We start from the raw sequence: 69,985 nt of genomic DNA on the forward strand, positions 1-69,985 counted from the left end.
ACTCTACGGAGTACTTACGCAGAGGCGGTTGGCCCAGTGAAATCCTATGCTAACAAAACCTCGGCTCTGCACTCGTGCTGAATTCTGCTGGCCAGGCCCGATCCGGACGAGGGCAAATCCAATCGGGACAACGGCCGCAAAGCACCTAGCCTGTCTCCAGGTGGAGCCAGTTTTCGCCCGTTTAGTTGCCTGGAATTGGATTGTGGCCTGGCCAGAGCTTGCCATGAACGACCAAATCGTCACCGCCCCGCCCCTCGCCGCGTGCTCCGCCTCGTCCACCTCCCGGTCCGGAGTAGACCCCACCCCACCCCGGCTCCTCCCGGCCACCACCGGCTCCTCCCCGCGCGGAGATCCCCTCTCCTCCTCTTCCCGGTGGTGGTAGGTGCACCTCCTCCTCCTGGTGGCAGGTACAGATCTGGTGCCGCCTTCGCCGCTCGAGCGGGTCAAGTGCAGGCGGCCGCTCGGTCGGCCGGCCGGCCGATGGTTTCGGACGCGGCGCAGGCGGGCGTGGTCGCGGCGTGCATCGTGCTCTTCGTCCCCATGGGGCTGCCCGGCTGGCACCTCAGCCACAAGAAGGTGCTCTTCTTCTCCAGCGCACTCTTCATCTCGCTTGCTGTCGGGGTCTCATGCCGCCGACGCCGGTGACGACGGCTCGAGAGGCGGAAAAGCGCGGGCATGGTCGTGGCCGCCCTCGCTGGCGTCCGCCTGCGGGTTCGCACGGCTGTCGCGCGACAACGCGTCGCTGCTGCTCAACGGCTCGTGGGTGATGGTGGCCGGGGAATCGCAGGCGCGCCTGCTCGACCCGGCCGCGGCGGCGGCCCGCCGTGCCGGAGCTCTTCCGCCGCCACGGTCCTTCTTCCTTCCCCTGTACACCGGTCGCCATCGAGATGAACAAAGTGAAAGGGGCAAGGTCAGCATTGTAGAGAAGAGGTAGCAGCACCAACTAATCCAAGCAACCAAATAAAAAATGTAGCACTTTTTAGGAAAACTTTTCGCGAACTAAACAAGGGCTAACTTAGCCAAGCGTAGCTAACACATGACAATCAAACACTAGTACGATGGCTTGACTTGGCCAGGCTAACTCAAGCCTGGCTACCTAAAACCACATAACCAAACACACCTATAGCCCCCGTTCGGCTTACCACTATATTTGGCTTGTTTGGCTTGTTTTTTAAGTTAAAACAGTATTTTTCTCTCACAACAATTTAGTCAGAATAATATTTTTTAGCCAATTTCAATTAAGATTCAGACCCGTGAACGAGACCATAATACTCATACAGTATGACCCTTTGTCAACGTCAAACTCACCGTGCCACACCACCTGGTGATTGGTGTCTTCTCTTTTGTCCCTTGCTGCAGCACCAGCAGGCACACAAGTACTAGTAGCCAACCACAACGAGAGCGGGATCAGAGTTCCAGACACAGCCTTGAACCTGAATGCTGGTAGACACTCAGCTCCTACGAGAAGATGAAACGAATTTGTAACACCGGGGTAGACAACCAGTCTTGACTTGAGAGCACTTTGATGTGCAGCTGATCTCCAGCAAGATATCGGAAACCCTCCCCAAGGTCCCAAAAGATTAAGACGGAGCTTTCAACGATATGCTACCTAACATATGAAAAGAGAAACATGTAGGATTTTTTTTAGAATGGTTTTCAAAACCGCTCAACAAGTGGCTTCGAGAGCTAAAGAGGAGATTGGCATGAGAAAGAAGCTTTTGCCATTACGGAGTAGCCCTTTGATGTTTTTCCGTTAGTACCTACGTGTGCCCCAGCTGGGAAGAGTGTCCTGGCAGCTCTTTTCCCTATCTTAATTGAAAGGAAAGCTCCAACCATCCCTTTTTTTTCTTCTTAAAAAAAACTTGTCAAGTCTGGCTGAGGGCTGATACAGGAGCAGAAATGGAATCCGGTCACGACTGCCTGCTGTACCTGATTCGCCTTTACATAGTCCAGCACAGCAGGAATCGGACAAAGCAACCAAATTCCTCGAATCCTCGTCAGTCTCGTCGCAGTGTGCGCTCCTAAGCTGATTCCATGCATTCCCTCCAGCAGGCCGGCGTCAACCACAACCAGCCCTGGCTCTGGTCCTGTTCGCTTCGCTGAAAAAAAATCGAAATACTATTCCAGCTAATTTGCTGTGAGAGAGAAAACACTGTTCCAGCTTAAAAAAATTAAACTGAAAAGTACGGATTAGAAGACAAACAAGCAGGAGACGGCATCAACCACAACCAACCCTGAATACTATACTACTGTGGTACAGAAAAATGGATGCCAGCATTCAGTATTAACATATAGAGTAACTCTAATATATTCAGTATTAACATATAGAAAAATGGATGCCAGCATTCAGACAAACGAACTCGATCGATCTCTGCATCAACTGCAAGTCTGCAACTACACCTTAAATGCAGTTTCCTGCGTGCATGATGTAGTACAGTTGCGGTTGTTTTGTTGGTTTGGCTCTCCCTCGATCTTGTCACATGGTCCATGATCGAGAAGCCCGTAGCTTGTATGGAGTACCAGACTGTAGGTTGCCCTCGATCTTGTCAGATTGGCCGAAGTGCAATCACGATCCAGCGCACTTGTAAATGGAACCAGCAATAATACAGTGATGGCTCAAATAGTGGCACTAGTGTGCCAGAGCAGCCAGATATAAGCACAACGATAGTGTGAGAGCAGAAGGGTTTATTTCCACGATACATACCTTCAACATCTCCACACTGTGCATGTTCAGCGCCTAACGCAGAAGAAACAAACAAAGAAAGCTCCCAACAATACGTCTTACAAAGAACCATTCCCCAGCTACTCCCACAGGACACAGATACTGCTTCATCCTACTATTCACACACGCGGATTTTTCAGCCTAAACCGTACCTTGAACTTGGTGGCGTCAGGACAGCGTCGAAAGGCACCTCCACTCTTTCCTTCACGACGCAGTGCGCCCTGCCGTTCTCGAGCACCATCACTTTGCCAGGAGGGCACCGCAGAGGAGCGCTCCGCTCCTCTCCGCCGTTCGCCTGCTTACCACCACCACCAAACAGACCCGCGATGTCCAGATTGATAATGTTCCGCCCCATCACGGGCTCGTATCCAGCAGCCTTCATGATGGACACGGCGCCCACGACCATGACCGCCGTCTTAGCCACCCATCCGATGAAGGCCCCGATCCCTCCTCCCAAGCTGCGTTTCGAGGTCCCAGTATTCCTGCTCGCCAGCCCGTTTGTTCTCATGCCGTCTTGAGCCGTTCCGTCAGAGTCCAGTCCGTTGTGCAAGCGCTTGGACTTGGACATGTAGCTCAGAGGGTACAGGTCGTCGAGCACAAACGAGTTGGTGACGTGGTTCGAGTATGGAGGCAGGATGAGACCGTCGTCATGCTCTATTTTCTCACCGGCAAAAGCAGCAGCCTCGTGGATTACCTCGCAGTCCTGCCCCTTGTATTCTTTGAGCTTGGTTAGCAGGGATCTCCGGCTTCGGTCGATCTGGCTCAATATGGTTTCCCGTTCGTATCTTTGTTGGTGCTGGAGGTCCTGGCAGTGGAATTTTGTTAAGATGTTAACAATGCAGTAGATAGTAACTTAGAAATAGTCTCAACACAAATATTTAAGTTATATATAATCCACACAACCAGTAACAGGAAACAACAATTTGGTTGCAGACTGTTTAACTAGGATGGTTAATGTGGCACAGCAGAATGATTTAGTAGAGGGTTTGATCAGCCATATTATTCCAAAAGGTGTGGCAATTCTGCAGTACGCAGATGATACAATAGTTTGTTTGAAACATAGCCTAGAAGGTGCTACACATATGAAATTTCTGTTGTATTTGTATGAGATGATGGCAGGTTTAAAAATCAATTTTAACAAGAGTGAAGTTGTGATGATTAATGATGAGGAGTGTTGGGGACAAACATATGCTGAGATTTTTAACTGTCAGATTGGGTCATTTCCTATAAAATATTTAGGTGTCCCTGTAAATCCAAGCAGGTTACATGTCTGTGATTGGGTACCTTTGATTGAAAAAAGCAATAAGAGATTAGATGTTTGGAAGGGAGGTAATATGTCAATTGCAGGAAGAACCACATTGATTGGGGCTAGTCTAAACAACTCTCCTATTTATCACATGTCAGTATATTTGCTACCTAAAACCACAATTGACAGTTTGGATAAAATCAGGAAAAGTTTTTTTTTGGCAAGGTGGTGGGACAAAAAAAAAGTATCATTTAGTCAAATGGGAGAAAATTTGCAAAAGTAAAAAGAAAGGTGGACTAGGTATTAAACATTTAAAAAAATGAATATCAGTTTGCTTTGTAAATGGTGGTGGAGATTAGAAACAGAAGAAGGTTTATGGCAAGAAATCATTAAACATAAATATTTGAAGGATAAATCAATTCATGATGTAGGCCATAAGATTAATGATTCTCATATGTGGTATGACTTGTTGAAAATTAAAGATTTCTATTTTCAGGGTAGATCTGTCAGTATTAAGAATGGAGAAAACACCAGATTTTGGTTGGATCCTTGGTTGTATAACAAATCTCTTTGTGAAATAGCTCCCATCTTATTTCAACTGTGTGAGCATAAGGATGCTTTTGTGGCACAGGTTAAGAATGGAACAGTAAACATTCAATTCAGAAGATGGTTGTACGGAGAATTAGCTGAATCATGGGACAAAATATGGGAAGATGTGGACAACTTTTCTCTAGTAAATGAATCAGATACTATTTATTGGAAACTTGAGAAAAGTGGGAAATTTTCTGTTAAATCAATGTATAATAGTTTAACTAGTAATGACTCTGGACTGTATCACAAAAGGATCTGGAAGGGTAAGATTCCCCCAAAAATCAAAATATTCTTGTGGTTGATGACCGATGATGCAATACTGACTAAGGATAATTTGATTAAAAGGAAATGGCAGTGTGACACTAAGTGTATGTTCTGTGAAATGGATGAAAGCATTGATCATTTATTCTTCCAATGTCCTATTGCTAGAGTTGTCTGGTCTATAGTGGCAAAATGCTTTGGAGCTACTAACATTCCAAATAATCTGCAGCAAAGTTGGAAATGGTGTGAAACATGGATTCCGTATGGACAGAAATATCACCCTTGGGGGATTGCGGCAATTTGTTGGGCCATATGGAAGAATCGCAACAAAGCTTGTTTTGAGAATAAGTTTATTCAAAATCCATTAGAAATAGTTTGTCATGCTTGTGCCCTTATGAATTTCTGGACAGGTCTCTTCCCTAACATCGACAAGGAACAGCTGGAAGAAGGTGTGGCCACTATGCTAAGGGTCGCAAAACAGCTCTTATCTGTGCAGCAAAAGAGCAGCCTGGAAAGCCAGATGCTGACGGATGATGATCAACAGGAAGAAGATGGCGACTCTCCTCAAAATCTGATGTGAAGTGTGTCATGCAGTTGATGATGATGGTTGTTTCGTAGTTGCAAGTCTTTCTCCAAACTTCTGCATACTTCTAGCTTTTGCTTGGTCTGTAATAATGCCCCTTTTGGATGAAGTCTGGTTATATGCTGGTTGAATGCTTTGGTGTTAGGGATGGTAAGGTTGGTTTGCTGTGGTCAGGTATCATCTGCTTGGTAGTCTGATGATTAGCTCCTCTGTTTCTCTGTCTTTTATCTTGTAATCTGGAAACAATCTGTATTTCCGTTACATGTAATGGAAATGGGGAGGTTCCTCGGTTGGAAAAAAAGGTAACAGGAAACAACATACCCTCAATTATCACAGCCAGTACCTCACCAGTGTGACCTCGCACTTGGTGCAATAAACAGAACATAGCAAAGTAAATTGCGATGTGTTTTAAATCTCACATAAACAATTGACTAACAAGCAACACTAGTAATCAAAGCACGCGTAACAATTTTTATGCCCCTTTCTGCATCTTGCCCAAATTTCTGGCAATAATGTTATCATCATAAAAACAATCCTACTAGTATTTGTGAAAGACAAGAGCTAAAAGGATCCAATTACTACTAGCAAGACTGGGCAGAACCGTGGAACCCAGTTGAATGCCTGAATCTTACAGTTTAATACAACTAGTAAAATGATAGATTTAGTTGCTGCATGACAACTCTTATCCCCGACCAGTAACTTCAGGCAATTTCCCTGCCAGAAAAAAAAATGCAAGCTCATGCGCAATGCAAATTGGAGCAAATTTCACAGTTCGGTACAACAAGGAATGGAAATGTTTAATTGACTGCATGACGAGTCCTATCTGCTACTAGTAACGGGAGGCAATTTCCTTGCCCCCACCCAAAAAAACACAAGCTCATGAACTGCACCAAACTGAAACATCCTTTGAGCCAGCCGTTACTAGTAGCTCATACACCAAACCGAAACACGGTTAGTCCACTAATGCCCTGCACCTACATTTGGTATGTTCTTATCCTTGTTCGAGATAGCATGCTGACGCATGAAAAAAAAATGGGGGTAGTATGCCACTTGCCACTATGCCCTGTTTCGGTAGCATTAATTCAGGATCAGAAGAGATTAGTTTCCAAATCCAATCAGAAAATGCACTACCAAATCAGCCACGAGTTACCATAAAAAAATCCGCCAACCGCAGCAGAAAGCAAGGAATGAGTGATTAATCAATCCACAGACCTGCAGGGCGGCGAGCTGCCGCTCGAGCGACTCGAGCGCGTCGCTGATGCCGACCAGGCTCTCCACCTCCTCCTCCTCGGCTCCCTCCTCATCGCCCCCCGCCGCGCCCAGCCGCTTCACCGCCTCCTCGGCGTCCCGCCGCGGACACGGCGCCCCCGCCCCCGCGGCGGCGGCGCAGGCGGATATCCTGGAGCGGAGGTCCGAAGCGCGGGCGAGGACGAGGCCAATCTCCTCCCCCTCCATCTCCGCCGCCGCCACCTCCGCGCTCCACCGCTGGGGTTGGTGAAACAAAACCCTAGCAAAACCCCCCAGGCTCGTGTGCTGTGGTAGTGGACTGGTGGAGTGGTGGTGGTGGGTGGTCTGCGCCGCCTTCGTCGCGGGGTGCGCGCGGCTCTCGCCTCGGCCGGCTGATGGCGTGTTCGTGGCTGTGGAGACGCCGCGGCCGACGCGTATCCGCTGCCGGCGGGGCCCGCCGCCAGCGTGTGTTGTGTGACTTGCGTTTTATGGGCTTGGGCCTGCTAATCTTGTTAGGGAAATTGGGCTGGCCTACTTACGGAAAGTTGAGGTGGGCTGGACCTTTTTTGCAAGGAGGCTCAATGCTACCTTTCTTTTTCTTTATTTCGTTTTGTAGGAAACCGTGGAATGCAATTAATTGTGTTTTTAAGGAAAGAATGTTGTTAGGGTTTGTTTATTTGTTAGAGTTTCACCCCTTGATCCCTACCTCCGGCTACATGATTATCTCATGAAGTTACTTCTGTGGTGGAGCAAGGTGAGTAGGTAGGCAGGAAAGTAATCCTGGTAGGAGCAGATTTAGGCTCCCTTTGGAATGTAGGAATTACACACGATTCAGTTCGCTTTTCACAGGAAAAGTGCAGGAACGGGAAAAAATCCAACGTTTCATAGGGGGCCCTAATAGTGATTCTTGTCTAATACTTATTAGAATTAGAATTGTGACTTTTTACTATTTTTGTGGGATGAGGGATATTTGCTGCTCTAAGAGACGCTGCCAAAGAATCCCTTAGGGGCCATTTGGATCCTTTCATTTGAAGGAATTGAAATCTACTCCATTCGTTCCAAATTTTAAGTCGCTTTGACTTTTTTTATTCATCCATTTTATTATGTATCTAGACATATTATTTTATCTACATACATAGTCAAAATGGATTTACCAAAAAAGTCAAAGCGACTTATAATTTGGAACGGAGGGAGTACTTAATAAATTAGGCTATTTGGCATAGAATTTGATATTCCGCCACACTTTCCAAAGTTTCCATATAAGCCTATCTCATTCATAGGGTAGGAGATGGAAATTGTCTCTATAGATCACCATTCTATGTTTCTACTTTGTAACTTATTAACACACTCTTCAACTCTCTCCCTACGCTAGAAATGCAACACATAAGTATCTCTCTCGTATATCCAACAATAATATACAAATATAATCAATATACAATCATATTAGCTTAATTAATATGTGTCTAAATTATGATTATTAAAAATAAATTTAATTCCAATGATCCAAACAGGGCCTTAATGCTCTTTTTTCACGATTGTATTTCATTAAGTAGAAGAAGAGTTTGATTAGTTACAATACTCCTAAGTAATCCATAGATTACCGTGGTAGAAGGGACAGGAACCCCAAAGCGACCCAGAGAACTAGGATGCAACTTAATTTACATGAATGTTTTGCGATAAATTAGGCATCACTAAATGCAACACAGGGGCCGACTGGAACTAGCAAGCCTCCTCGAATACACACTTGACCCCTCCTAGGTCGACCTTCAAAAGCGCCCGAAGTGTGGACCTTTTTGCGGAGTCGAGCGGCTCCTGGAACGCCTGCTGGAAGGCTGCCATTGCCTTGGTAGCCGACGGCTGTGGGTGCGGAGCGGCGGGTTCACACTTGTACGAGAGCACTTTCTCCCTTAATGTTGTTGTCAAAGAGACGTTCTCTGGGCTTGGTCATGTTAATCTTTTTATGGAAATTGGGCTGGCCCACTCCTATGGAAGGTCAAGGTGGGTTGGGCCTTCTTTGCATGGAGGCCCATAAGGCTTTTTTAATTTCCTTTTGTAGACTTTTTTTTCCTAGTGCAATGCAACTAGTGATGCTTTTTAAGAAAAGAATGTAGCTAGTTGTTGGCCCTATGATCCAAGCGTCTTAGAGTTTTATCCTTAATTCTTAGCTCTTATGGGGTGATTCTTGAGGGGAAACAAGTGGGAAATGATTTTGGAGTAATTTTAGTGGGGATTGAATAGAAAGTGTAGGTTTTTTAGCCATCAGCTTCTATTTATGTAAATAAAGTGATATTTGTTTAATCACAGTCAGAATAAAGTTGAGGAGGAGTGATTTTCATGAAGAGCTGCTCCTGCTCTAGGAGGCGCTGCCCATTAGCGTTGCCTCACTTGTACAATAAAGTAATACAAACTTTGTCATCTCTTTCATTTGTGTTGCTATATCTACAAACTCTGTCATCATCATCATCATCCGAGAACCAAATCTATCAACACATCCACCCAACACATGACCACAACTACTACCAATTAACTAATCACTGTGGAATCAGATTCACGACGAGCAGCTAGCTAGCTAGCTGAGGTGCGGGAAGGCGAGGTCCCTGGCGAGAAGGTACCGGAAGCTCTGCCGGTGGGGCACCCACTCGACGATCTTGCCGGCGGACCTGCCGTCGCCGCGGCACCGATGCACCGCCGTCCGCAGGGTCTCCGGGAGGCAGCGCTGGACGGCGTCGAGGAGGCGGTCGGGCGAGAGGCCGGCGTCCCGGGCGTAGGCGTCCAGCAGCTTGGGCAGCAGCACCCGGTGGTCCTTCCACACCCCCGCCGTGGCCCGGACGTACTCCTCCCGCGCCGCCTCCAGCTGCTGCGCCTGCCGCTTCGGGAAGTACACCCGCACCTGCACGCACGCACGCCATGGAACACAAGACAAGCATGAACATCCTTCTTTCCTGTCAGTGCGAGCTGGATCGATCGGCGACTGAACAACTGGACTCATCAGTCTGAACATGCAAATAAAAGAACAGACAAGTGTAATGATGCGTCGACCATCGAGTACTTCGATGAACAACAGCATGAACATTCTTGCATGGTGGAGTGGAATGTAGTAGGTACTACGGCATACATGTACCAAGGATACAAAAGTAGATATATATACTTTGTATAAAGCTCCTTTCATCATTGTGTTCATCCATCCAATCCATGGCACAACAGCACACAGGTGACAGGTTCTAGTTCACCATGCAGCTTTTGTCACTTTCAGAAACATCTCTACATGACTACTCGATTCATACACTACTAGCACTAGGTGATCGTTGTTACCATGCTCAGCTCAATCATGTTTGAGAGTTCCCAGGAACCACACTGTCCATTGTAAGTACTAATAATCCATGGTTTCAAGGCTTTATGTTCGATTCTGTCAGCCATCTCCATCTCTGGTCTCTTCTTCTCTATAAAATTCTAAATCGACACGCAGAGCTTTTGTGTGTTTGCACTTTTGCGCACCAAAAAAGAAGAAAAGAGGGGTGGGCGTGGTCGTTGGTTCTCACCGCGGGATCGGAGTGGCTCCCGGAGCAAAGCGCAAAGCGCAGAAGAGGCTCCGGCTGCCGGACGGCGAAGGCTCGCCACTCCTCGCTTCCGGCTTTGCTCGCTCGGCTCGTCTTCGTCCTCGGGTAGTGCAACAAAGTCCGCAGCCACTGCAATCAAAAGCGCCCAGAATACATGGGAGTTCAGTTAGCAGCAGGAAGCCAGGAACACATGGCATCGTGCTCCTCGCTGCAGGCAGGTTCCTTGACCCAATGATGGTGTGGATGTGATGGTGGAGGCACTTACATGTCCGGAGGAGCAGTGCGTGCTGCACCCGAGAACCAGCCCCTGGATGACCGCCGCGTTGATGGTGCGCCCGGCGATCTTGCACTCCGCCTGCACAAGCACCCATGGTATTGCATTGTGTCAGCCATTGCCGGTCATTTGCTAGTATCTGTTGAGGTGGAGGGATTCAGGGATTGTGTGACTAAGGTTGGGCTTTACCTTGACAAGCAGTGATGTCTTCTTCAGCTGGTTCTGCGGGACGCCATGCTTCAGGTACGCCTGGGCATGGACGATCGATCATCAGCATCAATCAGTCAGAGAAACGGTCGAGCAGACACAACACAACAGTCAGGCTGTGGATTCAGAGATCGAGAGTTCAGAACGTTACATGCATCACCAGGGCGTTGTGCACGTTGATCCAGAACGCGAGCTTCTCCTCGCCCGTCATCCGCCTCAGATCCACCGTCTCCAGCCGGTAGAGAATCAGCCTGAAATCGCATTGTACAAACACCGATCGATGTCACTACACGCCATGCCATCACTGCTCTGAAGTTCTGAACAGCATCTATGGTGACTCACTCACTTGTAAGTCTGGAGCAGGTCCTCGGCTTCCCTGAGCCTGGTGCGGTCGCGGGAGATCGCCGGCACCTCGACCATGGCGCTGTAGGGGCCGCTGAACTCCTTGAGCCCCTCGACGCGGAACGGGTTGATGAGCCTGGAGTCGAGCTGGGCGCCGTCTCTCCGGCAGCAGTAGCTGCTGGGGCTCCACATGTCAGCGTCGCCGCCGAGGTGCTGCGGCGGGGAGACCAAGCTCGGCGCCGAGGACAGCGACGACGACGGCGACGACGACGGACGGTGGTGCGCCAGCAGCGGCGGGTCCGCCAGCCTGCAGTACACCCCGGCCATGCACCGTACCATCTCCTCCGACAGGTTGTTGGGCGTCTCCGGGATGTGGTCCGCCACGCTCGTCCCGAGGTAGTCCGCCAGGCTCACCACTCCTGACGGCGCCGTCTCGCCTTCCTGAATGATCATCATTCGTCAGCACGGTCAGAAATCAGAACAGATGAATGAACTCACAACAGAATTGGTTCGAAATTTGTTAAAAATTTTGAATTTGAATATCAGATTCTGATGATGGATGAGGAAATGACAATGATCACCTCCAGGAAGGAGAAGGGCTGGGAGTGGCAGGACCGGAGCGCCCTAGCGAGGCTGTCCTCCGTGGGCGATATCCTGGACGACGACGACGACCACGCGCCTCGGAACGACAGCGCCGACTGGCTCCGGAGGCCGGCCGTGTCCACCAAGTCCGCGGTCGTCCTCCGGGGGCACGTCGACGGCGAGCAGTCGTCCGCCACCGTACCGCCATTATTCCTCCTCCCCTTGCCGCTAAGCGGAGGGCAGCTGTAGTGGAGCATCGTCGGGCCACCGCCGCCTCCCCTGATCATGGGACCCTTCGGCCTGGGCGTCTCGTCGGGCCGCGAGCTCACCGACAGCTTGCGCGCCGCCGCCTCCCGGTCCCGGCGAGCATCTGAAGACACCTGCTGCTGCTCGAATGCTTTCCGGTAGAGCGTCAGCAGGTACTGCTCCAAGTGCTTGATCTCCAGCTCCAACGTCGCAACCTCCCTTATCAGCTGAGTAGCCGGCTGAATTTAAAAAAAAAAAGTAAAAAACATCAGTTTAATCGATGAACGGACGAAGTGACAGGATTAAGAAAGAGTGATTTGGTGATTAAGTGAAGGAAGGAGGCACCTTTAGCGCTGGGCTCTCGTGTTGGAGAGTGGGTGGAGCAGCAGCAGCAGGGTCGTCGTCAGGCCCCAGCGCTTTCTCCAGTGCGCCGCGCACCACCTGCTGATCCTTGAGGTGCATCTCCAGCTGCAGAATCTGCATGTGCGTGCCCATCGTGTCAGTCCGAGCGAAAAACAGAGCAAGAAACGATCTTTCAAAAAAGAGAAAAAAAAACGGAGCAACAAACAACTTGGGGTTCAGTTCAGTTCATCATGTTATCTGCAACATTGCGATATTCAGGCACAGTTTTGCGTTGGATCGGAGCGTTTCTTTTTGGACAACACATCGAAAGGAAAGTAGAAAGTAGAAACAGGACAGCTTCAACTTTCAAGCAGTAGAACAAAGTAAAGGATCAGTGAAGAACAGCAAGCAGCAAATTTTCAGGTCCTTGCCTCTTTCTTCAGGGAGCTCAGTGTCTCGCTCCTGGGCTGCTGAATTTCCTTCTTGGTCTCGCATTTCTGCTGAGGGTTGGAGTTTCTGCCTTGCTGGGACGACAAAACAAACAGGGTAAAAAGAAAACACAAAGCAATTCTCAGTTTTTTTTTTCAGAACGCGATGTGAATTCAACATGTGCACAAGACGGAAAAAACAAGAACTCACTACAAGCTTAGTCTGACTGGATGCCTTCTGCGAAGAACGCGGTGCGCACTTGGCGTCTCTGTCGTCCAAATCACTGTCACCACGCAACGCAACCAACATCAGAATTTCCTCGTGAACTGAAACTGAACATTGCGAAAAGATAACGAGAAGGCAGGAATCCACAGAGGCGAGCTCGTGTTCGTGCACCCAACCAACTAACCTCTTGGAGCGCTTCTGCCTCGCTGAAGGACTGGAGGGCTTCGCTGCTCTGACGACGAAGGGCGCGTGGGCGTGGCCTCCTCTCTTCTCCAGTGCCGCCATTTCTCTTCTTCAGAGTTCACACACCTTGTGAAACCAGACAAGAACAAGAACTGGGAAAAACACACACACGGAAAAACAAAACAGATTAAGAACTGAGAACAAGAAACCAAGCTGGCAAGCTCGTCGTGCGGAGATAAACGAGGGAAACTGCAGAGCCTGGAAGAAAAGGACTCACACAGTTTGCTGGACCTGGCGTTCAATGCTCGAGCAGAGGAGGGGGAAGAGAGGGAGGGAGAACAAAGCAGCAGTGGGAAGTGGGAAGGAGAGAGGAAGAGAGGCAGAGCTCCCTCCCAATGATGCAAGCAGAGAGCAGAACGGTGCCTTCAGAAGGCAGAGGCCACACTAGGCGCCAACAAGCCCTCCTGCACTCTGTATGTAATGTGTACACCCAACAGCAGCCAATGCGGCATGGCATGGCATCTACCGCCACCAACTAGGCATGCTTGCCTACTTCCCAGGTCAAACTCCTAACTCCAGTGGACATTTTGCAAGAGAGATTCGCCTTACCTCATATTCGGCTGAGTTCATATTTGGCTTATTCGATTTCTTTTTTTCAATCGGAACAATGTTTTTCTCTCACAACAATTCAACTGAAACAGTATTTTTCAACCAGCTTGAACCAAGTTTCAAACCAACGAACGGGCTAGCTTCACCTCCAGCTGCAAAAACCCCCCAATGGATCTCACACACAACACCAGTCACGCTGCAAAAAGGCATTGACCATGACACCTCATATAAACAAGACAATTTGCCAAAAGACAGCTTTAGCTTTTGCCTTGTTGTGAGCAGTAGATGTTACTACAGTAGTATGCCACTGCATTTACTACTACAGCTGCAACTTTTGAACTGATGAAGTCAGAGGCTCTAGATCGTTTGATTGTTTCTGCTAGGGCTTATTAGTCAGTCAATAGTGTTTTTCTCTCACAATAAACCAGCACAAGTCGGTTTTATCAGCCAAAAACCGATCAGCGAAGGGCTGAATCTGATTCACGGCACGGCTGTGGAACGGAGAGCTAGGAAAAAAAATAAAAGTTTGTGGCTTTCTAAAGTACCAGGTAGATTGCAGCGATAGATTAGTGAAAAAAAATCATTGTCTGCTGCTAATGCAGCCAAGGTTTCCTGCCAAATGCCAACGCAAACGTCAGGGTTAGCCTGCCAAACTACCTGCAAGACTTTTTTTTTCTTCTTCCCTACAGCAAACTTTCTGCGAGATTTCAACCGTAGTAGAACAGAATAGTGAAGTTGTAGAAAAAAATAGAAAGTCGGCCAGAGATATTTAAGTTGAGGTGGAATATTAAAATCATGTCGGTGCTTATCCTGGTAACCCAGCTAAGCAGCAGTTGAGCTGCCTGGTTTCTGGATGTGACAGCATGAACTCATTCAAAAATCCCTGTACTACTCCTGGAGCGTTTTGCTTCCTCTCTCTGATCTCTGTGACAGTGATGGGCAGGTGAACAATATGAATGCAAGAGATACTAGTATGCTGGTAGGTACTGCATCATTTACCACAACTCAGAATCAGAATTCATGGTAGGATCTTTGACTGGGCAGTAGCATAGCATTGCCCTGAATTTCTCTCATCAGCTCAATTATATTTGTATGGAATTTTTTTAGGAAGATCTTCATGTGAGGTTTTAGTGCATGTTTAGTTTCCAAAATTTTGCAAAATTTTTCAAGATTCCTCGTCACATCGAATCTTTGGACGCATGCATGAAGCATTAAATATAAATAAAAAATAAAACTAATTACACAGTTTAGACGAAATTCACGAGACGAATCTTTTAAGCCTAATTAGACTATGATTGGACACTAATTGCCAAATAACAACGAAAGTGCTATAGTACCATTTCCCAAAAAAATTCGCCAACTAAACAAGGCCTTAATTTTGCAAATTACAATCATTACTGGGAACAATACTTTTTCCGTTAGAAAAGTTTCTGCACTACCTATTAGTTTTAGGGAATTCTAATATGCGATCCAGATTATAAAGCAACAGAGGATGTACTTAGTATATCCCCTGTTATCTTTGCCCCTTTTTAAAGCCTGTATGTATGTACCCCAAAGATCCTACTCCAATAGCAGCTTAGTTGTATAAAAGCCTCCCCTATAGAACTGTGAACCTACAAAAGAGAGATTCCACAACATGGTGCGAATTTGGTAGACCGGACCCTACATAGTACACATACTCACTAAGAGATGAACCAACCATTAGAGACAAAACCCCCTGTTTTGTCCTAAGAATGTTTAAACCTTCTTGCATTGAGGCATACACAAACCTAAAAGAATGGAAGGGGTTGGCCTCAAAAGTGGAGAAAGTGGGGATAAAGGGAAGGGCTGTGGCTGTACCCCAAGAAAAACAAACCTTGCTCTGTTTGGGTGCTTCCTCTTGTATTAGGCTGAAAACCACTAGCATGTCCCTCTAGTCCCTCTTGTTTTCCTTCTCAAAAGGAAGCCCTAATGCAATCAAGTATCACTTGTCCTCTGCACTAAGTTAGCTTCCTGCTTGTCACAGGAATAATCCTTGTTGTGGGATGTTTGCCTCTGCATGTCCCATTTATTTGGTCCATAAGCTGTGGGGCTCTTGGCATTTGAGGCATGCAAGCATGGGAAAAAGTGAGGAAGCAACACAGAAGAAGGCAACAGAAAGTGCTAGCTACGTCTAGATAAACTTTTGCTTGGCTTAAGCCTGTGGCCTGAATAGAATTTGGTTTAAGTTTAACCCACAAGTCAAAGATATATATGGGTCTTAACTAATCATCTCAATCAAGTTGTAGTCTGTTTATTCATGTTCATGAGCAACCACAATGTATATGGACCAAGTAGTCCATATACATGGGACCCATATATAGGTAGTCCATAGTTACTATTATTTACTCACAATGTCCAGCCAACAAGTAGTCCATAAGGTGAGCTCCAATAGAGATTAAAAATTATTCTATCTAACCGTCTTCTGTACCTCCACAAGAGAGAGAGAGCATAGAGAGAAAGAATAACATTTCTTTATTGCTTATGGGTAGTTCATTGGGCTATGTGTACCTTTTGTTATAGACCGCTATATGGACTACCTCACAATGGTTCAGCTACATGGTAGAGAGTATTTTATTCCTATGGTAAATTTTGCTGCCACATCAACAAGTAGTCCACAATTGTGGTTGCTCTCACAAACTAGCTACAGTCATCTCAACCCAATTGCAATCCATTATAATAGTCCATGCATCACAGATTAAAATTCACATGATCTGAAATGTCTCAGAGCCCTTGATGATTTTATTTATTCTCTCATCTCTTATTTTTTGAAGAAAATCTACATGGCTGGCACACTCCACTAGTATTTTCCAATTTGAAAATAATGCAAGAAATTAAATACTAAAATAAACCAGGTAGGACCGGATCGACAGGATGAGCCCAAAAAGTCCAGTTAGGATTCACGTTGCCGGTTATGTCTGTCTTCAGCAACGCAGTGTCCTCTAATTGCCCTAATGATCATAAGATGACGCGAAATTTAATATTTAATCTGGCCAACATCAACAGCCACAGCAAGATAACAAGATTGACAGACAGCAAGACAGCCGGACATGCTCGCAGTCTGATGAGGCTTGGAATCTGGGCGATTTATAAAAATCGCCAACACTGCAAATCTCACATGGATCTTCTCAGCTCTGAGCTATGTACATAGTATCTTTCATGTCTGAACAGGGAGAGATTTACTACGAGTCCGATACTTGTTAAAGCTCTTGGTCAGATGATCTGCAATGATCCTTATTTTTCTTTTCATCAGGAGATCGACTGATGTAAAATATTGACTTGATTTCAGTGACCAACATAAGAACACACTTGACCTGACATGCATCTAAGCCTAGAGTTTGAGGTAGTTTTGTTATTCTGAAGAAGAGTGGAAGACCAACTGTGACGCAGTAACATTTAATGTCCAAGAACCGATATGCTATACTAAACTCGTTCATAATCCTATCTAAAAATGTGCCAAGTCCAAGTGTGTAATTTTTAGTCTCTCCAAGGTCTCCTCCTAGGTTCTTACGCCCTTTTATTCTTTGTTTATTGCAAGGTCAAAACACCGGAGTATCCAATGTCTTCTACCGAAGCAAGTTGGTAGCAGTGGTAACCTCTAGCTAGCAATACTTCTTTTGAATCTCTTTTTTGAACAAAGTTATTTTTAAATCTTCGGTCCACAAGCCAAAAGGAGATACCTTTTGTCCACTTTGCAGCGGCAGTTGTTGCGGATCAGGGGCGGAGGCGAAATTGCAACCCCCCCCCCCCCCCCCCCCCCCCCCCACCACCCCCACCACCCTCCTCTGTGACAGCATTAGTTTTGGTAGTGTAAATCTTAGTTTTGATAGCCTATAAAATATAGTTGTAGTTTCTGCACTTAGCTATTCCTTGTGGTGGAACCTGCCCATCCAGATTCAAGTCCTTGACTTGGCACGGGTGCTCTCGTATTTTTCTGAATTTATTCTATGATTTAACGGCGCTATGCTTTCAGTAGTAGGCGACGTCCCCGTCGAAAGCGAGGCGCCTGTGGTGACTTCGTGAATTTCGAGATTTGTCGGCTAAATCCTTTGGAGGTGCTCATAGCAGTGTCGACCCTAGGGGGAGGGCACGGGGGTGTGATGCCCGAGGGTCCAGGCGAGGGAAGGGGCCAAGCCCAGGTATACAAATCCCCAGGCCCTATAGTCCATTAGGCATTATTAGCAAACTAATAAGAAGAGAGGCACAGAACTGGCCAGGCGGCCCAAGAAGACAACATCGGCCTTTCTTTTCTATTTCCCATCCCCACGGCCCTCGGGCAGAGAGGACAGAGGAGACGAGGAGCCACGCTGCACACATCACACTTTGATCGTGAGGTCGCAACGTGCCGACGCACACACGGAGTTGGCGAGCCGCGCCGCCACGAAGAGCTGGACTGCTGGAGACACAGACACAGTGCACGACGGCGGTGATCAGGTAGGGCTCCACGACGATGACATGCTGATTCTTGGCTTCTTGCGAATTGCGATCGCTGATCAGTTGTTTAAGTCCAAGGTATTTTTTCCTTTTTATTTTTTAATCCAAATTAATTATTTGTATAGTATTCCAAACTTATAGTACTTTGTACTTATATAGTCTTGTTTTTCTTCTAATTTATGTGTTAGAGTTTTATAATGTTAATTTTTTTTAATCTACATTGTTCCTTGATAATTATCAGACATGTATCAATATATTGTTTTTTAATCTACATTGTTCCTCGATAATTATCATACATGTTAAATAAAAAATATATTATTAGATTTGCTTTCGCTTTGTAAGTAAAATTGGTGCATATATATTATAAGATTTTATACATAGTCTAGAGGGTCCGTCGTGACGAGTTCGCCGAAAGGTCCTCAAAATCCTAGGACCGGCACTGGCTCATATGTGTAGGGTTTACGTATGTGAATTCATAGGGATGAGTGTGCATGCGTATTGTGGACGTCTACGTTGTACTGTGTAATTTAAAAAAAGTATACAACAATAGTTTTTACAATCAGCCCCTCCTTGCTTTTGATCCACCCTCCGCCGCTGTTGCCGATGGGTGCAATAACAGGAGGAAATAATGTATCCCACATTCCCACCAATGGGAAATTCTTTTACTTAAAAAAGATCGAACTTAAAATATTTCGGTCCAATTTAGATTGCTTCTTCTTCTTAATATAATCATATAATTGGTAGTTCTCGTACCTAATTCTTTCAAAAATTCCTAATAATTAACCCTTAGCTCTTGGCTCTACCACCTCGCGAAAGTGCGGATTGCAATGCCGTAATATTCTCTTAAAATTACTTTTATCTAGGTCGTTGACCTTGAATAATAAACCATACTCTCTGTCCTATAATATAACGATGTATAGAAGCATAAAAAAATTATCCCCAAATACAAGGATAACAGAAGGACGATATTGCATTAAATAAACGCACAAATTTTGTAGGTAATAATTTATTGTTACTTGCCATGTACTCCATCAAGCAAACCCCTTCAGTCACGCGGATGACAATATTATTATTAGGGTAAAGTACACTTTCCGACCCTCAATTCGCGTCGAAGTTCGATTTTCAACATTCAACTACGAAACCGGTTAAGAAACACCCTCCAACTATCAAAACCGGATAAATTTGGTCTTCGGCTGGTTTCAAAAGCGGTTTTCTATTTTCGGGAGGCGCCGAAATTTTATATTATTTTTTTGAGCATCTTAACGTCCTCAAATGAAAAAACTCAAAACTACAAAGTTGTAGATCTCATTGAGAGCTACAACTTTAGTATAAAAAGTATTTTCATTTAACTTCATACAAATAATATATTAGTGCTCTAATGCGGCAAGCGCTAGTAGACGATTATTATGGTGCTGAAATTTTATATTATTTTTTCGAGCATCTTACTGTCCTCAAGTGGAAAAAATTAAAACTATAAAGTTGTAGATCTCATCGAGGTCTACAATTTACATAGAAAAATTATCCTCATCCAACATCGTATTGAAGGGTTTTCTATTTTTTGAAAATTGAGTCTCGCCACGCGACAAAACAATACTGTGGCGTGACGAGACTCAAATTTTAAAAAATAGAAAATCCTTCAATACGATGTCGGATGAAGATAATTTTATATGTAAATTGCAGACCTCGATGAGATCTACAACTTTATAGTTTTATTTTTTTCATTTGAGGACAGTAAGATGCTTAAAAAATAATATAAAATTTCAGCACCATAATAATCGCCTACTAGCGCTTGCCGCATTAGAGCACTAATATATTATTTGTATGGAGTTAAATGAAAATACTTTTTATACCAAAGTTATAGCTCTCAATGAGATCTACAACTTTGTAGTTTTGAGTTTTTTCATTTGAGGATGTTAAGATGCTCAAAAAAATAATATAAAATTTCGGCACCTCCCGAAAATAGAAAACCACTTTTAAAACCAGCCGAGGACCAAATTTGTCCGGTTTTGATAGTTGGAGGGTGTTTCTTAACTGGTTTCGTAGTTGAAGGTTGAAAATCGAACTTCGACACGAGTTGGGGGTTGAAAAGTGTACTTTACCCTTATTATTATATATACATGCAAGAATTATATATTGATGGATTAGGCCAGTTTCAATGATAATTTTAGTTGAGTTTCATTTGCATTGAATATGTTGTTGTCACATAGACGAAACTCTCTTGACACGATCAACAACTCTCTATGAGTTCTGAAATAATGCCTATGAAACTATAGAATGAAACTTTGTATTGAAAGTGGTTGTTTCATCCAAATTCATTTCATTCTATATGACATGACAGACTTAAAAACTACGCCATGAAACTATCCACTGAGACAGACCTCAGTAAATCAAGAGTGTACGTGTATCTTTTGTGTTCTCCATTAATCTATTTAAAAATATTTAGAATACATTTCATTATAGGACACATGGAGTACAAGGAAAGAGGGAGAAACCTTGAAAGCATGCATCTAGCTGGATTATTACAAACACAACAACTAGCTAGGTCTAAACCAAAGGAGGTAAAACAAAACACATTTCGCCGGGACTCGTGCGCCTCAGTGTGCATGCATGTAATGTAAGTAAAAGCACAAAAAGGTCAATGATACGTGCGCCCTGGACCTTTGGTTCTTTTTGGGTGTGCACACACATACAGAGACATCAAAGAACTCGAAGGGTGAAAAAACTCGAAACGAAAAAGGCCATGCAACAAAAGCCAAACAAAAGGGCCGGGGATCACCAGGCTTAACTAAAGGGCGCCAAACAAAAGGGGCTTCAGCTTAAGCACACACGGGCTGTGCAGGGTGAAAAAGGATTTTGCAAAAAAAAAAAAAAAGGCGAAAAGGCGAAGCAGTGCGAGGAGAAAAAGGCCGGGTTTTGCAATCATCTTTTCACCAAAAGATGAGACACACTACAATAATAGATATGGGGCATTTTCGTTGGTCCGTGTATAATTTGACACAAAATGTGCATGTGTTAATACAATGCATGTATGTATATAAGAGAGAGAGAGAGAGAGAGAGAGAGAGAGAGGTTATGAACTTACTATTTGGAATTGTTTAGGAGCTTAGAAGAGAATGCTGTTTTTTCACCTTGAGCAACCATGGACCCTCTGTATGTTTGATTCAACTATATGGTGCAAGAAACTTGTGTCCATATTTGGGTCCATTTGGTAGTGTTCCAGCTCCAACCTAAACAGCTACAGCTGTGGCTTGGATCCGGCCTCTAGTTAGAAAAATATTTGGTTTCTCATGGCTGTTGAAAATGATATAGTGCCTCTAATACCCTTTTATCTTTTCTTTCCTTTCTTTATTTTTTTCATCCATTATTTCTCTTCTCCCTCTCCACCTTATCCATCCCGGCCTTGCCCATTCCTACACACTCGATAAATCGGGCCACGAACGCGCACTAGGCCCACAGGAGGGGGACCAAGCTCCTTTTTTACTCTTACTCCCGCATAGAGCTCCCGTCTCCGTGATTTGCAGAGTTTCTTTGCTGAAGTTATGTCATGTTTGAGCGTTTGGTTGCAGAGGTAGTAAAGCTACTCGTGGAGAACCTCTATCAAATACTGTAAGGCCTTGATCTCAACCATTGAAGCTACCAGCAATGTTCACATATGGTGGATTCTTAATTTTCTAAAACAAACCATCTCATGCAGTAAACCAATCGATTAGGGTCCTAGCAAACTTTTAATTTGTAGTAGTTGACTAGGCATTATACAACATGGCAGACGCCACTACTTCCGATAATTATGTGTGAGAATTTCGTTGTGACCAAAGTTGCATTGCGTATATGTTACCATTTCAAAACCATAGCGAACATTTCAGATTTAGGGGTCGTTTTGAAGCAAGAAACGGTTCCAACTCTTATTGGAATAGGTAGAAACAGCACCAAACACCTTAACTGTAAAACGGTTCTGCCATGAAACGTTTCATCTGGTTCTGTGTTTTTTTTACCTGGGCAAGCGAAATGGCTCCGGTTTGGCCGGTTTCGTTGGATTCTTTTTCTAGTCTCTCCCATACAATGGCGACCCCTTTTTTAATTATCCTTTTTAAGTGCGACAAGTTAAAATAGGTTATATTTAAGATATTCTTCGCCCACAAAAGGTTCTAGATTTTTTGAAACATATTTTTATTTATATGATTTTTTATATTTATTTTTGGAATTAGTATCTAGCCTACCAGCCAAACGGTTCTATAAAGTAATTCTGATTCATCATCTACAACGTTTTTTTGAGAGAATCTGGATCTGAAATATTTCTACAAGAATCTGGATCCCTATCAAACGGATCCTCAGAGTCCTCTTGGTACATGACACCTTAGTGCCTCCTCTTGATAACACAAGAATATTTCTCCATTTTCTTGCATTTTCCTTCCTATATATAAGTAGCATGCATGGAACAGAATGAAAACAAAATTTGGGTGTGTCTAAGACTCTAACGTCCCTGGTACCTGAATTCCTAGTTAAGTCAGTTTGATGTATTTACAGTTACAGTTAAGTTATATTATTTCCCCATAGAAAAAAACATTTAACATATATATTAGAATTACAGTGATTTAGGTGCAAATCATAGGTAGAATTGGTGAAACTAAAATACTTATATATTACATTTCTTAATATAGGTGTTGAGCACCTAAAAGACACCTGATTTTCTTTTTGAAAAAGAAGTTGTATGCATGTTAAAAATTCCAGCATTGCTAGTTATATTACCCCTTCTGCCCTGAAATATAAAAGATCTATTTTGTTCTAAGTCAAATTGTGTTAACTTTGATCAAAATTATAGAAAAGAAGAATAATAGTTACGATATCAAATTATATTGGATACGATATGAAATATATTTTTATAATTTACATTTTTGATGTAATAGGAATTGATACTCTTCTCTGTAAATTTGGTTGAGGTATAGTTTGATTTAGGACAAACTCGGATCCCATATATTTCAGGACATAGGGAGCAGAAGTTGACAGTAGATAGCCCATTCAAATTTAGGCATTTATTTTTAACAAAAAACATAACCCCTTTTGTGTATTCTAGCTTCTTTTAAAAGAAAAGAAAACAATCAAACAGCTAAAACCCAAGAATTGTCCCGTATTTGTCAATAGAAAAAATGAATTTAGTGTTATACAACCCAATGACGTACTCCCTCCGGCCTCTGTCCCATAAAAAATGTCATTTTTGCTTTCTGATACGTCAAACATTTTAAACTTTAACCATATATATAAGAAAATATTAATGTTTATGGTACATAATTAGTACCAATATAGATCATTGAATATATTTTATAATATAAATTTATTTAAAGATACAAATATTATTAATATTTTCTATAAACATAGTTAAACTTAAGAAAGTTTGACCAAACACAATCTTTTTCAGAGGAGTACTAGGACTCTAGGAGCACTATATATCTACTACGGAAAATCGTGGGTGGGATTATATTTGATCAAACCTGTTAAATTTGTAGGACGCAAAAGTTGGCTTGTCGCCGGTTTTGGTTGTTAGAGTTTACAGCACGATTCGGTGGGTGAGGTAGGTACCTGCGCGTAGGGTCAAAAGAGTGGCGTGTCACGCGACTCATCACCGTTGCTTTGCCCGCCATGTCTTTCAGCAAAAGCTCTGCTTGGAATGGAACTGGGCAAGTACTACTAAAGCAAAGGCCCCCTTCAATTCATGATCCGGGACATCACAGTACTTTGCTCGCTGGTAGTACAACCCTACAAGACACTAGTATACCGGCCTCTCGGTTTGACTACTCATCATGGAGTAAAAAGATGCATGTTGATCACCTAAGAACACGGTAAAGCATAAAGGAAAATATATTTGGTTGTGCATGCATGCGGCCGTGTTCGTTTGGCCGAAATTTGGTTTATGCTGACGCTGATGCTGAAATGCTGCGAGAGAAAAACATTGTTGGTTCGCTGAAAAGTACTGCTGAAGTAGTGCAGCCAATGGTGTTTTTCTCTCACAGTATTTTAGCATAAGCATCAGAGCTACTTTTCAGCCATGTAACAATGTTTTCGTCTCACAACTTTTCAGCATAAGCATCGGCATAAACCAAATTTCAACATAAGCGGTGTAAACCTTTCGGTTCCACAGTATACACACGCACAGCAGAACTTGGGCACTACTGAAGACACGGGTACTAGCTGTACATATTGCCTGCCCAGCTGAAACATCTCAGTAAATTCCTACCGCTGTTGCAGACTGCAGTGTCATGCATGCACGCAAATACCGTCAACTGTTAACTACTAGTCTGTTGCTCTTGATCCACATGTGTCCCAACTCATCTCAAATTTCGAACACACTCTGCTAGCCTAGACACCGAGACACAACAGGTGCAGCCAAGAGCCATGCACGGGTTGCTTCCTTGAGGCAGGCGGCCTGCATTGCAGACTGCACTGCCCCAATGGAGTCGTGCAGAAGATACCAATGGAGTGGAGTCCCCCCTGCATCTGCATGCCTGCCAGTGCCGGCCGATTCATTCATGGCGTCTTCACCAAACCTGTACTAGTAGGCTGTAGTAGCTCCTGGACGCAACGGAGTGAATGCGCGTGTGCAGTGCAGACAGAGTCGGCGACAGACTTTTTGAATGCCATCGAATTCTGGGCGCGAGGGAAGGGAGCGAGGGAGCCTCTGCATCGCTTGCACTGCACAGTTGCATTGCACCACAGGAGATTCATCAGAACGGCCAGCGCATTTCAAAGTGGCTGCCTGGCTGAACGACACGGTATTGGTAATAGCAGCAGCAGCAGTATGTACAGTGCATGCATAGTATGCATACGTACGGATGCAGAGTATTTGCGCCCTTCTGATCTGCTGAGGCCGGCGCGCCAAGCATGGTGACACACCGACGTGATTCACAGGCCATTGACTAATGAGAGCTTGATAAGCTGCCTTCGCTCTAAGAATAACTTGAGCGAACTCCTTCTTGAAGATTGCCCTGCATCTCTGCACAGAGGGCTGAATATCTCTGAAGATTAGATCATTGCGAACAGACCAAATGGACCAACACATTGTGATTAAGATTTCCATGAAGAAAGGCAAATGAAGCTGGGCCCTGAAATCTTGAAGAGTGGCGAAGGGATCATCCGACTGAGTAATGCAAAAGGGAAAGCTAGAAACAAATGTAGCACTGATTCTTCAGGTGGGGATTTGCATAGCACGCAACTGTAATCAGTATTATAGGACAACAGTGTGCAAACTTTGCCACCATAGCTGCATGCACCTGCTGGCTGCTGGTGCTTGCAACGGTGGGCAGATCGTCTATGGCCATGAGCCACTCATTGTTAACGCTACTGAAGACCCAACGCCTGAAGGTGAACCTGAATCGGGAATGACTGTAGCTGGTCCGGCACGGAAGGAGTCTGGTGCGCCAGGGATGAAATGGAGAGTCCGCGTCAGGCGTCCGAGTGCTCTGATCAGTGGGCGTGATTCGTAGGCTTAGACAAGCTACGCCTGTGCGAATCGCGCATCGGCAACGCCGATGTATTAAAGAGAGTAAGGGGAGAAAGAGGGTAACAAGAATTTACCAAAACAGAACCCGAACTAATCAGACCTCTGTTCTCTCCCACCTTGCGCGCTCGTTCATCCTGCTTCTTACTGCTTCCCCAAGCCTATTCCTACCTCTGCCGATCTGTGTCGCTAAAACTCACACATTTCAATTCAAGCCTGTTCATCAACATTAATGTTTTCCTCTCACAACGAATCAGCAACGGTGCTTTTCAACCTAGCTTTTCAGCGAAGCGAACAGGGCCAATTCTGAAGAAAAGACATTCATATATATACATATATACATATATACTACGTAGGAGTACCTCGGAAAAAACCGTAACTAGTGATGGCGCACAAGTTACATCTGTTGGGAGTTTTTACAGCTGAGCTGAGTTCACATCACTCACACAAACTCACTAGCCCAGCAGTAGAAATCACAGGAGGTTGATTCCTGTACCAAGAAATCAAGACAGGTTTTTTCACATCGATCCCAAAGCATTACAACAACAGAAGCACAACCAACAAAACTAACCTCAGTTACAAATTGCCACTAGTGAACCTACACTCTGCTACTCTCTCTTCCCCAGCATCTCCTAACTGAAACTGAAGTCTCCTACTACTGAAACTTGCAAGAAATTGTTGCAGCATTGTGAGCTGCAAGCCGCAACCACCATCATGCATGGACTGTTATTCTAAGCAATCGCTGGACGATCATCAGTGGCGCCCCGACCGCGACGACGAGCTCCCGGGCTGCAGCTCAGCGTACGGCCTGACGAAGGTCCGCCTCCACCAGACCTCGAACGCCCTCTGCAGGTTGGGGCACCCATCTCTGGCCTTGAGGAACCGACCGAGCCACGCGAGCAGCACGGCCTGCTGGTCCTCCAGCGGCAGCGTCAGGATGGCCTGCCCGATGCCGTCCTCCACCACGGCGCGGTCGAACCACCGGCACCCATGCTGCAGCCACCTGTAGTCGTCCATCAACGGCTGCAGCCACACGTCGAGCAGCCTCCGTCGCGTCTCCTTGGACGGCAGCGCCTCGCCTTTCCCGATCGCCACCAGCAGCCTCGCCGTCACGCAGCTCACGAGGTGGCGGTGCATCACTGGTATCTTGGGGTGCAGCTCGGCCAGCTCCGCCTGGCTGGCCCAGATGACCGTCAGTTCATCGGCTGCGTTCCTGTCTGATAGGATCTCGGCTAGCCAGAGGAGGTTATCACCTTCCAGAGCGATCTTTCTGAACGTCTGTTCCTTGCTGCCTGAAGATTCTTCACCCACGAGCTCTTCTGGATCGGAAGCTTGGCGAGACAATGCCAGCAGGGAATCCAGGCAGTTCTGGAAATAGCTGTACAAGGTCATGATACAGGAGGAGTCTGCTGAAGAACCATTGGCGCAGACGTTGCTGTTCTCCTTGAAAAGCTTCAGGACCAGAGATTTCATCTCGCGGCGGCCTCTGTCCTCGCTGCTCTTCAGCACCAGGTCAATGATATGCGCAAGAGTGTCATTCGGCGGATTTGTTAGGACGTCAGATGTCACTCTCCTTAGCAAGGGGTTAGCTCTGTGATCCTCATCGTGCAGCTGTCGGATGGACGACACAACGTTTTCTTCCTCGTCGCCGACCCAAGGAACCGCTTCCAGGTAATCTAAGCATGACATGATGCATGCACGGAAGCCTAGTGATTCTGCGACCTACAGACAGAACAAAATGTAAAAATGCATACACACTAAAATAGAAAAGGATATGCATGTTAAGAAGTAAAATTTACCTTACAAAATCCAGTTGATCATTCCTAACTCATTCGAAAAAAATCTTAAATAGCCATTTTCAGACAATCATGCTCTAGCCTGAACCTTAATTGCTTCTGCTGGGTTTCAACTTTAGCCTACCCCAACTTGTTTGGGACTTAAAGGCTTTGTTGTTGTTGTTGTTGTTGTTGTTGTAGACAATCATGCTCTAGATCAGATTCAGAGAACTTGTTTCACACCTATTAATTCAATATAGAAAATGCATGGAACACTACCTAAATCGAGACTGATCAGCCTACCTAAATTGTGACTGACCAACTATCCATTGACAGAATTTCAAGATGATTTATGATAAGTTGTAGATTACGAATTGTTTGTCACGCTCTATTGCGATGATGTATCATAATAATATGAATAAATATAATCAGCATTAAAAAAGATATAGAAACATATTCATCTGGATCTAATCAGAATCACAATTTTTCAAGGCTAAAGTTCCACTAAACAATGTGTGAATCAGTAAAGTTTCAGTTAGCATACAAGGAATTAAAATTTGTGGTTTGGAATCACTAAAAGTCCTTAAAGTTTGAAATTTTTAAGCAAGAACATCTCGGGGAATAGACACCTTTTAGCTTATGCACCTAGATGGCTATATAATATCAATAAAATGTTCAATGTACCTAGGGTTAAAAATAAGATGTTGTATGACCATATGACCAAGTGGCAAACCAAACCATCGGAGTAGTGTCTAATTTACCAAAGCATTGACTGGAGGTAAACATTTTTTAAGCAAAAGAAAGCAATGATAGTTTTTTTCTTATAAAATGGCAATATTTTTTTTTCCAGTGTCAGGGCTCTGGTGGTGGTGTTTTTAAAAAAAAAAGAAATAGAATCTGCCGTACAAATTAAGCTGCAGTTTAAACATCCCTAGTTAGATCTTAGAGGAGGAGTTGGTGATACATCAGTTTAATCTTAGTAATTGTTTTGAACCACCACAGTTCATGCATGCTCAACTGTTCAACATTGTGAATAATATAGATTATGCATAAGGACAAATTTATTGTCGGGGACCAATACTAGGGTACCCGAAGAGGAGGAGCTAATGGTCATCAACATTGATTCATCCGAGCAGTCAAGAGCGCGACTATAGCTCCAACCGACCCCAGGCGCGCAGGCTCCGCCTCGCCCGACCTCTGAGGAAGGGCTACACCTCGCCCGACCCCGAGGCCGCGGGCTCCGCCTCGCCCGACCTCTAGGGCGGGCTCCGCCTCGTCCGACCTCAAGGCCGCAATCTCCGCCTCGCCCGACCCCAAGGTCACGATCTCCGCCTCGTCCGACCTCGAGGCCGCGATCTCCGCCTCGCCCGACCCCGAGGCCACGATCTCCGCCTCGCCCGACCCCGAGGCCACGATCTCCGCCTCGCCCGACCCTCTGGGGGCAGGCTCCGCCTCGCCCGACCCCTTGGGTTCGCACTCCGTCTCGCTCAACAGAGACCCATACCGCCGCCAACGACTCCAGGTCCAGGCGTATGGGCCTGGGTCAAGACTCTGACATCAGGGAAGAGACTGTCACCCCTCGATGTAACTCGTGGCCATGACGGGCCATACCAGAGGGTTCACATCAAGAACAGCGTCGGACGTGCCGGTGCTATTCTGCCTAACCCTTGTACGAACGATGACAGGCGTGTCAGTTCACCACGACGTCCGCCGGGAAGGGATGGAACGCCATGACCGGCAGACAACGCCTGCGCGTGGCGCCAGTGATGGACAGGGCCACGACGTGGAGCTGTCCCTGTTGACATCTACAGGGTCGGCATGACCCGCATGAAGGAGAAGAAGGACCTGGCGATCCTGGAAGCTTTCCTCTCTCTCGTTCTTCTTCTTTTCTTCCGTTGTAACCCGTGCTTTCCCTTGGCCTATAAAAGGGAAAGCATGGCGTCTCATGAACGGGGCCCGATCCGATTAAAATCGATCAATCGAGATCGACACAAGAAGCACGACACGAGCACTCGGCTGAGCAGCAATCGAGCTCTCAACACCCATTCACTCCTTTCACCAGAGACTTGGGATCATTTCCCTCTCTCGTCCGTTTGTACCCTCTACTACAAACTTTTAGTGCTAGTAACACGAGCAGCAGCGACGAACTGAACGTAGGGACTTTCTGCCCGAACCAGTATAAACCCCATGTCCTCTAAGCACACCATCCGAGCCAGACGCGTAATATTAGAAATTTACTCGTCGGTGGTAACTCGAAACACCGATATTTATATAGCATATGAAGTAATGAAGACATTGGCAAAAAAAAATCAAACACAAAATTGGCAAATTAGGAAACTGTGGCAGGAGAAACCTTCAAGATTCGCAGAACTCGTGGAACAGTTTGCTTGATAAGCCTCTGCTTGACATCCTTGCAGTACATCAACCCAACAGTCTCGACATAAATCTCCACATCCTCACAATCTGGCACCTCAATGCATGCCACCGGAGACTGCCTCGAGATTCTATCGGCAAAAAAGGTACTATTTTCAGCAAGGATGTTCTTGTGAACAATCATCTTCACAGCTACCCCTTCCTTGCCATGCAGCACAACCTTCAGATCACTCGTGCCAAGCTGCCCAAATCCGACCAACATCTTATGTTGCTTTGGTCGTTTCTCGGGTGCCGGTGCAGGTACTACCTTCGGTGGATCAGGGGCAGCAACAGCATCTGCTGGAGGGCATACTTGCTCATCTGAATTGGTTCTAGACCTAGTAGGAGTGGACTGTGCTCTCTTCTCTGAAGAAATGGTTGATGCCCTCTGAACCGAGGACGCCTTTGATGGTGCAGGGGATGCTCCCCCTCTAGGTCTGCCCTGCTGGTTTGGGCTCTTTGCTGTCTTCTGAAGCGCGGCCTGTGATGGACAGCACCAGAATCCTTCCGGGGTGACGGCAATGGGCACATTTCTGATCCTTGGTGGCTGGCCATCCAGCCTACCAATCTTGAACTCTGCCATGACTATCTTATGAACAAGCCTGTATCTTCCTTCAGAGATGGCTAACTGAAACGGTTATTTGGTCTTCAGAGGTTTAGTTGTGATTTGTGAGTGGTGCTAATGTGCACACCTGAAGCAAAAGAATGAATTAGGAATTTAGGATGTACTGTATATAGCCAAGAATGCGAATTAAGGAACAAGAAAGCATTGCAGCGTTCAGGTTGTCTAGATTTCCTAGCGTTCAATAATTGGAGCCTGCAACCTTTGACCAAACAAAAATAGTTCGGATCTCTATCCTATCCATAGCAAGTTAGCAAATTCGAATCAGAAGCACTGAAAACAGTATAAAACAATTAGTAGAACCACAAGAGCAGGAACCAACAACATACTGAAACCTCACTATTGAATGGACAAAAATGTCCAATATTCCATCAAATTTGCACAAAACCAAACCAAAAGCTACTCTAAATTACAATCCCACATTCCCCACCCCCTCTCTTTCAAATAAAGGCACCAAATCAAAATCAAGAACTACTAGAACATCACAAAATTATACCACATAAAAACAAGAATGCCCATTAAGAAACAAGAAAGCAGCATTGCAGTTGCAGCATTCAGGTCCTCTAGATTTCCTACTGCTCAACAATTGGAGCCTGCAACCTTTGAACAAACAAGACTAGTCTGGATCTCTATTTAAACCCTAGCAAGCTAGCAAATTCGAAGCAGGGGGCACTGAAAACAGTAGGAGTATAAAACAATCAGTACACCCACGGGAGCATGAACCAACTGAACCTCACTCAACGGACACAAATGCCCAATATCATGCCACCAAATTGGGTACATTCCCCACCCCCTCTCTTCCAAATTAAGACACTAAAGTAAAAAATTCCGGCTCCGCTCACCAATATCAGCAGACAATTAGCAAATTCGAACATCACTAGCACATAGGTAAAGGCAAAGAGAACAGGCGGACAAGAAGCATTCTTTTTTCGGACGAAGATGGCCAAGAATTACCTCTCTCGCATCACATTCCGGCTCGGCTCGTCAATCAATCAAGGAAAAGGAGAGGGCGAGGGGAGGAGGCTTCACTCACAATCAAAGCCGCACCACTCCTTCGTCTCTCCCTCCTTGGAGAGCTGGCGGGGGCAAGCGAGGAGGAGGAGCGGTGAAGAGAAAGCAGAGAGCGCAGCAGACTAGCAGAGGCGAGGGCAGGTAAGCAGTGAAGCTAGGCGCGGCGGGCATGAACGCATCCATCCCATCTCCACCACCAGCTGCACCTCCTTTTCCCCATCAGCAATCAGTGGTGCTCCCCCTTTAGCCCGCTAGCACACCGCGGCCGCCATCATGCCGCCTCCTGCCCTGCTCCTCGTCCTCCTCAAGATCTCATCTTCTTTTGAGCTTCTTTTTTTTTCCTTCTACCCTCCTCCCCCTTTCGCACTCGCATACAGACCCACAAAGAGTGAGCGAGTGACTAGCTAGCTTCCACACACACCCCCGTTTCCCGTTGCGTGCTGCGGCAGCCGGCAGGGGCAGGGGCAGGGCAGGCAGCGGCTACTGGTGGCCGTGTTGCATCGCCATCGTAGCAGCACTGCAGCAGCAGCAGGGGCCAGAGGACTGTAGAAGCAAGCAGCAGAGTACCGGGGCGTGTCGCTTCCGGCGTCTTTGCTCCCTTGATTGGGCTCAGAGCCAAGTCACTCTCACCTCACGGATTCGCCTGCGACAAGCTCTCGTCCGGCCACGCCGCTGCGACTCCGATTCAACTCGACTCGAGTGTCAGTCAGTCCTCGCATGGAGAACCAAAGATTTTTACTGCAGCTTTCTCCACCCGAGGGCCCTAGTTTACCGTGCCGAAGCGCCGGGCCCACACGTCAGAGTCCATGTTTTCCGTGGTGTGCGTGCAGCGTGGCAGCCTGGCAGGGTTTTGGTTTCTCGAATCTGGGGGCGCTGCGCTTGCTTTGACTGCTGCCTGCCGGAACCTACAAATTTTAATCCGTAATGCTTTTTTATTTCAAAAGACAAGTAGTAGTATTTCGTGACGATTCTCGCATTAGATTTTTGTACCTTTCTAATGCTTCCTCGATATATAACTAAATCACACCTTTTTAAAAAAAAAGGGTAAAGTTCAATTTATACCCTCCAACTTTCACCAAAGTCCAGATTTCAACCTCGAACTTCAAAACCGGATATCTTTGGCCCTCCAACTCTTAGAAACCGTTCAACTTTCGACCTTCTGAACGTTTTTCGGGTGAACAGTAACTTTTGGTATTTTTGGGAGACGTCGAAATTTTATATTATTTTTTCGAGCATCTTAACGTCCTCAAATGAAAAAACTAAAAACTATAAAGTTGTAGATCTCATCGAAGTCTACAATTTACATATAAAAATTATCTTCATCCGACATCGTATTGAAGGATTTTCTATTTTTTGAAATTTGAGTCTCATCACGCGACAAAATATGGTGTCGAAATTTTATATTGTTTTTTCGAGCATCTTAACGTCCTCAAATGAAAAAACTCAAAACTACAAAGTTGTAGATCTCATCGAGGTCTACAGTTTACATATAAAAATTATCTTCATCCAACATCGTATTGAAGGGTTTTCTATTTTTTGAAATTTAAGTCTTATCACGCGACAAAACAATTTTGTTGTTAAAATCTCTTCAGATTCGAAGCAAGTGAAGGATGTGAAAAAGCGTGCACTGGACTCGTTTGCCGTCTTTCCGTGCCACCGCTCCGTTTCGAGGTGGTGTCTAGTTTTTTGCCACGTCACACGACCAGGGCAACGTGTGCTATTTAGGGCCTATTTGAATAATAGCTGGCAGTTAAAATCAGTGCTACTGAGTTCAAATAGAATCACTAGTAGATCAACTAGAGGTACTAACATTGTTTTACCACTATATTGTCTCTTTGAGAGATATTTAAGGCTTGTTGAATCTATTAATATTTAATACTAATAGTTAACAACTAAAACTAATATACATACTAGTGGATTCAAACAAACATGCTAACAGACCAACTAACTATTAGCTAGAAAACTGCCTATTAGTTTCATTAGCATGTTTTAAGGCTGCTAATAGATACCAATAGGTGCCAACTATGTATTAGTAGACGGATAATTAACTAGCCAACTATTAGTGTTAGCGGATCAAACATGCCCTTAGATTATTTCGCTTCATCACTGATGTGTCTTAAAAAATACTTCCTCTATCCACGAGAGAATGCGATTCCTACTTTTTAATCAGTCAAACGATTTAAAGTTTGACCATAGTTATATAAAAAAATACTAATACACCAAAGTTGACGTGTTTATATCGTATATGATATCGTTTTGTTAGATTCTAATCGTTGCCGATGTACTTTCGACCATATGGTATCGTTTTTGACATTACGTTTCAATGATAGCATATCATTTTCGTTTTTATTAACAGAGAAATGTGCAATTGACAGCGACGGAGCTTTCTTTTCTACTTCTACCCCTACTTTTGTGGAAAGAGGGAGCTCCTCCAATGGGCCTAGTTCGTTTAAACTACTTTTCAGTCGAGTCAGCCTATTTTTAACAGGAGCCAATTCCCTCAGTGCCACTGGAAATTTTGCCACTTCTGTGTGTGCCACTGAAATTGCTAAATTTTCTTACTAGCCATTGTAAAATAATTATATTCCTTGTATGCCACTTTCGACGGATTGCTGTTAACCTGAAGTCAGGTTTCCCCTAAAAAGATAGATTTGCCCCTCCAATGGAATGAAGTGAAATTTTGCTCTTCTCCTTAGTTGACATCGCTGGTTCATATTACATCAACATGACAGCAACATAAGTCAAGCAAAATGAGAGCTGTAATGTCTTGTAATATATAAGCAAAATGACATGCAAAATAGGAGTTTACAAATTAATATGTCATCAACAAATAATATTTCATCAGACAAGCCACATAACATTATGAGTTCCAAGTTTCTCATCACACAGACCACATGAACATTAGTGTTTGATGACATTACATCAACCTAATATCACCACAGATACCTAGCAAAATATGAGCAGCCACATAGATGGCATGAGTACCAAGTTTCTCATGACAGACCACATGAATGTCAGTTTTTTATGTCATACCAGGAACCTAATCTCATCACAGACATAGCAAAATAAGTGATCAGTATAGGTATTCATTCTAGGATTTTTCTTTTGCTCCTAGTAGACATTGCAGGGCTTTCAGGAGTCTTGCTTCTAGTGCACATTGCAGGACTATGTGCTGCCACCAAAGGTTTCTTCTTATTTGCTTGCATTCCCTTTGTCTTCTTTGTCTTTGCTTTCCCTTCTGCCTTGCCTTCTCTCTTTCTCTTGCCTTTAGGTTGGGAGGGGGCAGGTGGTGGTGTTTCACAAGAACTTGGCAAAGGATACTCAATGGATAATTGTTCTGGTTGATTTGACCCACATGCTGACCTATACATGCAAATTATTACTTGGAGCTGAGAAGAAAAGGTACTATACATTTGCAAATGGTACTTGATGCATTGAATTTCAACTTACTTATTACTTTTTCCAGAGCTCAAGGTAGTAGAGCAGCCTTGGCTGCATTAAAAACAGATTGATTTCAACTCAGGAACAGAAAAAAACTGAATCTAGGTTTTAGAAATAAAACATTTCAGAATTGATTTCAATTCACCTAGGTGGAAAATACATTTGTGTTGGTCCAGAGGAAGTAGATGCACCAGGAACAATGCTATTCTCAGTTGTTTCTTGTGCAAAATCATTTTTTTTCTTCTTCTTGCGAGGGCCCCTGCATAACATTACAAGTTATTAGTACAACAAAGTATTAGTATAAGTTATTAGTTTGCATTAGTGCAAGATAGGATACATTACCTCTCAGCTAATAGGGCTGCAATATCATCTGGGTTACCATTTTTGCATGTGCGCCAATGGTGTCCATATTGTTGGCACACTTCACACCTATGCTGCCCCTTCCTGTGTGTTGTGCTGCCATTGTTCTCTGTACACCCTTTGAACCTCTTGTTCTTCCTTCTACCATCTATGGGCTTCAAAAGTGGAGGATACATGAAGAAGCCATGGGCTGATTGTGGCCATTGGGACTTGTCAGTAAGGGCAGGGATAAGATTCTCATATGCACCTCTAAATTTTTGAACTGAATAGTATGGGTCAACATACATCTCCAAAGGATGTCCTAATGAAGTGATAAATGCAATAGCATGCATGCAAGGAATGCCAGAGACGTCAAATTTTCTACATGAACAAGTTTTTTGTTCAAGGTTCACCACACACTTGAAGCCATTGCTTCCCTTCATACACACTTCTGCAACTTTATTTGAGCATGAATCTACATCCATGTCCAAATTGAAGCTTTGTTCCTTCAACTTTTTAATTATATGTGGCAAAACAACTCCTCCAATTTTTGTTGACACTGTCCTCCTTGTGTGCCACTTTTTCATGAGAAGTTGTCTGATCTTGTCTAGGAAGTCATCCACATTCATGGCCTTGAAGGGCTTTACCCAGTTATTGAAACTCTCAACCAGATTATTTGTGACATAATCCACCTTGCAATGGGTTAAGAATTGACTTCTTGTCCAAATCTTTTTATGGTGCTCCCTTATGTAATTCATTGCCTCTGTATTAGCTTCATCCATTGCTTTCCAATGCATATCAAAAAAATATGAAGACCATGAATAAGCTGCTGCCCAAAGATGGTCATCAAACACTTTGCCTCGGTACCTTTTCTTGAAGTTGGACACCAAATGGAACATGCATTCACGATGCTCAGCTCTTGGGAACACTTGCTGCACTCCAGCCATCACAGCTTGTCCAGCATCAGTACAAATAGCCAGCCCACTAGGTACTCCTATGACATCTCTAAGTTTTTCCAGAAACCAGATCCAATTTTCATTTGTCTCAGAGCCAAATATTCCAATAGCAACTGGATACATCCAGTTGTGTCCATCCACAGCACATGCACATGCTAGCTGGCCCTTGTACTTTCCAGTCAAAAAAGTACTATCTATTGCTAGATATGGCCTGCAGCCCCTAAGAAAACCATCTATGCATGGTTTCAAGGCAAAAAAAAGTCTATTGAACCTAATCTTGCCCTGGATTGTGTGATGATCAATTACTACAGCACTACCTGGGCATGACCTTTCAATCTCTGACTTAAATTTAAATAAGTTATCAAAACTACTGTCCCAGTCACCAAAAAGTTGATCATGTGCTAGATCGTTACCATCATATACTCTCCTGTACGGTACCTCAACCTTGTACTTTGTCTTTATCTTAGCCCATAATTCCTTTGCCCCCTGTGTTGGATCTTCAGTGAGCCAGTCCTTCACAACATCACACACCCAGAATTTGGTTGTATGTTTCACTACCTTACTTCTTCTTGCACTGGTACAGCTATGTCCATGAGGGTTTTTTTTACCTGGCATGAAACCAAAATAAGTACGAGTTAATAGTATAAACAAAACAATGTGAAAACAAGCTTACAAAATCACAGAGCTACCTTTATTGAAACTTTGTCATCCATTGTAGAAGCATGCAACCTCCACCTACATCCATCTTGTACTTTCCTTGAACAATACACCCTATATCTTCCTGGATCACTTTTCTCAATGTTAAATTCAAACTCATGCTTAATTGCATAGTAAGACAATGCCAACTTAAATTCACTCATGTTCATATATGTGCTACCCACGTCCATTGGGGGGTCTTCTTTGTCATAAGCAACAATAGAAGGCGGTATAGGATCCTTTCCCACCAATCCATCCTCCTCCTCGTAGTCTTCATCAGAGTTAGATTCTGAATCAGACTTAGAGGTCATGCCCTCATGAGAAGCCCCAATTTTAGGTGCATTGGTTAAGTACAAGCCCTCCTCATCGACACCCACAAATTCATTCTCCGGTTCTAGATTTGTCAGGTAAGGGTCATCATCAGGAGTGGTGTCATCATCAGAAGAGGCATCAACATTAGTAGGCTGGCTTGTTTCATACATGCTGGACGAAGGTTCAGCATTAGGCCACTCAGGGATTTCAGAGGGTAGAGTGTATGCAATAGCCATGTGCACCACCTTGCTATCAACATGTTTGGCAAACATCGCAAGCAATTCTTGATGTGTTTTGACTTCTAAATGGTTTCTACTAGCAGCATCATAGTAGGCAACAGTCACAAGTTCTTCATAACCAGGAGAATACTTTTCCACAATTTCATCAACAAGATCCTTGAAATTGCAGGTGTCGGAGTCTACAACCATACTGATAATAAAGCAAGAGACTTCCTTCCTACATCTAGGGTTGCCAACGAGCTTTATCTCCAACAGATAGCTCGATTTAGGGTCCATCCTATGAGTTCAGATGGCATCAAAAGTAGAGATCTACTGCATACTTGCCCCATCACCTAGATCAAGACAACATAGGAGAAGAACACGCATCACTTACCCTGCAAGAAGCCAAGAAGGACGTGGATCTGAGGTCCCCATTTCACCCTCCCCTGCTCGGCGGCGCACCCGGTCTGGCGGAGCTGCGGGGCCTGCCTCTGGCCGCGTACTCGCGCCCTCTCCGGCCTGGTGGCGCGGCCGCCCAGCCCCTGCTCGACGGCGCTCGCCCCTCTCCGGCCTGGTGGCGCGGCCGCCCCAGCCCCTGCCCGACGGCCCCTTCCTGTCCTGCCTGCTCCCGCTCTTCCCGGCCTGGTGGCGCGCGCTCGTCGCCCAGACACGCGTGTACGTGTGCGTACGCCCCAGGAACCGTGTAGCTATGTTCGTGAGAGGATAAGGAGCCTCCAGGATAAGGTTTCTGGCCTTGAGGGCAATAACGACATTTTGCCTTGCTACAGTGTTCGTGCAGGGACTGTTTCTATCAACATTCTAACGAAAGCCGTCGACAGTGGCACAGAACGCATGAATTTTTTTTGCGGTGGCTGGTAACAAAATTTCGCGATTTCAATGGCACACATGGAAGTCCTAAAATTTGTAATGGCACTGAGGGAATTCGCTCTTTTAACAGCCGAACACGACACCTTCCTCTACGGACGGACGGAGCACTTTTTCAGTCTCGGCCGGGCCGAAGGACGCACAAATAAAGTTGATGGATTTTATTCTCCCATCTCGCATTTCTTTCTCTTTTTGAATGAAAAGTTGGTCGTTGAAATGGAATAATGGATGGACTTGGTGACGATGCCACGCCACCTTTTGTTTGATTATTTGACCGAGAGGGCCATCCCTGCTCCGGCGAGTAGGTGACGAATGCTGCTGGTGTCTGGTGTGTTGAGACTGAGAGATGCTCGAGCTGGAGCACATGGTTCAGCTGCTGGCAGGCACGACCCAACAACAGTGTTAATACAAATAATAAATTATTATGTGGTTCTCTGTGCATCAAATCCATTGTCGTCTAGTCCGGTTAGGATACCTGGCTTTCACCCAGGCGACCCGGTTCAAATCCCGGCAATGGAAATATTCGTTTTTTTTTTCCTTTTTTGTTTCGTGTGATGCTTGTTTTTCTTTTTTTCTTTTTTTTTTGATTTTCTTTTTTGCTATGTGTGTTGCTTGTTTTTCTTTTTCTTTTTTGTTCGGTGTCCTGCTTTTTTTTTTTCCTTTTTGTTATGTGTGCGTCATTTCTTGCCCTTTAGTTGACACGTTTACAATTGAACTGTTCTGCAGAGGGCACAACGATATCTGATTTGCATCTCTCCGCGAGAGCAACTGCCTTCAGTCCCGTTCAGCCGAGTCGAGCATTAGCCAAACAGTGACTGAAATAGGCATCACTTATTAAACTGTACGTCAGAAAGAGCACGAGAACCCAACAGCAGTAGATTCAAGATGGAACTTAATTGTTCATTTCTGTTTGACACTACCCTACCACTCCACTCATTGGTTTTTGTTTGCAATTTGAAAACATAAACGAGGCAATGTGCTTCAGTGTCAACTAAGACAGGAGCTTTATGATTTTCCAAAAGATGGCCATGAACATTCCAAGTAGTTACTGTATCAGTCGCACTACAGTAGCGCCACGCCATGTACCAACGGAAAAAGCTCGAGCGTACACTGCACTGCTAGCAATCAGCAGTCTGTTCGGTTGGCTAGTTCGTATCATTGCTGGTTCATGAAGAAGTACTGCCGGCTGATTTGTGTGAGAAAAATACTGTTCCGACTGAAAATTTATGATCGTTTACGACGCAATGACAAGAAACACAGCAGATGCACAGCACTAGACCGGTAGAGCCCAGATAAAAACAGGCTCTTCGTCATTCTTCAAGGAGCCGCGTGATATGAATTTTGTGACAAGAATGCAACTATTAAAGTAAAAGTATAGAGCATGCCTATTGGGCTGTCACCGTCCAGGTACACATTCGCTCAAGGCTTCTGTCGAGGCCAACTAGCCCACCTATTCAATTTACAAAATCTAAACACTAGCACCCAAACAGTAATCATAACCCAATGTGGTTTTTTGGAAGGAAAAAACGTGGTAGGTCCAGGAGGGCGTCTGAATTGGCCTGGCCTGCCACGCGAACCCCAGCCCCACGGTTACAAGTCATGCACAGTGGCGCCTCAAGTGAAGGAGCAATGTCCCAAATGACCCAGCTGCACGCAAACCTCTTATCATCTTGTTAGCGATTCGATATCACCTCCAACTTCTGCAACCTTCGTGTCCATAGAAGACTTCGCGCTGCTCGCGACGCTCTTAACATCGAGGTCAAGAGCAAGGGACTTCACGAGGCCCTTGAGCATCTAGAGTAAATTAGGTTAAGGGCAACACATGCCAAAGCATGAAAAATTAGAAGAAATGATGGAAGCAAGAAAATTGACACGCATGAAATGCTGCAATAATGGAATGTTGAAAAAGGATACAAGAGAACCGATTGCAACAAGTGCCCGGTATTTTGAGTCAAAATCTTGAGTGTCATCTTCAACGATCTGTAAGTTCAAGAAATGTAAGAGATGGGATTTCTCTGGAAATTGCAATGGCTGGATACAGTAGGCTGGAAAACTCACTTCAAGGGCGGCAGAAAGAATTTGTGCCTGACTTTGTTCATCCTTTGATTCAATTGAAAGAACAGCATAGCTGCACAGCAAATGTAAGGGACTTCAGCAATCTCGAACGCACTTTTCATTTTCTAACGCTGTGGAAGCAAAATTGCAATGCATAAATAGGTAGAATTCAACTTGAGACTCACTTCAGCAGAAGCGTGGCATATGCCAAGTGTGCATTCTTGCTAAACGAAGACTTGCAGTTAGACAAGGAATCAATGATCTGAAATTAGGAAATAAAATTGTCAGTCCAGAAAAGCAAGACTAGAAAACATGCTAATATTTTTATGCACAACAGAAAAGGAACTCAAGAGAAAATGAATTATTTAACTTGACAACTGACCTCAGCACAGTGGATCCTCAACCACTGGTGCAAGCATGAGTTGTCAAACAAGTTTGTCACAGCTTTAAGAACTGTAAGCAAATTTGCTGGCTGTGCAGGCGGCGCAACAGCTTTACGAAAGGTTTCCAAAAGTATATCTGACAAACACGAGGAACGAAGCTTTGTTCAGTACCAACAGATATTGTTTGATTTTCAGTAAGAGCTAATTTGAGTGATTAAGAGACAGTGTGTAGACAAATAAACAATTTATGCTTGAAGAGTTGCAGATAATTCAGATGTGAAAGGCTGGGGATTAGCAAAGGGTATCCAAAATCCTACCATTTCCAGTTTCGATGGTCTTGAGAAGTAAAGCAGCTCCATCAGGATGCAACACAAACATTCTCAGAAAATCAATAACTGCAAGGTCGAAAGACACCTTTCAGATCGACTGAAAACCATGGCTGTACAAAATGAAGCTTATAAATGGCAGCCAAGAAATTTAACAAATATAGCTTTTCTTTATGTGGTTTATTTGACCAAGAGCTTAAGGAGTTACAAGTTCTTTCCCCGACTAGTGGGTATTACTTGTTCAAAATAACATGATGAAAATTACAAAATGAGAGAGATCCAAATTTCAGCATTTAATTCCACTTAGCCACTTACCACTGAAAAAGAAGGTAGCATAAGCATATGATAATCGAAATGACACAGTTGCAACTATAATCAAGGACTTTCGCTGTAAACTACCCAACAAGATTGAACCACAAGTTCTAACACTCACCAGCCAAGAGTTTCTAACAAATTAATGGACAGTCCTTTTCTTCTTTTTATAAAGACAATTCAACAGGCTAATCGAACTATCATGCTTACTATTCTTATGGTCCAAAGAGGATATATACCTGGAAACATCATTTGTGGAGGCCAAGCCTTCAATATCTTTACCAACAATGCCATATCAGCATCTGCAAGCTTACTTGTGTGATAAAATGATGTCTCTTTCAACACTTTCACTATGGCAGGTAATCTTGACATCTCCGCCTCACACAGAGATAATTGTTTCTGTTCCTGAATATAGATAAGTTAAAATTAAACCATGTGGAGGTATCTCTGATGAATTTCTTTTCTTTTGGAAAGGATTATGATTCTAGACTGTCAGTTAACATTAGTCGAGGTATCGCCTACTAGACTGTCAGTTAGCATTAGTCGAGGTCCACCGAAGTCCAACCACAACAGCCATATTTAAATGCTTTCATCTAGATCTTAGATGAACTATTGTAAATAATGTGTAACTAAAGGTGTTTGAAACACACAAGCTTAGTTTAGTCCACAACATACCAAAAGCACAAGGAACAAGTCAGTAAGTAATTTAGAAGGTTACTTCAGGTTAATAGATACTCCCTCCGTCCATTAGTCTCCTTCGTTTAAGCAAAAAAAAAAAAAAAAAACTTCATCTGAGGTGGTCCTGCTTATACGGTTGCCTCGCGAGCGCGCGCGACTCCTCGGATGGATTGCGTGAAATCACTACGTCGCCTTCCCGTTTCCTTCTCCGTCTCGCATGCGCGGGGTCACGGTGCGGTGTTAAACGGAGATTTAGCAGAGGACGTGGGCCATCGGTGCTCCTTGGTTGCATGCGGCCATGCACATTAATTGGAGTAAATCGCTGTGATCCAAAGGACGTGGGCCATTGGTGCTCCTTGGTCTCTAGGCCCAAGGCTTAGACGAGGGAGACTAATGGACGGAGGGAGTATATGCTATTCATGCTTCACACTAGCATTCTATGTTAATCAGCTTGACCCTACTTAATGCATGTTTGAGACTTATAACAAACTTTAATCCATTCCCTTCACTTGAGTAATTTACTCATGTGCCATCCCCATCGCCTCCACATCTCCAGTGGAAGACCATGTCCTCTCTCTTTAAACATACTTCTACACATTATATTTTTCAGTGCACGTCACATGTGCAGCTCTAAAGACAAATCAATTAGTGTGCAAGGAACAAAGGTTACTCATATCCACTACTGAAAACTCATTAACATAAGACCTCATGATGTAAACAAAGCTACTTTTTCTAGGTTTCCAGAAGAAATATTGATATGTTAATTTTTGGACGAAACAAAAATCGCCAGGAAATAAGCTTTCAGATTACCGAGTCAGATGAAAGTCTTGCATTAAACTCTGTAACTTTCTTTAGGATTCCATCGAACTGAGCTGTCTCAAATGACAGCATTCCACTCTGCAAATCAAATAAGCAGACTCCAGGTTAAGTTGTAAAAAGTTTGTAAGACAAATCACATTATTTTAATGGCAACTTGCTTTTGGTTTAAAAAAATAAAAAATGCGTTAATCATCAGCTACTGCAACAAAAGATCGGGCAGATGATTGGATCAGAATTTTGACCTATACTGCCTTTATTATTTTGTACAAGGCTTTGTTTGACTTGGCAAGAAAATTTGACCATTAGTTCTTGCATACATATATTATACTAACATATACCTTCTTGTAACTAAAAAACACGTACGGTTACTGCAAGACATGTTATTAACTTTTGAAGTGTGCGGACACCTTATTAACAACAACAAAAGGCAAGGGAGGAAATAAGTGTCCACCACTATCAAGGGATGCAAAGCGGACATTGTCACTAAACTCTGCAAGTAAGCTTCACCAATACGACTCAGTTTCCCAGATCAAGTGAAATTTTACTGAGTTTCAAGTCCAAGTATCAGTGTTATTTACAAAATAAATATATGTAACAATCATGAAGATCAGTAGTACCTTTGGTATGTGCTTGAAAGTTGGTTTCGGAGCATTACCTGCAAAATAAGTATGTATTACGTCATGATTCAGGTTATACCCCAAAAAAGGATTCCAATCTAATATACAAAGAAAACCAGGGGGGGGGGGGGGGGGGGGGGGGGGGGGGCGGCGGTGGGGCTTGATTTCCAAAATTTAGGCATGGATAGTGAATACAAACCATTCGATGAAGATGGTTGGCCAGGTACATATGCGTTGGCTGATATACAGAATAAATTTGGTTGTCAGCAGTAGCAACCGACAGGCAAATATGTAACAGTAGCAAAAAAAAATCAACATGCTTACCCCCAGTATAGGGATCCCGAAAAGATGGATCTGGAACAAAGTTGTTCTGGCCAGAATTCTGCAGTATAAATTCTACGACCTGTTGGCGATATGTCAAAGGCAGATTTTCTTTCAGGAGCCACTTGTCTGCGACTGTGTAGGGGTCATCTACAATGAAAACAAACACGGATGTAACAGGTGCATAAGATAACCTTGACAATAAAAACTCTCACGTCCATGAATATAAAAGACAAAGAATCATGACGTATGGACACTTAAATGTATCACATAAAACCAAAGCATATGAACCATACTACTAGTTGGTTTACTCTAGTCTAGAACCAAAAGCAGAGAAAATCACAGAAAATAGAAATACAAGTGATATACCTGAACGGTTATAGGGTAGTTTTCGTATAGGTTCTCCATCTCCAATATCAACATTAAAAACTGCAGAAATTTTAGAATATCGTAAGAAAACAAAAGGTTAGCGCAAAACACATACAATTAAACTCAACTTACCAAAATCGTACCGAACACCATCATGAACCTGGCCTTGAGAAGCATCACCAGGTCCGTCCACAACTTCACCAATCTAACAATTTGGCCGGGCAAAAAATGGGATTAGATTTACTCGAAATTAAAGGGTATAAACAAATAAATGCAGTACCATGTCAAGGACAGATGGCTACCAGAGTGCATAACTATATCTTAATGCGATAAAATAGCCCAAATAATTATGTCAAAAACTTAAACCTTTACAGCTAGAGATTAAATTATGCTTCTATGAACTCTGTAATTTTGTTACAAGCATAATGAAATTCAGTTGCGACCGGTGCGGAAAAAAAAAGAGATTAAATTATGCCGTGGGAATGATCATCAGACAACTAGTGGCCTGCTAGTTAAACAACTCTATAAAAACAAAATAGTAAATGTAAAACCACCAAGATGTTGCACTAATCCTCAACTCTGCAGATTCTCTTATGTGATCGGGACATAGACTTGGGAAAATATGATGCGAAACTGAAAAAGGTCTAAAGCAGAAAGGGGCTTACTTTGTCCCATTTTAACTCTGCTGAATTCCATGAATATGCAACACCATTGTCCCCTTCTCGAACAATTAATGTTTGTCCATCAGAGTTTCCTGCTCGAACAAAACGTTAGAAAAGGTAAAATTACTAAGGAAAGATATATCGAAACACACTAAAGACAGAATTTGAGCTACTTAAGCTTAAACACCACATCATTCAAGCTTCCACTGAACATTAGCTTTCACACTACTACTCCCTATTCTTACATGCTAAACAATAATCAAGGCAACAGACTATAAGAAGGCTCTGAATATTTATAGAAGATAGATATGTTGAAATAAAATACAAAATTTTCACATTATATTTTGAAATATAAATGTAGATTGGGCCCATTTGAGAACCATTGAACCAGACTATAATTTAGCCCTGGGTGTCATCTACATGTCAATAATATAAGGATAAAAAAAAGTGATATATAACCTGGAACTTGCAGCGCCTCCACCCCTGGTAGATCCATCAACTTGAGTCCACCAACAGTCTTTCTGTAAAAGCAAGAAATAAGCAATATATAATGTGTGAATGATTCCACGGCTCCAATTTTCAGAGAATAGCAACAGTAGACAGACCACAGTCACTATCTATATAAGGTGATGACTGAATAATCCTAGTGATCCAGTTTTCAGAAATAACATGACGATTCTCATGATTGTATCATGAGTAAATGTACATAAACCATGGTCAACTGGTATCAAAATAAGCAAATACTCTATTCTATAAGAAATGACAAAACCTTGCAGAAGAGAAGGAAATAAATTATGAAACAGGAGATGCCAACCTGCTAAGTGTGTATTGAGAAATAAGATCAGTATAAGCTGCAAGTTCCTCATCACTGCAGAACCTGTTAGAATCTGCTGTCCATATCCTTGTAGTGCCATCAGAACAAGCAGTAACAATATCTCCATTTCCCAAGAATTTAGCATCCCATATACATCCCGGGTGTTCAATGCTTTGAATGCAGACACCATCTGCATTGTTTTACTCGAAAAATTAGAGAATGGAAGTACATCAAGAACTTTCTGTACTACACATATGTTTGGTTTTTACTGATAGAATTTTCCTTCTCTACTGCACAAGTTCAGCAGGTAAGTATATAAGTTTCAGCATACTGGACAGAAGCAGAGAGAGGGGAAGTGTTTAACATTCAGTTAGTCACAACTTTACATTTCTTTAGACAAGAAAGTTTGTAGAACGGGTCATACCCTAACTTAGTAAGATTTCACGAATTGCTCAGAGAATATGTGTACAAGTTCAACATGAGAAATGCTGATGCATTTATGGCGTACCCAGTGCAAAGAGCTCCCGCTCTGTGCGGGGTCTGGGGAAGGGTGTCAGTGGCAAGCCTTACCCTCGCCTGTGCAATGCGAGGAGACCGCGACTCGAAGAATGCAAAATATATCACCTTTCCATATCTTCAAAGAGCGATCCTCACTGCCACTAACAATTAGACCTGAAGAATGTGCATCCACAGAATATACAAGAGAAGAATGCCCGATCATGTCCAGCAGGGGCTGACCTGTCAATGCCCATAACTTGATAGTGCTGCAACAAACAAAAATATAATGTGTAATTGTGTGAACAAATAATGACCAGTGAAGAAGCAGAGCAACTGCAGTGATGATGCCTAAAACTGAAAGATGGGGAGCGAAGGATTGAGGGTTGGGTCAAAAACATTTTCAGCAAACCCAAGGAAACATTCTGCTGCAGACGGTGAGCATAAGTGAACAAGGAGTCTATATGGGTATTCAGTATTCTTTTTCACTTACCTGTCATGTGAGGCAGAAAGAATTCCTAGACCTGGCATTGAGGCTAAACATCTAACAGTATCTGCATGTGACATAAAATTAGGTCAGGTTTGTATACAATGCAAGCTCTATACACCACCATGTGAGATACTCCCTCCGTTCCAAATTATAAGTCGCTTTGACTTTTTTGGTACATCCATTTTGCTATGCATCTAGATATAATAATATGTCTAGATACATAGCAAAATGGATGAACCAAAAAAGTCAAAGCGACATAATTTGGAACAGAGGGAGTACCATTTAACACGCAACCTTGTTAAACAATGTTTTCTGCGGTAGAAATAAAGCAAAAAGGATCAGAACTAAACCTGCATGTCCTGAGAACGTCTGTAAGCAAGTCCTTCCTTTCCATAGCTTAATAGTGGAATCACTTGAACCTATGAAAAAGTGTGAATATGTAAATTGTTAATCAATCACTAGAAAATTTAGTTCATAAATTTATGATAAAAAACATCCAAGCAAAATACCGTGTTATGGAATCTAGATGAGCCAATAACTCTTAGAAAAGGATTATGTCATTACTAAAACAGAGGTCATACATAGTGCATCCAGAATTTTTCTTTAAAAAAATGTGCTTTTGAAAAGCAAGTGCAAGTATTACCTCCATCCCTAAATAAAAGAGCTTCTAGACTTGTTCTAAGTCAAACTTTTGTGACTTTGACCCAATTTATAGAAAAAAAAGAACACCAATATTTATGACACAAAATTTGAATCATTACATACACCACGAAATATATCACGAAATATATTTTCGTAATGTACTTATTTGGTATTATAGATGTTCATATTCTTTCCTGTAAACTTGGTCGAACTTACAAAATTCTAACTTAGGACAACTCTAGAAGTAGATTTAATTGGGGACGGAGAGAGTACAAACTAAGCAATTCCACTTCCAACACAGCATGATTTTGGTCCCAAAATTACAGTGTTGAACTGTTTATTATAACAACCATGTAGTGCTAGTATCAGTTGCCAAAATGCCAGATAACAAAAGAAATGATAAATCACATGAACAAGTTACAGGATAGCAGTGCACCAATACAGAATACATGCATAGGAACCAATAAATCATCAATGTCAAAATATATTAGAAGCTTTACCAGTAAAGAGTTCCCCTGTGGGCAGCTTTAGAACAGTTTGCACTGCAACCTTGTGCGCTTCCCAAACCTCTATAGCATTGCCATTTCTCCAGCGTCTTACAGTACTGCATGCAGAATGTGTATGTCAGTGAAGTAGAACAGTGGCACTATAGTAAGAAAAACTGGATATCAATTATGACATCTCATTAGAAGAAACACTTCAAGCACAAAGTAATCAGTAAAAGTGCTTGGATAATGAAGCAACATAGAATGCTGCTTTTTTATATTTTGTATACGCCATACACAGCTTCAAGCTTAGCACTTTTTAAGTTAACAGCACACGAGCAGGGGATGAACTCAGAATAAGCAAGCAAGCCAAGGAAAGATGCCACAAGGACAAGTAGCATTAGGAATTTAGCATTATGCTTGTCTAAGAGAGTTTACCAATCCATGGATGAAGAGATGATGTCACCGTTAGTGTCTACAGCGAGTCCAGTGACTTGCGAATTGTGCCCCTTCATTGTCTCAACAACTTCTCCTTTTTGCAGATCCCAGAGGAAAACAAATGTATCCATACCACCAGAGACGATTCCACCTTCAGGAAAGCGGTCTGAAGGAGGGATCCAAGCCAATGGGCCGACAAAACTCGAATGTCCTGCGAGTGTCTTGGAGAGAACATATTCACTCTCCTTTTCTGGGTTCCGGGTCCAGAACTTCACGGTACGGTCCCTCGACGATGTTGCGATCCCAGCATCACCGCAAACACAGATGCCACGAACCTGTAGAAGAATAAACATGATAAGGCACCCATGAAATTACATAATATAGAATGATAAAAGGTAGTTTTGACAATAATAAGGATGATCACAAAGAAACGATTGAACTATAAATTGTTGAATAATCTAATGTGGTGATTCAAGGATGGACCCTAAATCAGTACAACGACAAGCACATGGTGGAATTGGACTTGGAGCAGAACAACAGAAGTCTATGTTCTCTGTCCTGATTACATATATACTATTAAGCACAATTGCACAGAAACAGTGAAACTAATTAATAACTGGCAATCACTGAATCACCAATCTGCTTATAATGAACTAGTAAAAACAGCCCAAACTACAGTGATCACCTAGACCGGCAAGCCCCTCGAGGTTACACCTGCACTAAACCCACAGAATCCACTGCCACAAGGTGAACCCACACTAAGCATCCGGAGGTAAACTACATCCCTCCAATGCACGGGCAACTCCCGCGAACGCACCAAGCGGACCGAGGCAAAACCCAGGAAGGCAGGAACGCAACGAAGCTAGATCGAATCACTGGACGAATCCGCCACAAGCTAACAGATCAAAAGCCCCAGCGGTCCCGCCGCGTGTGGAAACCGAAGCCCCTACAGGGCCGAGGGCTGGGGCCTCGGAGCGGGGCGCCGGGCGGATCGAGACCGAGGGTATCGCCACAAGCTTGGAGCGGAAGCAAATGGAGACGGGGCAGTCGGTGGCAAGAGTGTAGCGGGGAGGGGAAGGGGGAGAGGGGAGCGGCGGCTTACGTCGTCGGCGTGGCCGTGCAGCTGCAGTCCGAGGCGGTACTCGGCCATGTCGCCGCCGTCGGTACGGGGCGCGCGGCGGAGCGGGCGAGGGCGACGGAGGATTGGTGGTGGTGTTGCAGGGAGACGAGTAGACGAGGAGTTGGGACTTGGGTTGGGTCGTTGGGAGTCGGGAGTTTGGGGACTCGGCACGTGCGGAGCAGCTGTGTTTCGTTCACTTTTGTGGGCCAGGTCCTTCTCCTCTTTTTATACCAAGATGGGCCGTTGAAAGCGAGCATGCGCAGTTTGGCATGTCGTGGGCAGAAGATGGTGTGGTGGGTGAGTGGGCTAAATGTCGAGGCCCAGGTCGTGGGGATCGGAAGTGGCCCAAAGTGAGTTGGGCTCTTAATAAGCAAGTTTGGTAGCTTTGGTGCTTGGAAGTCAGCCATGAACGGCGGAAATGTGCCGGTCCACCACATGTCACTATTTTTTGCGTTTTGGTCTTTGGCAGATGCCGTGCTGCAAGCCTGCGACTGCAACTCGTAAACTTGCTCATACTGGACTGTTGCACGTGACAGGCTTCGGCCCCATTCGGTTGGAGAAATTTTGAAGGAATCTGAAAAAATCTGGAAGAATTTGTGAGAAGAAAACACTATTTTTGATGAAAAAATGAAGCGGATCAAGCCGGGTCTAAGGACACGCAAACGGGGCCTTTGATTAATTGTTTTCGAGTTTCAGTACCCAAGTTTTAAAATTTTTACAGTCTCTGCTAAAAAACACATTCCTTGAAACTATACATTTATTTTTTAAATACATATATCTATTTTTAAAATCAAAACTACTTGTAATTTAGAAACCGAGAGCGACATTCCTGGGGCCATTCAATTCCCATGGCCATCCCGTGGCCTGTTCGGTTGACTGGTTCGTATCGTTGCTGGTTCGTGAAGAAGTACTGTTGACTGATTTGTGTGAGAGAAAAATACTGTTCCGGCTGAAAATTTACGATCGTTTACGATAAGCCACAGCCAAACGAACAGGCTGCCGGCTTTCCTAGGACGCCCTGCTGCGACGGCGTGCGCCGGCCTTCCATTGCCTGAGCTGCGGGCTCCGTCGAGTTTAGTCCGGCACCGCGGCACCGACAAGTACATAAAAGATGTACACTTGAAGAAGTACATACAAGATATGTGCCGTGCTCTAGAGAATCATGCACTTTGCAAAAGAATGCTGCTCTGTTTATCTTAAAACCAACCAAACTGAAAAAGAAAAAAAAATCTTTCTATACCATGTTTGTATCTCTCACAACTAAATAATATAAATATATAATATAAATAAATAAAATAAATAATTTTATATCTAATACTAAAGAGACAAAATTTCTGACACTAATAATTTTTGTCTAACTTAGCCCAAAGTGACTCAGCTCTGCAAAAGAAATAAAAAAAGAACCACCAATAGATAGGACGACCCAGCTCAACTCGCAGACGGCAATACAAAATAGAATCAAACTAGGACACAAGTTCGGTAAAGGTAAAGAATAAGATAATACTAAGAAATAAGTTCTAATAGGTTACCGATTCCTTCAGAATACAACTACGTTCATCTTCTATATCAATAACGCGCGATATAGGATTTTAAAAAAAGAAAAACACATTGTGTCACCTGGGGCACTACATTTGATCACAGAAAACCATCGACTCTAAAAACCAAATAATTAGACCGTAAGACATGTAGTCTAGGTAAATTAGCTTCGGTATTATTTTCCTTTTTCTCTAGCGAGGAAATAGAATAGAAGTAAAAAGGTTATGGTGCGGAATCGAACTAAAAAAATAGTAGGAAAAGGCGTAACCATTTCCACTACACTATGTAGTTGGGTAGCGTTGGGTTGGGAGTTAAGCTTGGGTGGAACGGTCCCGTCTCTGATTTCTAGAACGAGACAGCTCCATTTTTTGTTTGGTTGACAAGGGACGGGATCGATCCCATTTGTGTTTTGAAGGGATAAATAAGAATGGGATGGATGGTGGATTCAACGTCTTTAGCTATTGTTTAGTGGGACCCACATGTCAATCACTTTTTTATCCACTCTCCCGAAAGCCGAGCAGCATCGTTCCCCATCTCTTCTCGCGTTTTTTCTTTCTTTTCGTCGCGCTCATCTTCTTCTTATCCCCACGCCAACGTGCACCCGTGGCCCCTCGGCCTTTGCCGACCACACCCTCTGCCCAGCGCCGGGCGCCAGAGATGGCCCGCGCACGCCTGAGGCCGCCCACTCGCCACACTACGACGTCCGCCACTGCTGCTCCTCCGCCCATCGCGTCGCTTCTGCTTCTCCTGCCGCACCGCTTCCGCTCCATCCGACGCTGCAGCTGCCCCATCTTCCACCGTTGCTGCTCCACCGACATGAGCAAAATGGTCGGATCTCGCTACTAGATGGAGCCCGACCTCGCTCGTTGCTTGGCTTTGCTTAATCGGTCGCACGCCCCTAGGCCTGCCAGCCCGCCCGCCATTAGGAGAGAAGAAAGGCACTAAATAAGAGGAAGAAGAATAGCCCATTGGCCTCCCCTACCAGTCTATGTACCCGATCTACAAAAAAAATAGCACCTTACCTATAGCCTTGTCTGATCGACAATGGCGGCCGTTAAGCCCCTGACCCTAGCCTTGGCAGGTGAGGGGCTCTTCGGCTCTGGTACACCCATGTTGCATCCACGAAATGATGACCCGTCCTCATGTAGTTTACCTTGGTCGCACCTTCAATGTGCCTTCGCCTCCACCTAATAAAGTCAACTGTCGTTGCCGTTGTTCGTGCCTGTCGTACAATGAGCTCGAGGCCACCACCACCGAATGTAGACAATGAGAGGAATAAAAGTTAGAAATCGATAACGACCCCGTTGCAACGCACGAGCACTTTTGCTAGTAATATTAATTATTATAAAATAAAAAGAGTAAAACATGGACGTTGGTTTCGTGCGACAATCCATCGTTCCGTCGGTCCGCCTTCCCCCCTGCAATCCCCTGCCGCTCGCCCAGCGATCGCGACTTCCCCTACGATCCCTGCCGCTCGCCCCGCAATCACCGCAATCTCCGTCGATCTGCCTTCCCCCTTGCGCTCCTCGCGCGGTGGCTCAAATCGCGCATGCTCAAATCACGCATGTGATCCGTGGATGGGGAGGGAAGAGAGGCAGCCACACCGTGAAGGCGTTCACCTCCATCCACGGCAGCAGGAGCTCCTCATTGCGGTGATAGTATAGGAACAGCGGTAGGTCCACCGTGCTGTAGCCGTCGACGTCGATGTGGTTGAGCGGGAAGGAGGACAGTGTCGCATCCACGTCCTCCTCACCGCGCGAGCCCCATCCATGTCCTCCCACCAGCAGTAAGGAGGATGGCACCGCCCGGATCCGCCGGAACCCAGAAGTGACCGACGCAGCCCGGTTCTTCCCTCTCCCCGACTGCTTCCCCTCCCAGGCAGCACCTGGATCTGCTCACGATGGGCGCCATCCTCCGTCATCGCGCTCAGCAGCAGCAGCAACAGCATCTCTGCTCGCAGAGTTCGGAAGCGCCCGGCGCCGCATCTCTGCTCGCGATGAGGAAAATGTTCCCATCGTAGATGATGATGATGGTGCCTCCATTGACCACTGTCCGGCCCCGATGCACCTCCTCTGCGCTCCAGTGATCTCGATCTACCTCGATACCTCGACTGGCAAGGTCAGCACCTCATGATTCCTGATTTCTCTTCCATGATGTCATCCCTGATCCCCTTCATAGAGAGATGGAATACCGAAGGATGCCAGGGCAGGGACGTCCGATCTGGTGTGTGTGTGTGTGTGTGTGTGTGTGTGTGTGTGTTTCGCCCTTGCCACTTTTGCTTGCTCACCGGCTTGTCATGTTCTGTCGTGAAGGGTATCAGGGATTCAGGGCTTGTGAACTTCATACTCAGATTGTTTTTGTGAAGTATGGCATAAAGGTTGACAGAGATGATGCCCACCATGTATTCGCTGAAATGCCCTCAAGGTAATATATGGTACAAGTTTTAATTTCTCGTTGATTTTGTTTTGTGAATTTGATATGAATTTCACCGTTTCTTTTCATTTGGGCCCAAATTAGAGTGGTAACTTTGAAAATGCTCTAAACATTTTCTTCATGAGTAATTAATCTTGTACTATTATCATTTAATTGAAAATGCAGTTCTATTGTTTACAGAGCTCTGGCGGATAAGCTTTGTTCTACTGTCCTTGATGAACATCCATGCAACAACACTCCTGCATGAGTGTTTTAACAAATCCATGTGATTTCAACTAATGCATGGTGCAGATAGGGTAAGTGATTTTTTTTTAAAAAAATGTTGTTTCTTGAGTAATGGAAGATTTTGTAGTTGTTATCTTTAACCCTTGAGTTAATCTAAACATATTCTTGCATTATAACTTACAAGTTCAATATATTGCTCAAGCTGTAGTTTTAAAAAGGAAATCATTCGCTAATTGGGATCTACCGTTATTATGTAGGGTCCTAATCAGTAGTGCTCTTTTCTTTGTTGCGCTACATGCTTAAACAGTCTTTATCTGTTTCCTCGTGCTAACATAGCTCTAGGTAGACAGCTGCGCTTGTTGGATGTCAGGCTTACTAAAATTGAGGCTCATGCATTTGGTTGGAAGCAAGAGAGCAGCAAGTCCCAGTCAGCTCTGGCTAACCAATCATGGTCTCCAGATGGCTGGTACATGTCGTCTGATTCAGCAGATCCAGTGATCCACGTCTTCGAAACACTGTAGGTTTGTTTCCTGATCCATGAAACATTGTCATGTCTCATATAGTATGCTTATCAAAATATAATAAATAAAAAGCGATTAAAAATGGATCTGAATTGCTATGCCTTGCAGCAAAACAAAGCTGCCTTCATTCCTAGCATTAGTGCAAAAGTGCCGCAAATTCCATTATGCCACACAGCTTGTTCTATTCTCATTCTTTGTTTAAATTTGGTCCAACATGTTGAAACATTTCAAAGTGGAAAGTGACAACATGATAGAATTAATAGTTGGATTGCTGAGGACTACATCCTCCTTCCACTCTAGGACTTACAAGAACCATGAATCTAATGCAATTATAAACTGTTCAATGGATTCTACAACATAATGAATAAAAACAAGCTTATATTAGTGAGCTCGGGAATAGGACAAATACTGGGTAGTTGCATCTAACAAACAACCACATAATTGTTTCTTTACAGATAAAATTTACAGATTTTTTTACTGCAGATTGATTACTTTGTCAAGAACATCTTCTCTTAGTGGTGATCAGGCAAACCACATCCACTACTTTTGCTTTGGTTATCAAGCCTCTGTTTCAGGTATATATTTCATAGCTCATCTCATATCTGAATCTCAAAGCATATGATGTTTTTTCATTGTTGAAACACTGTCTTTTCAATCCGAGACTTCTTTGAACCTATATAAGCATTTAGTGGACCATGATTAAGTAGTGGCTGATTTATTAATTGCTTAGCTTCATGAGCAATTTAGATGTTTGAGAATGCAGATGGTACTTGTTCTCAAGCAAAACTGAAAACAAATGCTACTGCTATCTCTATTTTTTCTATAGTACAATTGAAAATAGATGCTACCGCTACACTTTCTTTGATCCCTAGCCAATATAGTTTTGAGTTACTAGGGTCAGAGCAATAGGTTACCATGTGCCTTTATGCCGTGAGAGTTAATTGCTTGTTTTCTTAATCTGGATCAGTTCTCTGACAAAAATAATGCTTAGGAGTCTAATATTGACATGCTAGACTCCTGCTTAGGAGTCTGATATTGACATGCTAGAACCATCCTGGTTTCAACAGTAGTAGAGAGTTTTAGAATACTCAATCGCTTTGAGTTTCATATTGCATTGGCCATCAACTCAGTTCATTTCATTTTTTCCCTGCACTTCTTGTAGATTTACTTATTTTGTGAAGCACCAACTTATGCTTACCTGTTTCTGAATCCACTACACAGTAGTAGATAAGTTCGATGAGGTTCAGGTGCTTAGGAACATAAAGTAATTAGACTTCAGCCAGGCATTGCTTGTGGACTTAAAATCAGATTTTTATAGAAAAAACAAGAACTAATATTTACATATATACTTGGACATGTATACTGGATGGTACGGAGATGAGGCGGAACTTATTTGTAGATTTTTTGGCGCACGAAAGAAATAGATATAGGATATTTCTTCCCTCCGATATAAAGCATTATCCTAGCCGCATCACAGAAAGGTCTATACAGTAGAGTTTGAGCCTGCGACGCCGCGCTCTCTGTGACTGTGTTAATTTCACGAACTTTGTTTTTGGATTAAATGTCACTTTAACGACGGTATTTAATTTTACAGTACTGTTATCTTATCGTACGATCCATGTGTTTTTAGTACAAAAGTTTAATAGTTCGGTAGCAACACATGGGCTAAAACCTATTCTCATTTCTAGGACTGGTCTGTTTGTACAGGCAGACCTATTCTCATTTCCAGGACTGGTCTGTTTGTACAGGCAGACATAAGTTTAGTCGTATTCAATTGGCTCCGTTCGGTTTACCCCATATTCAGCTTGTTCGGCTTGTTTTTTTAGCCAGAATAGTGTTTTTCTCTCACAATAATTTTGCCATAACAGTATTTTTCAGCCAGTTTCAGCCAAGATTCAGCAAGCCGAACGGAGCCATTTCATGAACACATAGATTTGTGTCGATTTCGTGTACAACTCTGTTTGGCATGCCATTTTTGTGTGTCGATTTTGGGAACCGGAAAGCAGATTCTTCTGCTACTTGCATAGTTAGTAAATACCAATTGTTTAATTTGCATTATAGTCCTCTGTGGCAGCTGGCTCAAGCAATTCTTAGGGATCTCCTTTCTCTCAAGAGAGAGCAGCTCATCTGCTTCTTTATGAGAAAGCCAGATTTATCCAGGCTCTATGGGTCAGCCGTTGGTCGTGAGGAGCAAGGGCTGTGTGGCAGCAATACTATTTCCCTCTCCAATTCTAATAATATGTATATTTCTGCAATTTGTTTAATTTTTCTTTACTTTAGTACTGCAGTTTCAGGGCATGTTTTTATTTTTGAACCTTGTCATTCCAGATAGTAAATTGCTTCTTGGTGGATTATTTATTGGTGAGCGCTAGGGGTACATTTTAGATCGGATTCTTTGTCATTCAATAGTTTAGCTTAAGCGTGGTGCCAATTCTCAATTAAGTTGTCTTAAAATGTAGGATTCAGCTGACATGCACACGACAGCATATTTAGTGCTGGAGGACACCATCTTCCCCCACACTTGACAAGGCCATCCTACAAGGGTCTGTGCCCTTTGTGCCCTTTGACGGCTATCTCAGGAGCCGAGGAGCATGTGTGGACTGGTACCTGAGCAAATTTTCCACTATATAGCCTATCTGTTGCTATCACGGCTGCACAAGCACCACAGTACACATCATATAAATGATGGTCTGGTGATGCATGGACGTTGTTGGACTTGCTTTGTCTACAATTGATCTGAATTTGTCTGTCTTCAGTACGTGTCTGCAAAGTTTCTGTTTCATGTTCGTTTTTCTGCTTATCAAGGAAGGGGAAGATACAATGTTCGCTTCCTTATGATTGTTGCCCAAATTTCTCTACTGTAAACACTACCCAGCAGAAGGTGATCCATAGTTTCCGGCGCCTGGTCAAAGATGATGCACTCATCAGAGCTCTGCAACCCATAACAATGTCTCCTAGCAGCAGTCCAACAACGTCCGTGCATCACCAGGCAAAAGAAAATTTTGACTCATGGGAGGGCATCGCTTTTCCAGATTTGCTTGGCCCCAAGCGGTTTTGATGAACCATAGAACATTGCGACATAGGTTGAGGCTGCAGAATACTGCTGGTCACCGAACAAGCACCAGGAGGTCAAGACACTGGTAATGTCACGCACCCATGCCCGATGTGGAATTGCTTCGGCCGCTCCCTAGCCACTGCCGCGAACAGCGCCATAGGAATTTCTGAGTTTGGAGTTTTTGATATTTTGTATATTTCTCCCAACAGGCTTCACTTGAGCAAATTAGGATAGAAGGCATATGTGTTACTAAGTTCGGGATATCAGATGTCACAAATGCACTAGCTTAGAGCAACATAAGAGTCGTGATGTCTGATTTGAATTTTTTTGGTGGGAGAAAATATGGTCCAACAGTGTTGCTATCTCCAATTCCAAAATGTCATTTTTTGTCATGGTAAAATACACGTACAACAATTGTCTTGACTTTATTTTTTTCTCTTGCAATACACGAGCATTAACGTACTAAAAACATACGGATCACACGATAAGATAACAATACTGTGAAATTAAATATCGACGTTAAAATGACATTTAATCCGAAAGGCAAAGTTCGTAAAATTAACACAGTCACGGTGAGTGCGGCGTTGTAGGCTCACAAACTTTACTGTATAGATCTTTCTATGATGCGACTAAGATAATGTTTTATATCGGCAGGAAGAAATCTACGATATCTATTTTTTTCGTGCGTCAATAAATCCATTCAGCTGCATCTCCATACCATCATGTACTATGAAATTAAATATCTGAGAGATTTCTTACTACCGATATAAAACATTATCTTAGGCTCTCCGTGACCGTATTAATTTCACGAATTTTGCTTTTTGATTAAATGTTAATTTCATAGTATTATTATCTTATCGTGTGATCAGTGTGATTTTAGTATAAAGTTTAGCTTGTCCTGTAGCAACGTACGAACTTTGCTTTTTGATTAAATACTAATTTCACCAAATTATTATCTTATCGTGCGATCAATAAATTTTTAGTATAAAGTTTAGTTTGTCCCATAGCACCCCACCGGCACGCTACCAGAGTAACGACGGGAGGAAAAAGATCGGAGATGACCGCCAGAAACAATTGAATGAAAAATTACAGCAGCGGCCTGGAAAAAAAAAAGGAGAGAAAAAGGGAAATTTTGTTCATCAATCAATCACAGGGACACGAGGAGGAAGAGGCAGAAGCATCAGGCGGCGAGTGCGGCGACCCTGCCCCTGCGTCCAGCGACCCGTCCAGTCCCGGGGGCGCAGCTCCGGCTCCTGGGGAACAACACGACGGCGGCGGCGGCGGCGGAGGCGAAGTCACAGGGCCCGTCCTCGTCGATCCGCGCCATGGCGCCAGCGACGCTGTGGCTCCTCGGCACGGCGGCCGGGTGGCGCTGCCGCTCCAGCTCGGCCGCGCGGCGCTGCGACGCGGCGCGGATGAGCTCCCGCAGGTCCTCGTCGGCGTCGGAGGCGGAGGAGTAGCGGCGCGAGGAGGAGGCGGAGGCGAAGCCGCTCAAGGACGGCCCGGCGGCGAAGGTCGGGTAGCCGAACGCGGCGTCCCTTGGGAGGTGGCCCGCGCAGCCGGTCAGGCTGCGCACGTACAGGTCCCGCGCCGCGCACAGCGCCCGCCGTGGCCCGCGCCACAGCCAGCTCACGTGCTGGGCCAGCTTCCGGCCGCCGGCCGCCCCTCGGCTCATGCTGCGGGCCTGCGGCTTCGATTAATTCCGCCGCCGGCGACGTACAGGTAGGAGACGGACGGAGGAAACCACTCGATCGCTTGGATTAAGCAGGCGATCGGTGATCCGACCGGCGAGCAGGGCAGCTTCTGCACGTGGTGGCCAAGAAGATTGGTTAGCAGCAGTAGCGATGGATTAGCCTGATGAGATGTGTTTATTATAGACGGGCGATCTGCGAGGAGGAGGACGTTTATTTATTTATTTTTATATCCCCTTGTCTTCGGTCTGTTCGTTTAACTATAATTTATCATAAATAATCATAAATTTTTAATTAAAATAATATTTTTCTCTCACACAAATCAACAATAGAACAACCTACCATAATACGAACCAGCCAACTTAACGGGCTGTCCGTGACCGTTTGGTCTTATCTGCGAGTCATGGCATTGCCCGCCGGGGCTCGCCACGTTCACATCGCACCTGCTGAAACCGCTGTCATCGGTCGTCCAATTCAGTCGTAGCCGGTAGGTGGCCGCCGCAGCGCATGCATCTTCTAGCAGAAGCTAACAGCAGGCCCTGTGATATGCGCTGTGGATAGAAAGTGCTCCCTCTGCCCAACAACAACAACAAAAAAACAATTCTAACATTGCACCGAGCCATTGGATCATAATTGAATTTAATCAGATTTATATTAAAAAATTATTGAAATTTATGATGTAAAATAAGTGTTATTAGATTTCTCATTGAATACATTTTTGTAATACACATGTTTTTGCTGTATATGGTTCAACTTCAGATAGATCGACTAGGGATGAAATGAAACTATACCCCTATTATTTTCACCACGGAAGTAGCAGTCTATGACAGTAATACTCTACCATATATATTTTTTCTTATATTAATGAATAGCTAAGGTTGTGGGCATATATTATTTTTTGCTACATCGATATCACATCCATTGACCTTACTTGGATCGGCACGGCACCTGCAGCTGACGACGCACGGTTGCTCTCCCGACGCAGCAACCAGAGCTGACTTTGAGGCCGGACAACCACGCGGCACGCAGCGCAGCGGGGGACGTGACTTGCGACTGCGGCCCTTATCAACCGGAATATGCACAATAAAATAACTTTAATCGACTTATCAGCAACTTATGTAAGGCCCCGTTTAGTTGTCAAAAAATTTTACATAGTAACTGTCACATCGAATCTTGCGACACATGCATGGAGTACTAAATGTAGACGAAAAAAAAACTAATTACACAGTTGGTCGAGAAATCACGAGACGAAACTTTTGAACCTAATTAGTCCATAATTAGACACTAATTACCAAATACAAATGAAATGCTATAGTGAGCCAAAATCCAAAATTTTTTTTTGATCTAAACGCACCCTAAGCCTGCGACTGCACGGAACTGTGCACGGAGCAAATTAGAAGTGCCCACCAGCCTCAGCTCGATGCCCTGATGACAACAGGGCCGATTATCCCGGTCGGCGCCACGTAAGTATGGGCCGTGTGACATCTCGGATCCAACGTGCGTGGACTTTTTTTCCCTTTTTATTTAGGACCTGTTGGTAAAGTACAACTCAGCTTCTCAGAAAACATGTATATCTGAGAAAAAGCTAGTAGAAGCTGGTATTTTCAGATTCACTTCGATTCCTATACTTTGAGAGGAGCTCTCTAAGGAGAAGTTATTTTCAAATGACATGTTTAATAGAAGCTGAAAAGCAGCTTTGTGAAACAGGGATAAAATTCGTACCAAACAAGCCAGTACTACTAAGCGCGGCCAATCACGTGGAAAGTGAGCTTCTTTTATAGAAGATAGAAGGGAAAAAAACAGGGAGGCAAGCTTTTTTTTTCTAAAACTGGTGTCTCTTCCACACACAAATAATTGGGGAAATTCCTTGTATGTCATTAAAAAAGATCGCAATACCCTGTGTGTCTCTGAAAAAGTTCAGCGGTCTTCAGCGTCACTGCTCCAACTTTTTTATGCCCTCCATGTCACTGCCGTCAGTTTGGGCTCTAACGCCGTCAAACTAAAGGTGTGAAAAGACGAAAATACCCTTAAGTCTAAATATGTCATTAATTTTTTTGAGCATCTTAACGACTTCAAATGAAAAACTCAAAATTACAAAGTTGTAGATCTCGTCGAGATCTATAATTTTCATATAAAAATTATCTTCATTTAATTTCGCAAAAAAAGATATGATTTTTCTAAGATATATTAATCATATCAAATCATATTTTTGTTAACTGGCCTATCACATGAGTCGCAACTGGTCTACCACCAGAGTTGTAATTTGTGTACGACTGAAGTTGCAATCGGCTGACGGGCTGAGTTGGAACTGGTATACAAACGGAGCTGCAACCAGCTGTCCAGAGCAGTTGCAACTGGGCTACCCAACCGGAATGCAACTGGCATATCACCAAGGTTGCAATTTGTATAGGACGAAAGTTGCAATCGGTTCAAGGGATGAGTTGCAACTAATATACAAATGATGCTGCAACTAGCCATCTAGAGCAGTCGCAACTAGCCTACCCAACAAGAATGCAACGAGCCTGAGCATTTTTTTATTTCGAATCAAGAAAAGATTCCCTACATGTATGCTTCCTTGTTGGTGGGTTAACCTATGATGTGGCATCGCATGGTTGGTTGCCTCCATCTATTTTTTGCATGCACCAACGTGGAGTTTGTTAACGTGAGGACCAACTGTTGTGCGGTACACGTGGAGTTTGGTCCGGGCCGGTACGTCTCTCGCTCACCGCGCTCCGCGCGTCTTGCCGCTCGCTCTCGCGGTCGGATGCATTTGCTGCACAGAATGCACCCAGGTGCATTTTAGCCTCATCTTTTATATATATATATATATATATATATATATCGACTTTTTCTTTTTTATTAGAGATATGTGTTGGGAATATGGAATATGATTAGACGTAGATTATGGGAACATACACGTTCACAGTAGAGTGAGGTATACTGAATTAGTACCGTGCAAGAGATATCTAGAGAATTTGCATGGGTGTATCTATATCTATACCTATAATAATAATAATATTAAAGTGCCAAAATTTCTGCCACCAGTGAACAAACAAATCCTTGATACGTCGACTACTAACTTCTTATCGATTTTAATCAGATAATAGAATTACATATTTTATGAGTTCTCAAAGAAAGCCACGTAGCTCAATATTTAACTATAGCAACACTGCATATTATGAAAATTAAAGTTGTTCTATATTTAAGTTTAAGTACTTTTGTGGTTTGCGACAGAGAAAAGGTTGTAAAGTTGGTATTTTAAATTGACACATGCTTAATAGAACATTATCATATTATTGTTAATATTAACTTATATTATATATGTCGGTCATTATAAAATAAATTATAGACTTGAAATTTTATAAAAATGATAAAATATAAATAGATATGTATTATTTTAGTCATTGTTTTTCACTGACAACTAATAGGTTTTTCTGCCGTCGTAGCGCACGGATAAATTTGCTAGTATATTTTAGGGTCTGTTTGGCAGGGCTCCTCTTCGGCTCCGGCTCTGGCTCCTCCAGAAGAGCCCTGCCAAATGTTTTTCTGAAGGAGCCGTTTTTCAGTAAAAAGCAGAAGAGTCGGAGCTGTTTTGGAGGAGCCACAATTTGTGGCTCCTCCAAAATGGCTCTGGCTCCTCCAGAGAAGCCCCTCAGGAGGAGCCCTGCCAAACAGGTCCTTATATACTGCCCGTGGATGTGTGGAGAGACAGCCGGAGACAGCAGAGTCGTGGATGGGCGAGATGTAGACGGACATGTGCATTCATGCGTGGCGAGAGATTAGTCGCGCGCCGCCGTCGACCATTCCGATCCATGCATGGTCATCGACTAGGTAGCATCCAGAGCCCAGAGGGTCATCCACTATTAACGCCACCTTGACCAAATGCAGCAGTGCATGCTCTGCTGCACTGCAAGCATGCCAGTGGATTTGGATTTCGACGGGTTAACCGGTCGACCTCGAGGTAACGGCAGATTAGAGACCACTGACTGACTCATGCACACATAGTCAAAACACATGGCCTGAAGACGCCGGCCTTTGTTTTCAGACGCAAAAGAAGAAGAAGAAGAAGAAGAAGAAGAAAAGCATGCACAAGGTGCAGGTTATTGTTAATTATATTATTATTACTAATTAACCACTGCTGATTTTTCGGTAACCATGAGCTGCTACCTAATATTCGCGCATGCTGATCGGCACGGAGCACACGCGACGCGACCGCGATAAACAATACCATCACGGGTACGGCATAAATTAAATTAGAAGCAAGTCGTGTTTTAGTAACACCCAGAATAATCTGAGACCAAATTAAAATGAGGAGGTTGCGTACGCCTGACGCGTGGTTGGATCGAGGGCCCTATATTATATTAATAACCAATCTTGTTTTTTTTTCTTTTATCTAAATTATAACCAGCGACCGAGCAACTAACGGTGAAGCAAGCAGCAGCAGCCTACACTTATAAATATTCATGTAGCCCGAGGTACGACGGTCAGACATGAAGCCTGCAATTTTGGCCCGGCCCAAGCACGACACGACACGATGGTCAGCGGGCCTAGGCTGGCCCGGCCCAAGGGAGCAGGTCGTGCTTGGGCCGCTGCTCAGGCCTGTGGGCGCGCACGGCACGGCCCGACCTTCAACGTTCGGCCCGGCAACGGCCCGGCCCCCAATCCTCCAGTCCCCCTCCTTCCCAAGGCCCAGCACGAAGCGGTCCAGCCCCAACGGCTCCCTGCCTCCCCCCTCATATATAAGCGGCACACCGCGGCGCCCTCTCCCTCACCCTGAACCCTAGTTCATTTCACCCGCCGCGCCGCTCTCGTCTCGCCTCGCGGCTCGCGCCCTCGTCCTCGTCGTCTCGGCTCCGTCCTCCCCGACTCCGATGAGGTGACCTCGATGATCCGCCTACCGTCGGCGAGCAGCTCCCTACTCCTCCTACCTGATCCCCTCCCTCTCCGCCTCTCCCTTCTCCCTGTCCCTATCTCCCCTCTAAATCTCGGTGATTATGTGAGTTCGTGTCCTCGTCTGGCCCTTCTCCGTCGCTCGCCATCCTACTAACCGGTGTGTCGTCTTCTTTGGGTGGCCCTCGTCTTCTCCGGCACCGGGCTCTGGTTGCGCAGGTACAACCTTAACCCTATGTGGAAGAACCGCCTAAAATAACACACTTTCGAAGGCGCTCGTCTTCCACTAGACACTAAGCACCCCAAAAGTTAGCTACATTGGACAGTTCCGTCGAGCACACCCCACGAAAGAACTCGAATCAATCCACGTTTTACCACCAGAATCCAATAATAAGTACGAGCTTACAATACTTAGTCTATTTCATACAACAAGAGTTCTTGGAAATTATTTATAACAACACCAGGGTTTAGAGTGCGATAATTAAACAGCGGAATGAAAATAAACATATAGCGGAAACGATACAAGGATCCGTCTGTGCCCACCAGAAGAATCCTCCACACAAGAGCTACTCCTCAAGCTACACCTACAACAGGGTAAAATAAACCCTGAGTACACAATGTATTCGCAAGACTTATCCAAGGGGTATGATATGCAATATGGGTTTGCTTTTTTCTTTTTGTTTGCGAAAAGTATTACTAGAAGTACGTCCTTATGATCAAGTTTAATTAGCAGTCATGATTACTTCATTAGCTAACCTTTCTAGGTAAGCTCCTGTTCTACTTTCAAGCAAGGGTTGAGCAATCAGAACCAATTTACCATCTTTCATATTCTAGTTCTTACTACGGTGCTAGTCCATAGCCAAGTCGTACCGTCTCACAGAAACGGCGATTCGCGAACCAATGTATCCTAGCTAGGTACCCCGAAACACAAGCCACGTTTGTACCCCAGACACAAACAAGTCCAACCCATTTCACTCCTAGTGGCTCGGAGACCTCCGCCTATACGAGAATCTCCTCCTCATACTCCTCGACGATCTCCTTGAACTCACGATCGTCTGTGGTCACTATCTCCACCAACTCGTTCTCTATATGTATGCGATGATGATGATGCAACAATTTAGTATTTAGGCAACAACAACTTTTAAAATACGAACACATATGCCATACTAACAAATTAGCTCTAATGACTAAGATACTAAGCTAACCATCATCTCTATCAAATCAAGTGTCAAGCTCACCCTAACAAGTGCTTAATTTCCTAAATCAATGTTATGCACTTATTCATATTAAAGATTTAATGGGTATGTAGCTACCCTAATAAACAAGCTATATTAGGGCTACAAAAATTAAGGTAAGCACATAATTATACAATGAAGCTACCATAAAAAATTCAGGACTAAAGCTATCACCAATTTACCACAAAAAATTCTACAATAATTAACTTAATATTATTAAGCATTCTCCAACAATTTAATAACTCATAATATCAACACATATAAGTATGAACTAAATACACCAACAGATAGATCACAATTTTAGGAACCTAACAAAATTTGTTTCGTAATTTTTGGACACCTACACGAATTTATATATATTATACAAATCTAGCTCAGAAATTGAAATGAAAAACTATTACTAATTCCTAAGAAAAAGGAAAAAATGGATTCAACCACGCGGCCCACCTATGCGCAGCCCATGCGGACGCGGCCCACGCACGAGACGGCCCACGGTGGATGAGCCCGCGCGCGCTGGCGCTTTTGCAAAAGAGCCATCGGCCTTCTCCTGAACTACACCTAAGTCCTAACACTATTTCTTCCTCTCTCTGACGAATTCATTTAACCCCCTAAGTTTTTCTTCATTTCCCCGCACACACCCCCAGACAACTCTATGCACGGTGGCGCGGTGAGCAGCGGCACAGGATGGCTATGCCGGCCACCTAGGACCTACGCGGACCCATCAAATGGGTCGATCGCCATCCCCGACCTAAACTACTGTGCTGGGTGGCGGTGAGGGGTGGCAGGGCTCACTAGTGAGGGTTGCAGCGATGCGCGACCATCCATGATTTTTCCAAAATTAATTCACCAACATAGCCTTGTCACACTATTTTCAAACTTTAGGATTTTTCTAAGTCTTGAGCTAGATTTGATTTCAAGTTCTATTTCTAAGCTATTAGAAATACTAGCTAGCAATATTATTTTCCTAAGACAAAAGTTGCATTGTCATCTACAAAGTTTGTACTTCAAACCTTATTTAGGTGTCACACACATGTTCTATAATACTTTTGCTTAATAAAAATTGGTTTTCAACCCTATTTGATATACATGAGCTATTGAATCAACTTTCATTTAACATTTTTATTAGTCATTTTAGGTTACAAGAAATTGATCTACACACTTTATCACATGCTTTATCACATAAACATGATGCTCATGACATGGTTTAGTGGTTTAAACCTTCTGGATTAAGCCTTGGTTGCACTAGGTTGCTCTTAACCATGTATCTTTAAATCCCTGTGTGGTTTAGCGTCTGACATCGTGTAATCTTTCGTGTAATTTTAGATCTACGAAATGTAATCATATTTCTCCCCTCTGATTTGTGTTTCAAATCTTGAGATGAGATTTTGTTTAAGGGGGTAGAGCTATAACACCCTCGGTGTTACCGCTTAACAACTTGCTAAAAAATGTCATGAGCCTCATGTTTATGTGTCTATGCTTGTGATAAAGTATGTAGATTAATTTCTGTAACTCGAAATGATCAACATAAATGCTAAATGAAAGTCAATTCAATAGTCATGTTATATCACTTAGGGTTTAAAACTAATTTTTATTAAGCAAAAATACTATAGAACATGTTTGTGACACTTAAATAAAGTTGGAAACAAACTTAGTAGATGACAATGCAACTTTAACTTTTGGAAAATAGATGTTGTTAACTAAGGTTTTGGGAGCTCTAAAATCAAACTTAACGTTTAGATAAGCTCTTTTCGTTAAGTCAGCAAGCACTTGAACGATCGTTAAAATACCATTTTTGGTGAATTATATTGAGCAAATTAGTTAAATGGTGCTTAAAATTTTTGCTCCCACGGGTTAGTGTAAGGCATGGAGTATGGCATGAAGTATTTGTTGGTTGAGGTTAGCAAGGTTTAGATCTATTAAAAATTACGACAAAAGAGTTAATGGTTACTTAGTCTTAACTAAAAACCTTAACGTTTTCTAAGTATGAAGGGTGGTAGACAATGCTATTTTGGCATTTAATTTCTAACAAAAATGTTTAAATACTAGTTGCATGTTTTGGTATTGTTGATTGCTTCAAAGTGAGTGCTTGAGCACGGCATCGATCGACATTATGTTGGATGTCACGTTGTCCGCTCTAAAATTGCCCTAACTTCGTTAGAACACGTTGCGGTCAGGTTTTGGCGCTCTATTAGTGAATCAGTGTCTGGCTTGACGAACCTATTTTGGCATGTCTCTATTTCTCTCGATAGTTCATCTAAGTTTGAGTTTGATGCTCCTTGGGATAGCCTTTAGGACCCTCTTGAGCCTTGGCAAATTGGTTTGGTCTCAACCGAGCTGGTTGGTTTTGGTCGAAGCTTTAAAATTCATGCACAGCATTAGTTTGGCCGTTTGGCCATGTGACCGCGGTCACCGTGCCCTTTACCTTGGTGTCACTGCGTTCGGCCACGCTGTGTGTCGGTTGTGCCACGCAGGGGCCGGCTGTAGCTATTCCGTGCGCCAGCGTTGGCCGGCCCTGGCTGGCTATGGCCTGGCCGAGGTCGTCGCTGTTGTCATGTCGCCCCAGCACTATCCCTCCCTGTCCATGCTATTGCAACCACCATCGTGCCGCTGCGCCGCGCGTAGGGCCGGGCTAGTGCCTTGGTGGTCGCCATTGGTCGACGTGGCGCTCACCCCGCCCCTTGTTCTACCTACCTCGAGCAGGAGCTGTTGCCGCTGTGGTAGGACCATCAAGCCCTCGGGCTCTATGGTGATGGAGATGTTTCCCTGTCATGCCTTGCTTTGACTCGCTAGCCGCCATGGGTGAGCCTCGCTTGTGTTCGGTCACTTTGGTTCAAATGCATCGCGCCGATCTTATAGGTCCAGTCTCCTATGCGCGTATGTGCGTGCTGCTGCTAACTAAGCCATGTCGCTCTGTTTTAACCACTCATGTGCCTTGTCCATGGCATTGCCCGGCCAGAACACCGCGTCGCCGCCCACCGATCCACCTAGCTCTAGGTGTTTACAGCCCTAGTCTTCACGCATGAGACTGGCTTAGGAAGTCAATTAGGCGCTCCATCTTCCTCATCCCCGGCCAAGCATTATCAACGGCTAATTTGGCGTTTTCTTGCCGCCAGCCTTGAAAGCCTCCACAATAGATGGGCTAGGGTTAAGTCCCAATACGTGGGGAGAGAGCTCCAATTGGTGTTGTCCCTAAATTCGCCTTGATAGCCTCCGTGTGGTGCTCATGTTGTTTTGTCCAGGGAGTCCACCACCGGAGCGGTGGCACACCAGTGTCACGCTCGGCACACCGTCGTGAGGTGTGGGCGCACGTGGTTGGGTCGCCTCGTCGCTCCTCTACCTCAACCACCGCCGCAGCTTGAACCCTTGTGAGCTACTGGTGCTCATCCATCACCGCCACCACCTCGGTAGAGTCTTAGGTCGCTAAAATGAGCACGCCATGGCATGGCTCCACCTGTCGCCGGGGCTAGCCCTTGGTAGTGCGCCATCAAGCTCCCCACCGCTACCTAGGAGTGCACGCTTATCGGTAGGCAAAGACCGGCTCCTTACCCTTGTGGTAGCGAGCTCGGGGTGCCCAGCACAGCCGCCCATGCCGCTGGTCACCATGCCGGTGAGCGCGGGGTAGAGCAAGGACCTCCCTGTTGTGGGGGCAGAAACATTTGGGGTCCTTAGTGCAAAGCTTGTCTCTGGTGTAATAGTGCTCAGTGACGCCACGTGATAATCTGTTACGCTGAGGGTTTTCTAAAAAAGGTGCGGGGGTGCGCGTAGGCTCCCCATCGTGGGTTGCTTGTTGGGTCGGCCTGCTACACGTGCGGGCTCCCTATCGCGGGCCATTTAGGTTGTTGGGCCAAAATCGTTGGCCACCGTCTTTTCCTTTTTCTAAAGTGTTTCCAAATTAGTGTCTAGGGTAAACTTGTAAATTCAATATCAATTTGTGTAACTGACCAAAAATTGTGAAACTAATTTTGTTAAGTTTCTAAAATCATGGTCTACTTGTTAGTGTATTTTGTTCATATAGTTTTGTATTATTTGTAGGGTTGCCATAATTATTTTGAAATGCATAGTTTAATAAGACATGAACTTGTAGGAATTTTTGTGATAAAATGATGATAGTGCTAGCTTTGGAAATTTTACAACAGTTTCATAGTTTTGTTATGTGCTCTCCGTAATTTTCGTAGCTCCAGAATAATTAGTTTGCTAAGGTAGCTAATGAGCCATAGTTCGATTATATATTAAATCAATGAAATGGATAAAGAAAAACCTTGGGTTTGTATGACTAAAATACTTGTGGGAAAATGGCAACTTGTTCCACAACATGGATACGTAGCGTTGTACGTTAGTCGCTAGAGCCAGCTCATTAGTTTAGCAGTGTAATCGTATGTTAGAGTTGCGATTGTCATGATCATTTACGTCTTTGCGTTGCATCCGCGAATATCATAATAGGGACAACGATGGATCGAGGAGATGCTTGAAGTAACGGAAAAGATGGTGCCTGATGATTGTGTCACCTCGATGGAATGCTAACTTTTGGTTATATCTTACCCAGGCAAGCCCCGATGCATAACCCCTATTATTCTGCACTTTATCTTATGCTTGTGCATTAAGTTTAAGGAATTGAATAAAACCCACGTGCATATATATATATATATATATATATATATATATATATATATATATATATATATATATATATATATATATATATATATATATATATATATATATATATATATCCTATGAGTCTTACTAGTATGATAGGATCATGTAGATTGATATGCTACAGTGCTATAGGACTCCACTAGAAGCCGAGTGATTGCCTGTCACTCGCGAGAGATAGAAAATATATTATTGTTGTTATTATATCACATGGAATATATATATATATATATATATATATATATATATATATATATATATATATATATATATATATGAATGATAATTGAAGATTGGGCAGGGATATGGTATGGGTATTGGTGGGTGTAAGAGGTTGTGTCCCGCGGCCAACGGGGCATAGCTTGGTTACACTGTTTTCCCTATCCGTGTCGGTTAAGGACCAGCCGTTGCATTGGATTCTAGTCAGGTCATAGACTTATTATCCTGAGCACATACTTTTTGTGGGAGTAGGAAAGGATTGTTGCT

The 69,985-nt window shown here is 44.0% G+C and overlaps 6 protein-coding genes across 9 annotated transcripts; all 6 read right to left on the minus strand.

Moving 5' to 3' along the window:
* Positions 1-1,929: 1,929 nt before the first annotated feature.
* On the minus strand, positions 1,930-7,054 carry LOC136541386 (plastid division protein PDV2-like). Its single transcript, XM_066533231.1, has 2 exons — positions 6,616-7,054; positions 1,930-3,527 (listed from the first exon to the last, which is right to left on the minus strand). Exons 1-2 carry the CDS (start codon positions 6,856-6,858, stop codon positions 2,859-2,861), a joined length of 912 nt encoding a protein of 303 aa, XP_066389328.1. The 5' UTR covers positions 6,859-7,054; the 3' UTR covers positions 1,930-2,858.
* Positions 7,055-8,959: 1,905 nt separating this feature from the next.
* LOC136545056 (uncharacterized) lies at positions 8,960-13,422 on the minus strand. The gene is made up of 12 exons (XM_066537099.1): positions 13,295-13,422; positions 13,019-13,169; positions 12,820-12,892; positions 12,612-12,704; positions 12,184-12,315; positions 11,592-12,077; positions 11,015-11,451; positions 10,820-10,919; positions 10,651-10,710; positions 10,453-10,542; positions 10,170-10,316; positions 8,960-9,520 (listed from the first exon to the last, which is right to left on the minus strand). The coding sequence occupies exons 2-12, from the start codon at positions 13,117-13,119 to the stop codon at positions 9,200-9,202; spliced, it is 2,040 nt and encodes a 679-aa protein (XP_066393196.1). The 5' UTR covers positions 13,120-13,169; positions 13,295-13,422; the 3' UTR covers positions 8,960-9,199.
* Positions 13,423-25,928: 12,506 nt separating this feature from the next.
* LOC136545057 (BTB/POZ domain-containing protein At3g50780-like) lies at positions 25,929-32,084 on the minus strand. 2 transcript variants are annotated; one of them, XM_066537101.1, is made up of 3 exons: positions 31,331-32,084; positions 29,696-30,446; positions 25,929-27,289 (listed from the first exon to the last, which is right to left on the minus strand). In XM_066537101.1, the coding sequence occupies exons 2-3, from the start codon at positions 30,335-30,337 to the stop codon at positions 26,321-26,323; spliced, it is 1,611 nt and encodes a 536-aa protein (XP_066393198.1). In that variant the 5' UTR covers positions 30,338-30,446; positions 31,331-32,084; the 3' UTR covers positions 25,929-26,320. The 2 variants fall into 2 exon arrangements, with proteins under 2 accessions (XP_066393198.1, XP_066393197.1); XM_066537100.1 differs by having other exon boundaries at positions 31,410-32,083.
* A 2,259-nt stretch (positions 32,085-34,343) lies between these two features.
* LOC136545058 (uncharacterized) lies at positions 34,344-38,096 on the minus strand. Of its 2 annotated transcripts, XM_066537102.1 has the most exons (5): positions 36,813-38,096; positions 35,171-36,731; positions 34,974-35,087; positions 34,838-34,879; positions 34,344-34,750 (listed from the first exon to the last, which is right to left on the minus strand). In XM_066537102.1, exons 2-5 carry the CDS (start codon positions 36,244-36,246, stop codon positions 34,474-34,476), a joined length of 1,509 nt encoding a protein of 502 aa, XP_066393199.1. In that variant the 5' UTR covers positions 36,247-36,731; positions 36,813-38,096; the 3' UTR covers positions 34,344-34,473. The 2 variants fall into 2 exon arrangements, with proteins under 2 accessions (XP_066393199.1, XP_066393201.1); XM_066537104.1 differs by lacking the exon at positions 34,838-34,879.
* Positions 38,097-39,573: 1,477 nt separating this feature from the next.
* LOC136545059 (uncharacterized) lies at positions 39,574-49,428 on the minus strand. Of its 2 annotated transcripts, none has more exons than XM_066537106.1 (22): positions 49,243-49,428; positions 48,141-48,475; positions 47,718-47,821; positions 46,926-46,994; positions 46,579-46,639; positions 46,215-46,354; positions 45,591-45,780; positions 45,236-45,297; positions 44,780-44,868; positions 44,247-44,319; positions 44,115-44,174; positions 43,749-43,895; positions 43,624-43,662; positions 43,425-43,462; positions 42,799-42,885; positions 41,550-41,709; positions 40,990-41,067; positions 40,672-40,808; positions 40,475-40,551; positions 40,293-40,362; positions 40,149-40,214; positions 39,574-40,028 (listed from the first exon to the last, which is right to left on the minus strand). In XM_066537106.1, the coding sequence occupies exons 1-22, from the start codon at positions 49,288-49,290 to the stop codon at positions 39,900-39,902; spliced, it is 2,259 nt and encodes a 752-aa protein (XP_066393203.1). In that variant the 5' UTR covers positions 49,291-49,428; the 3' UTR covers positions 39,574-39,899. The 2 variants fall into 2 exon arrangements, with proteins under 2 accessions (XP_066393203.1, XP_066393202.1); XM_066537105.1 differs by having other exon boundaries at positions 41,550-41,715.
* An 8,583-nt stretch (positions 49,429-58,011) lies between these two features.
* LOC136545060 (uncharacterized) lies at positions 58,012-58,901 on the minus strand. Its single transcript, XM_066537107.1, has one exon. The coding sequence runs from the start codon at positions 58,703-58,705 to the stop codon at positions 58,211-58,213; it is 495 nt and encodes a 164-aa protein (XP_066393204.1). The 5' UTR covers positions 58,706-58,901; the 3' UTR covers positions 58,012-58,210.
* Between the last annotated feature and the right edge of the window lie 11,084 nt (positions 58,902-69,985).

Source organism: Miscanthus floridulus, chromosome 3 (assembly GCF_019320115.1).
Source record: "Miscanthus floridulus cultivar M001 chromosome 3, ASM1932011v1, whole genome shotgun sequence".
NCBI classification, from domain to species: domain Eukaryota; kingdom Viridiplantae; phylum Streptophyta; class Magnoliopsida; order Poales; family Poaceae; genus Miscanthus; species Miscanthus floridulus.

Coding starts and splice junctions, on each gene's coding strand:
- LOC136545059 (XM_066537105.1), bottom strand. CDS start 49,290: ATGGCCGAGTACCGCCTCGGACTGCAGCTGCACGGCCACGCCGACGAC. Junction 41,716..42,798: donor CAAGACTTTCATCTGACTCG/GTAATCTGAAAG, acceptor ATCTATATTCAG/GAACAGAAACAATTATCTCT. Junction 40,029..40,148: donor TTGTTGCAATCGGTTCTCTT/GTATCCTTTTTC, acceptor AATTTACTCTAG/ATGCTCAAGGGCCTCGTGAA.
- LOC136541386 (XM_066533231.1), bottom strand. CDS start 6,858: ATGGAGGGGGAGGAGATTGGCCTCGTCCTCGCCCGCGCTTCGGACCTC. Junction 3,528..6,615: donor GGCAGCTCGCCGCCCTGCAG/GTCTGTGGATTG, acceptor TTCCACTGCCAG/GACCTCCAGCACCAACAAAG.
- LOC136545057 (XM_066537101.1), bottom strand. CDS start 30,337: ATGGCAGAGTTCAAGATTGGTAGGCTGGATGGCCAGCCACCAAGGATC. Junction 27,290..29,695: donor GAGTTCTGCGAATCTTGAAG/GTTTCTCCTGCC, acceptor TTCTGTCTGTAG/GTCGCAGAATCACTAGGCTT.
- LOC136545060 (XM_066537107.1), bottom strand. CDS start 58,705: ATGAGCCGAGGGGCGGCCGGCGGCCGGAAGCTGGCCCAGCACGTGAGC.
- LOC136545058 (XM_066537102.1), bottom strand. CDS start 36,246: ATGTATCCAGTTGCTATTGGAATATTTGGCTCTGAGACAAATGAAAAT. Junction 35,088..35,170: donor GCAGCCCTATTAGCTGAGAG/GTAATGTATCCT, acceptor AATGTTATGCAG/GGGCCCTCGCAAGAAGAAGA. Junction 34,751..34,837: donor AGCTCTGGAAAAAGTAATAA/GTAAGTTGAAAT, acceptor TTGCATGTATAG/GTCAGCATGTGGGTCAAATC.
- LOC136545056 (XM_066537099.1), bottom strand. CDS start 13,119: ATGGCGGCACTGGAGAAGAGAGGAGGCCACGCCCACGCGCCCTTCGTC. Junction 12,893..13,018: donor AGGCAGAAGCGCTCCAAGAG/GTTAGTTGGTTG, acceptor GCGTGGTGACAG/TGATTTGGACGACAGAGACG. Junction 12,078..12,183: donor ACGAGAGCCCAGCGCTAAAG/GTGCCTCCTTCC, acceptor TTTTAAATTCAG/CCGGCTACTCAGCTGATAAG.